Source organism: Panthera onca, chromosome Y (assembly GCF_046562875.1).
Source record: "Panthera onca isolate mPanOnc1 chromosome Y, mPanOnc1 haplotype 2, whole genome shotgun sequence".
In the NCBI taxonomy this organism is placed as follows: Eukaryota; Metazoa; Chordata; class Mammalia; order Carnivora; family Felidae; genus Panthera; species Panthera onca.
In genome coordinates, this window is record NC_138358.1 from 18,058,968 (window position 1) to 18,129,634 (window position 70,667).

At 50.6% G+C, this 70,667-nt stretch overlaps 2 protein-coding genes and 4 long non-coding RNA genes across 6 annotated transcripts in view; all 6 read right to left on the minus strand.

Annotated features, from left to right (window-relative positions):
- Positions 1 to 34,789: 34,789 nt before the first annotated feature.
- LOC145715046 (testis-specific Y-encoded protein 1-like) lies at positions 34,790 to 37,274 on the minus strand. Its single transcript, XM_081794628.1, has 5 exons — positions 36,837 to 37,274; positions 35,539 to 35,616; positions 35,271 to 35,382; positions 34,987 to 35,132; positions 34,790 to 34,881 (listed from the first exon to the last, which is right to left on the minus strand). Exons 1-5 carry the CDS (start codon positions 37,272 to 37,274, stop codon positions 34,810 to 34,812), a joined length of 846 nt encoding a protein of 281 aa, XP_081650754.1. The 3' UTR covers positions 34,790 to 34,809.
- Positions 37,275 to 43,745: 6,471 nt separating this feature from the next.
- Positions 43,746 to 44,674, minus strand: LOC145714886 (uncharacterized). The gene is made up of 3 exons (XR_014137028.1): positions 44,600 to 44,674; positions 44,422 to 44,506; positions 43,746 to 43,898 (listed from the first exon to the last, which is right to left on the minus strand). It is a non-coding gene; the product is annotated as an uncharacterized LOC145714886 (long non-coding RNA).
- On the minus strand, positions 44,675 to 45,957 carry LOC145714887 (uncharacterized). Its single transcript, XR_014137029.1, has 4 exons — positions 45,864 to 45,957; positions 45,094 to 45,171; positions 44,837 to 44,949; positions 44,675 to 44,744 (listed from the first exon to the last, which is right to left on the minus strand). It is a non-coding gene; the product is annotated as an uncharacterized LOC145714887 (long non-coding RNA).
- Positions 45,958 to 59,640: 13,683 nt separating this feature from the next.
- LOC145715047 (testis-specific Y-encoded protein 1-like) lies at positions 59,641 to 62,127 on the minus strand. Its single transcript, XM_081794629.1, has 5 exons — positions 61,690 to 62,127; positions 60,390 to 60,467; positions 60,122 to 60,233; positions 59,838 to 59,983; positions 59,641 to 59,732 (listed from the first exon to the last, which is right to left on the minus strand). The coding sequence occupies exons 1-5, from the start codon at positions 62,125 to 62,127 to the stop codon at positions 59,661 to 59,663; spliced, it is 846 nt and encodes a 281-aa protein (XP_081650755.1). The 3' UTR covers positions 59,641 to 59,660.
- Positions 62,128 to 68,662: 6,535 nt separating this feature from the next.
- On the minus strand, positions 68,663 to 69,591 carry LOC145714877 (uncharacterized). Its single transcript, XR_014137026.1, has 3 exons — positions 69,517 to 69,591; positions 69,339 to 69,423; positions 68,663 to 68,815 (listed from the first exon to the last, which is right to left on the minus strand). It is a non-coding gene; the product is annotated as an uncharacterized LOC145714877 (long non-coding RNA).
- The window catches only part of LOC145714878 (uncharacterized), a 1,283-nt gene continuing 207 nt past the window's right edge, over positions 69,592 to 70,667 (minus strand). The window contains exons 2-4 of the long non-coding RNA XR_014137027.1: positions 70,011 to 70,088; positions 69,754 to 69,866; positions 69,592 to 69,661 (exon numbers count right to left, since the gene is read on the minus strand). This is a non-coding gene — a long non-coding RNA (uncharacterized LOC145714878). The remainder of the gene's footprint in view (positions 69,662 to 69,753; positions 69,867 to 70,010; positions 70,089 to 70,667) is intronic.

The following is a 70,667-nucleotide window of genomic DNA, read 5'->3' on the forward strand; positions in this document are numbered from 1 at the left end:
AAGCCCAGAGGTTTTTCTCTCTCCTGCTCTACTTGCTACCAGTGATTTTATCTCCTCCAAATTCTAGCTTCTTTCCAAGAGCCTCTTCTCCCATGTTCTCAGTTCCTGCTAGGTGTGGTTCTGAGTTTCTCTAGCCCTGGGGGTGGAAACAGCTTTCTGATGATACTAATTCCTGATTGCTTCGCCATCCTTTGTTTGGCTTCTGGGATTTCCCATCACGTGTGTAACTCTTTAAAATACCTATAGTGACTCACTGGTTGGCTGGACCTGACTGAAACAGTATAAAGATAGAAGTTCAGGAATATATGGGAAGGTGAGGAGAGAGAAGACAGGTGGCTTAAGTGACCTATATGTCATCTTCACATAGGAAGTCAGTACACGGTGCTTAAAACTGACAAATCAATAAGCAGCAGTATGCTATATTACTTATATTCATGAAGATACCTAAGAAAAGAATATAAACCTGGAACAGTTAAAAGTGTTGCCTCAAATAATGGAGGCAGTAAAGAGACCTGTGGTTGCCAGGAACTCAGAGAGGAAGGGACAGATGAATAATAGATGAAGCACAGGGAATATTTATGGCAGTGAAACATCTTGTAAGACAGTGAAATGCTTTGAATCATGGCATTGTGCATTTGTCAAAACTCACAGAACTGCACACCACAGTGAATGCTAAGGTAAACTTGGGACTTTCGTTAATAATAGTTTCCATTTTGGCTCATCCGTTGTAACAAATGCACTTCACTGACACAAGAAGTTTACAATAGGGAACACTATGTTTTGGGGGGTAGGGGGGAGAACAGGGGAACTCTGCCCTTTCCAGTCTTCTTCTGTAAACCAAAAGCTGTTTTAAAAAATAAACTCCCTTAATGAAAGGAAGGCAGAGAGACAGAAGAGGAGGGAAGGAAAGAGGGAGAAAGGGAGCTACTTAAAAGTCATGGAGGAAACTTAAATGTGGATTACTAAGTGAAGGGATCCAATCCGAAAAGCCATATGCTTTACGTTTCCAACTATGATAACATTCTGGAAAAACAAAACAAAACAAAACAACAACAACAACAACAACAACAACAACAACAGCAACAAGAAAACACCTTCAGAGACAGTAAAAAGACCAGTGGCTATTAGGGTTTAGGGGGAGAGAGGAAGTGGTAATAGGTGGAGCACAGGGCACTTTAGGGTGGTGTAACTATTCTGTAAGATACTGCAATAGTAGGTACATACCATTTACATTTCTCAAAACTTATGAATCTACACAAAATAAACCCTAACTCTTAATGATAATGTGTCTAATGATAATATGTCAATCAATAATGGCTCATCCACCACTTATAATTAATGTATCCACATTAGTGCAAGGTACTATAGAAACGAGTGGGGGTGAGGAAACTGGATTTTTTGTGTAATTTGTCTCTAAATCTAAAATTGTTCATACAAAATGGTCTGTTTAAAAAAACCTTGATTTAAAAAAAAAGAAAAAAGGAAACAAAAGAAAGTGTTGCCTCTGGGGAAGAGGTGTTCGTGGGGGAAACAAAGCTTTTGTTTTGTTTATTGCAAGTCCTGATCTGCAATTTGGATGTTATGGGTATTTTTTTTAACTATTTGTATACAATACCTGGATTGAAATTTCTCAAATAAAAAAAAAATCTGTACACCTGCCAGCATAGATAACATGAAAAAGACCATATTAGCAAGTGTTGGCAAGGCTATCAAGTATTCAGAGCTCACAGACACTATGCAGGCACTACTATAGAAAGAAGTTCATGTAAATTGGTATAACCATTTTGGAAACAGTTTGGAGGAATCTTACCAAAGCTGATAAGGTGGATGACATGCGACCCAGCAAATTCCCTCCTAGATAAATAAATACTATTCTAAAACATGTTCACCAAACGACATGTCCTATAATGTTCACTGAAGCTTTATGCATAATTACCCTAAGCCAGAACCTACCTAAATGTCCACCAAGCGTTGCAGAAATATTGTAAACTATTCATATAAGGAAATTCTATACACCAATGAGCATAAAGGATCTATACATACAATAACATGGATATCACTAACATAAGTTTGAGTGAAAGAAGCTAGGTGTAGGACACATAATTCCATTTCTATATAGTCCCAAAACAAGCAAAAGTTGTATATTCTGTAAGAAGTCAGAATAATTGCTGTCCCAAAGGAGACATAGACCGTGACTGAAAGAGGCACAGGTGGTCCCTTGGGGTACTGGTACCTTGTTAATGAGTGCAGGTTCCACAAGTATATTGAACTTAACTTCATCAAGCTGTGCTCAGAATACTTTTAATAATATATGTCCTTTTTGGGTGCCTGGGTGGCTCAGTCGTTAAGTGTCCAACTTTGGCTCAGGTCATGATCTCACGGTTTGTGAGTTCGAGCCCCACATCAGGTTATGTGCTGACAGCTCAGAGCCTGGAGCCTGCTTCGATCCTGTGGCTTCCTATCTGGCCCTCCCCTGCTCACACGGTGTCTCTCTCTCAAAAATAAACAAACATGAAAAAAATAATATATGTCCTTTTGAATGTATACTATACTTCCGTAATCTTATTTTAATCTGAGTGCAGATCCCTAAATCACACCCTTTTTTCTCTACTGTCTCTACTAAACATTTAAAGAATATGTACTTTAAACATAAATATATTTAAATTATATAAAAAATAAATCTAAATATAAACATATAAATATAGGTACTTTAACACATTTTACATAACCTATTTCAGTAGTTGGAAGAATCTCAACATTAACATTTCTATGAATACCTTTCAAAGTAAAAGAAGTTCAGTTTTGAGTCCCCTAGAATATTTATTCAAATTTGCTTGGGAGCCATACTGTCCCATCTTGTTCTGAGCACTGCTTTCCTTTTGGGCTCTGGATATGTTCCGCATGTTATAAATTTCTGTGTAAGGTGACATTGCCAAGACAAGGGAGTGCTGACGAGAAGTCATTGCTCTTGCAAAATCCGCAGCCAGGCTCAGTTTTGATCTTCTTACCACCAGATAAATTCCATTTAGGGAAATTCTTTTATTGTTAATTTCAGCTACTGTAACTTTGACTTGCTCCCCAACCTAGAATATGTTGTTATTCCTTCTGCAGGTGGGAGTGGAATGAGAGCTAAGTCACAGGCATTAGACCCAAATCTGAAGATGAGTTTGACCATGCTTCAACTGTGAGGCTATCGTTTCCCTATGGTAACAACGTTCTGCTATTTCACATCTAAATACTGCACTTACTTGTCTCCTTTAACACAGGAAGTACAAAACTCACACATATTGCTTCAAATTTAGTTTTGTACATGTAAACTCACACGGATTTAAAGCAAACATTACCGAGCTTACCCAAAATGAAAATTTCGTGTTGACATTTGGCAAGTCCATGATCGGTAACTCTTATTATTTGTATAAATTCTCAGATAGTTTAATATACATAATAGTATGTTTTAAATATATTTCAGAACAAAGGACAAAAAGACCCCAAATATCTAAGGAAGTCTAGAAAACCTCCAACAGTGAAAATTACCTAATAAATCAACTTAATTAACCTCACCTCCTGCTGTCTCTTTCGTCAACTAAACCCACTCATACATTACCTTCTCATCATTTGCTTTTGTCTCCTTTGTCCTTCTCCTTTCTGCCTGCCAGGTAGAAATTTGGTCATCCTTTATGATTCTTTGTGCTATGCCTCTGAGATGCCATTACTGATCAACTCAGCTCAGTGGACTTCTCCTGATACATGAAACTTGACCTTGAAGTCTTACTGTGCTTTGTATGGTGTTTGGGTTTTTTCTACCCTCAAATATTGTAAGTTTCTTGAAGGCAAAGATGAGGTCTTCCATGCTTCCAGAAACTTTTATAAACACTCAAACATGGTCAAAGTTTAGAAATCTTTCTTGGTGAAGTGGTGCAGTCAACGTCATATCAAGTAGGAGGGGAGTCTGCTGAAGGAATTTTCGGATTCAAGCGCAAACTTGAAACAAACTAAAGGCAATTACCTAACTTCACAAAAATAATAAGTTACTGCACATATCGTCACGTTTCACAAAAGAGTTATATCATGACCTCTGTTTTCTCCTACCTCTCAATGCATATTGGAGACTGAACTTCCAGGTTGTGTGTGCAGTTTGTTGGCATAGAAGATTTTATAGTGTTTCCTGATGATTGCTTGAATTTCTGAGGGATTCGTTGTAATAATTCCATTTTCATTTGTGATTTTTACCTATATGGGTCCCCTCTCTTTTCTTTTTGAGAAGCCAGGCTAGACGTTTATCACTTTTGTGTATATTTTCAAAAACACAACTCTTGGTTTCATTGATGTGCTCTACTGTTTTCCTTTAGAATCCATATTGTTTATTTCTTCTCTGATCTTTATTATTTCTCTTCTTCTGCTCTGTTTGGGGTGCCTTGCTGTTCTGCTTCTGGTTCCTTTAGGTGTGCTGTTAGATTTTGCATTGGGGATGTTTCTTGTTTCTTGAGATAGGCCTGGATAGCAATGTTTCTTGTTGTTGCTGTTGTTGTTTTGTTTTGTTTTGTTTTGTTTTGTTTTGTTTTGTTTTGTTTTGTTTTGTTTTGTTGTTCCCTGTCAGGAGTGCCCTTGCTGCATCCCGAGGGGTTTGCATTGTTGTATTTCGTTTCCATTTGTTTCCTTATATATTTTAATTTCTTCTCAAATTGCCTGGTTGATCCATTTATTCGTTAGTGGGATATTTTTTAACCTCCATGCTTTTGGAGATTTTCCATCTTTTTTTCTGTGGTTAATTTAATGTCCCTGCAAGGAAGAGGAGGAGGAGGAAAGTGATGTCATTATGGCCACAAAATAATTTTTACATTGCATTTTATTGTCCAGAAGGAGGAACCCATTGAGAATTCCTTAAACTGGATTCATCTCCTCCTTTTGTCTGGGATTTCAACATCTACCCTAGTGGTTCTTAACCCAAGCTCAAATTAGAATGATCTGTGGAACTGACATCCAGACATCAGGGTGATTCTGATGTACAGCCAGGGTTTAAGGCTAAGACAGCTAACTAAACATTAACGCGCTGTAGTAGATACGCTTCATGCTGAGCACAGTAAAAGGGAAATGTTCATAGCAGCCTTCCGTATAATAAGTACAGTATGGAAACATACATTCCAAACGTGAATCAAGAGTGGAATGGATAAGCAAATTGTCAAATAATCATGTAAGGGAATACAATGTGGAAATACCAATCCCTGAGTTACACCTATGCAAAACAACATCGCTGAGCCTTATAATGTTGAACGGAAAAAGCCAGATCTAAAGAAATGCATATTATTCCATTATATTTTTATAAAATTCAAACATGGACTAATTTCATCTCTGTTGCTCAAAGTCAGGATATTGAGTACGTGGGGGAAGGGAGATGGAGCAGGAATGGGGAGTGATCACAGGGAGAGAATTCATGGTGCTGGTAATGTTCTCCTTTTGGAGTTTCATGGAAGTTAGAGGCCTAAGGTCATACAATATAAAATTATGTATTTCCTTTACATTTTCAGTATGTCCTCAAACCTATATGCTGAACTATTTGCAGAAGTTCATCTGTATTAAAAGCAATAGAATCCTTTGAAATAAGCTCTTTGGCCAAAAAAATAGTAACAAAAGTTGACAGTGGGATGGATCACTATGGGTCATGATTTGCTACTAGTTCTTGTTTTGTTTGTTTCTTTGTCTGTCTGTTTGTTTGCTTGCTTGCTTGTTTGTTCATGTTTAATATGATGTGGTCCTGGAGCAGACACACTGAAGGTGATATTTTGGAAGTTAATATATTAATTAGAGTAAGTGGGTTGATGAATCTGTTCACTAAAGTCTTTCGTAAAGCCAATAGCATATGGTGTAAAGCCAATTATATGATTTTCAAACAAATGTAATTTCTTATAAACTCACAGTTTTTATGGACTCCTGTGTGGCTCAATTGGTCAAGCATCTGACTTCAGGTCAGGTCATGATCTCACAGTCTGTCAGTTTGAGCCCGGAATCGGATTTGGATTTTGGATTTTCTCTCTCTCTCTCTCTCTCTCTCTCTCTCTCTCTCTCTGGCCCGGCTTTTACTCTTTCTCTCTCTCTTAAATATAGATCAACATTAAAAAAATTAAAACAATAAAAAATAAAAAAATAATGTTGATTTTGAGACAGAGAGAGCACAAACAGAGAAGGGGCAAACAGAGGGGATAGATGATCCAAAGTGAGTTTTATGCTGATAGCAATGAGTCTGGTGTGGTGCTTGTATTCACAAATTGTGAGATCATGACCTGAGCAGAGGTTGGACACTCAGCTGACTCAGCTACCCAGGTATCCCTTGACTCCCATTGTAATCTAGACCTTAGCAACGTTAACACTGGACTATTTGAAACTATCCTTGATATGTTGAATGTACCTAATAAATTTCTGAAATTGAAACACTTTATTTATTTAAATGATACTAGACTGAATCATTTATTTGAAATGTTATTTTATGATTATGGTAGTCTTAAAGTGTATTGCAGAAAAGTTAGAAAATTAAAAATAAAAAAGAAAGAAAAATGGTCATAAGTCAAACACCTGGAGATAAGCATATCTAAACACCTTTTTTATGTTTATGTATTTTTGGCAGAGAGAGATGAGCAAGAGTGAGCGATGGGAAGAGAGAAAGAGATAGAATCATAAGCAGGCTCCACGCTGTCAGTGCAGAGCCTAATATGCAGCTTGGTCCCACAGACTGTGGAATCATAACTGAGCTGGAATCTAGAGCCAGATGCTTAACCGACTGAGCCATTCAGGTGCCCCTGGGTGTAAGCACCTCTAACACTGTGGTATAATCGCCACGGAAGAGGTATATGTACATGCATTAACCAAAATTAGCTATGTAGCTGTGAATCCCATTTCTGGTCATCTAGTGATACGAGCATTTCGCTAGGTCATAAATGTTCTGCAGGGCTATGAATTTTAAAGGCCACATAGCATGCCATAACCTATTTAAACACTGCTATTGATCATTTAGGGTGTTCCATTTTCTTGCTTCAATTAGTTGCTACAAGTAGAATTAGCTTCTCATGGTCTAGACACAGTTTAGTAAATGTCAATTAAAAAATAAAAAGATCTGCAGCCGGTAATGTGAGGCGGAGGAACAGGTATGACCAGATTTGGCTTCACCTTGTCTATTGCTGGCAGTCTTTACATCCTTCTCTCCCTCATCCTCTTTTTCTCCTCCTTGACCCACAACCTCCACCTCTTTATTGCTCCTTCTTCTCATCCTCGTTTCTCTGTCTATACCGGCCTCCTTGCTTCCCATCAGTACACACGTTCACACTCCTGCCTTGGGGAATTCATGGGTCCTTCTGCCTAGATCACCTTCCTGTCAGCAGGTAGTTCTCTCATTTCCTTGAGGTATTTATTCAACTGACACCTTTTTCAGCAGGACCCTCTGTGTCTGGTATTTCACCCTGTCTAGTATTTCACACCCCCTCCCCCAGTTCTTATATCCTCTCCAAGATGTATTTCCTTTTTTTCCCCATTCATTATTCTCTACCATAGTTTCTATTTCCATTATCTTTGTCAGTCTCACCCACTGGACTCTTAAGGACCAAGATCACAGTGATCCTTGCTCCTTTTGTTCACTAGTGGATCCTCAGGGTGTAGACTGTGTTGTCTCACTCTAAATGCTCCAAAAGTATTTATTGAATGATTCAATGAACCAACAGCACTCCTTTCTTATGAAAGTTTTATAATTTTGTACTTTACACTTACATCTATGATCCATTTGAGTGAAGTTTTGTATAAGTTATGAATTTAGGTCAAGGCTTCTTTTAATTAATTAATCAATGAACCGATTGATTAAACAATTAATTACTTAGTTCATTGATTACTATTGCATACGAACACTTAATTGTTCCAGTAACACTTGATGAAAGACTATATCCCTTTTTCTGTTAGGTTGGCTATATGTCATTATCAGAAGTTGGGTGAGGATGCTTGTGTATGGGGTCAGTTTCTGGATTCTCTGTTCTATCTCTTGACCTGTGTCTCCATCTTTCTTCAATATCACACTGCCTTGATTATGGAAGGTTTATATTGAGTCTTAAAATTGTGCAACATGAGTTCTCCAACTTGGTTATTTTTCAGAGCTGTTTGGCTGTTCTAGTTCCTTTGTCTTTTCACACACATTTTAGAATCTGCTTGCTGATATCCACAAAACAATCCTGGGATTTCGACTGGGATTATGTTGAATCTCTAGATCAAGTTGATAATTGACATCTTACTAGCGAGGCTTCCATGGATAGATATGGCATATGTCTCCATTTATTTATATCTTCCCTGATTGATCCAATCAGCCTTCTGTGGCTTTTAGCATACAGATCCTGTGCATGGCTGTTAGATTTAAATGTAAGTATTTCAATGTTTGGTGTGATATTAAATGGTTCTTTAAAAGCATTTCATATTCTAATTGTTCATTGCTTATGTATAAAAATAAAACTGAGTTGTATATATTGACCATGTATTCTGGGGCTTATTTAATTATGGTTGAGTTCTAGAAACCTGATGTATACCCCTTAGAATTTGTTTCATGTTGATAATCACATGATTTAAGAGTTGCGGCAGTTTTCAGGGCACCTTGATGGCTCCATCAGTTGACTACCAGACTGCTGGGTTCAGCAGCTCAGGTCATGGTCCCATGGTCAGGGGATTGAGCCCCGTGTGGGGCTCTGTGCTAAGCATGGAGCCTGCTTAAGCTTCTCTCTCTGTCTTTCTGTCTCTTTCTCTCCCCGTATCTGCTCATTCTCTCTTTCCAAAATACAAATTGAAAAATAAATAAATAAAAGAATCGAGATAGTTTTTATTTTTACTTTTTCCAATCTGAAGGCCTTTTCTATGCCTTTTTGTGAACATGCCACGCTTGTAATCAGGGGAGGTACTGATGTTTATGTCGATTTGTACACAGAACTGGCAGATTCCTTGCTTGTATTGTCTCCTTCCTTGGATTTCTCCCAAACTTTCCCCAATCAAAATAGGATTCAGAGGGACCCTATTCTAGTTTCGGTTCAAGATGGCTGTGTAGGAAGGCCTTGAACTCAACTCCTCCAAGGTGAAAGAAGATTTCAAGTACCTCCATATTGACCTTAAACTTTCCAAATGATTAACTTTTTCTTTCCAGCTTCTCTCCTTCTTTATGATTCTTTATTTTTGAGACAGAGGGAGACAGAGCGTAAGTGGGGGATGGGCAGGGATAGCAGGGGACATAGAATCTGAAACAGGCTCCAGGCTCTGAGCTGTCAGCACAGAGCCCAATGCGGGGCATGAACCCATGAACCATGAGATCATGACCTGAACTGAAGTAGGATGCTTAATCAGCCGAGCCACCCAGGCGCCCCCTCCCCACACTCAGCTTATCTCTTAATTCAGGATCCTGAAAGCAAACTATCACCTGATGGGAACTGAATCTACCCCTCTAGCATTAAGGACTGCCTGAGCCAATAAGACTCCACCCTCAAGCCCACGACAATGACCAACCTGACCTTAGTGACCACCTGTGTATACCTACCTCTTTTTGTCCCACATTTTCCTTACATAAACCTGGAAGTATTTTCAGCACGTTAGAGGGAGTCTTTGATGTGAGTCTGCTGCATTTCTGGTGTCGGCCTCTGAATAAATTTCCCATTTGTTTCACCTCCACTAGTTCCTTTGAATTGCGATCTTGTCAGTAATGGGTAGCCAAACCTCACCTTTTTTGGGTCCCCTGGAGCTAGGGGCTCTTGTGCCTGAACTCCCTGACTACATTTCTGGTGAACCAGCCAGAAGGTATACTTCCAAATTGTCCAGCTCCCTGGGGATTGCACCCATTGATATAACAATTCCTCCTGAGGAGCTGAGGACTGACTGCACAGATTGTGCCTAACAAAACATAGAAAATCAAAAGACAGGAAAGAAAGAAAACAGCAAGACAGAGAGACAGTAACAAAGGAAACACTCACCCCTAACGTTGCCAAGGGCAGTTGGGGAAGGACCAGGAACAGACTCCTCTGTCTTTGGGCAGAAAAAAGAAAGAAAGAAAAAAACAAAACACAACCCTGCAGTTTGAAAAGAGCAACTGTCATGTAAAAGAGAGCATTAGAACTCTGTCAATGACAGAGGAGCCACAGGAGTTCTCTCTGGGTCATAGAGACGGGAGAATGGCAGGGTTACATTTTACATCCACAATTTTTAATGTTTACTTATTTTTGAGAAGCAGAGAATACAAGCAGAGCAGGGGCAGAAAAAGGGGGACAGAAGATTCGGGAAAGGCTCTACACTGACAGCATCAAGCCCAGTGTGGTTATCAAATTCATGAACTGTGAAATCATGACCTGAGCTGAAATCAGATACTCCATCCACTGAGCCACCCAGCTGCCCCACATTCTCCATCCACCTTAAAAGCATAGACCAGAGCAGGGTCCAGTTGCTGTAGCTGGCCTGCTGCCTCAGTAAGTTCCAGGCACACAATACACACCAGCCCCAATTGCACTGGACACACCCACACCCATGACATGCTTTCCCCCCTTAAACAATGCACTTTAAAGAGGAACTAGCATATAAAAAGAGCCATTCCTGGACTGTAACCCACCTCAGCTCCCACGGCCCCTTCAGGGCACCCTCTCAGTGAAAAGTCCTGGTACACCCTAGTTTATATCCACTTCAGCTTCAACTATATTGGCAAAGTATCCTCTGCATGTACAGCCCCAGGTGCCTTCAGCTTTTACCCACTTTAGCTTCACCTATCTTGCCCAGGAGCCATCTGCATAGAGAGATCAAGGACAACCTGACCCCCAGACTGCTTATGTTCTAGCCACCCTGTACAGGGCACCTATACACAGCACCCCAGCATGCCTCAATGTGCAATCATTTCAGCTTCAGCTGTCCTGCCAGGGTACCCTCAACACACAGAATCCTGGGACACCCCAGTCTGCGTTCACTTCAACTTTAACTATCCTGACAGGGCGCCTGCTATGTAGAAAGCCCCAGGATCCCCAGTCCATGCAAGCCACGGCTTCCGCCAGCCAGCCAATGTCACCAACTAGCACACAGAGTCTACCCAGGGGGACAATCATATATAAGACAATTCCTTCAAGTGTAGGAGAAGTAGCTGCTCTGCCTCATCTATAGAAACAAATGCAAAAAGGTAAGCAAAATGGAGAGATAGGGAAATATGCTCCAAAAGAAAGAACAATAAAAAACCCAGAAAAGAGCTGAAACAGAGGGAAGCATTGTGCCTCAAGTAAATAAAGAATATAAATTAATGATGGTCAAGATGCTCGCCGGGCTGCAGAGAAAAGGCAAGAACTAAGTGAGACCCTTAATTAAGAGATAGCAAACACACACAAAATCAGAGTTCAAGAATATAATAGCTGGAAAAAAAAAAACACTAGAGGGAATCAAGAGTAGAAGATGGCATGCGGAAGGACATATCAGTGATATGGAAAACAGATTAAGGGAAAGCACCCAAAACAAACAGCAGAAAGATTTTTTTTTTTAATGAGGATAGGTTAAGGGATACTTTGGAAATATTAAGTGAGCAAAAATCCACATAACAGGGATTCCACAAGAAGGAAAAGGGGTACCAAAATTATTTGAAGAAAAGATAACTGAAGACTTTCCAAAACTGGAGAAGAAAACAGACATCTAGGACAAGAAGCACCGAGTTCCAAACATGATGAAACCAAGGAGCCCCACACTATGACACATCAGAATTAAAACGTCAAAGTTTAAAGATTAATAAAGAATTTCAAAAGTTGTAAGAGAGAAGCAAAAGTTACCTAAGATTTGAAAAACAAATCACAACAAACAAACACCTAAAGGTGTCAGCTGATATTTCAGCAGAAATTTGGAATGCTGGGAAAGAGTGACATGATATCTTCAAAGGCCTGAAAGGATAATCCCACGACCAAGAAAACTTTACCTGGAAAGATTATCATTAAGATTAGAAAAAAAAAGAGATAAAGAGTTTCTCAGACAGAAGATAAAGAAGTTTATCACCACTAATCAGCAATGCAAGAAATGTTAACGGGGGGAAATCATAATTAGATATTACAGAATTACGAATAAAAAGATGTAAAATATGACAACATACACATAAAATTTGGAGGAGGGACTTAAAAAAGTTACTCTTTGTATTTTATTTTACTAAAATAATATGTTTTATTTCATGTTTGAGAGAGAGAGACAGAGTGTTAACAGGGAGGGACAGAGAGAGGGGGAGGCACAGAATCTGAAGCAGGCTCCCGGCTCTGAGCTGTCAGCACAGAGTCCAACGTGCAGTTCAAACTCACATATTGTGAGACCATGACCTGAGCTCGAAATCGCACACTTAACTCACTGAGCCACCCACTTGCCCCAAAGGTTAGTCTTTTTAAATTTCTCGAATGTGTTTATATTTAAGTGACCACCAAATTAACATAGACTGCTGTTTCCTTGGGATGTTATATGTAAGCCTTGTGATAACAAACTCAAATCACAAAATACATGAAAAATAAAGAAAAAGAAGGCCAAGTAAAGCACAACACAAATCCATGTATGAGAAAGAAAGAGAGTACGGAAAAAAAGAAACAGAGACCTACAAAAGCAACCGGAAAACAAAGAACAAAATTACAATTAGTACATAACGGTCAACAATTACTTTAAATATAAATGGCTGAAGTGCTCCAGTCCAAATACGTAGGGTAACAGCATGGACAAAAAACAACACTCATCCATATGCTGCCTAGCATGGACTCACTTCAGACCTAGACACATACAGACTGAAAGTGAAGGGATGGAGATACATTTCCCGTGCAAATGAAAGCAAACAACAACAAGGACAACAAAAACAACATCAAACAACAACAATACCTCAGAACCAGGTAGCAACACCTATATCAAACCAAATAGACTTTAAAACCCTCAATAAAATATTAGCAAACACCTCTCAACAACACACTAAAATGATTAAGTGGCTTTTATTCCAGGGAAACAAAGATGGCTCATCCAATCCATCAACATAATATCCCTCCTCAACAAAACGAAGGGTAAAAATCATATGATTATACCAATAAATGCAGAAAAAGCATATGACAAAATTTAACATGTATTCACGGTAAAAGTTCTCAACAAAGTCAGAGGGGCAGACATGCCTCAACACATAAAAATATTATTTTATATATTGTTTATATTAAGTTCACACCTAACATCTCAATGGTGAAAAACTGAGAGCTTTCCCTCTAAGATCAAGAACAAGATAAATATGTCTACTTTTGCCACTCTTGTTTAATATAACACTAGAAGTCCTAGCCACAGGAATCAGATAAGAAAAAAGAAATTAAAGTCATCTACCTTTGTAAAGAAGCTGAACTGTCACTATCTACAGATGACATGAGAATATGCATAGAAAAGCTAACACTTTCCCCCAAAAACTACTAGAAGTAATAAACGAATTCAGTAAAGTTGCAGATACGGAGTTGATACACAGAAATTGGTAGGGTTTCTATATAATAATAATGAAGTCACAGAAAGAGAAATTAAGAAAACAACACCGTTCCTAATTGCACCAAAAAAAAGAGAGAGTAAAATAGCTAGGACTAAACTTATCCAAAGAAGTGAAAGACCTGTAGTGTGAAAACCATGTCAATGATGAAATTGAAGATGACACAAACAAATGGAAAGCTATCCCATGATCATGGATTGGAAGAATCAATATCATTAAAATGTCCATATTACTCATAATTATCTACAGTTTCAATGCAATCCCTATCCAGATACCAAAGGCACTTTTCACAGAACTGAAACAACTAATAGTAAAATATGTATGGGACTGCAAAAGACCCTGAAGAGTGAAAACAATCTTGAAAGACAAAACCATACCTGGAGGTATCAAAATCCCAGATTTCAAGATGTAGTACAAAGCTTCAAGTAAAGCAATTAGTACGGGTAGTGGCCCAAACACAGACACATAGATCGATGGGACAGAATAGAAAGTCAGGAAATAAACCCATGCTTATGTGGTAAATTAACCTGTAACAGAGGAGGCAAGAATAAACAATGGGGGAAAGACAGTCTCTTCAACAAATGGTATTGGGAAACCTGGAGATCTACATGCAGGTAGCTAGGACCTAACCCTAACGCTGGCCTGGGCTCTGGCCCTAAAGGAACCTAGCACAGATGTCTGAAAGAAATAACGGATTGGGGCCAATTACCATTGGGGAAAATCCTGTGTGGAAGTCACACTCTCTCCATGACATTTCCATGGCCGTGATGGAGATGGAGGAGGAGATCCTGAGACAGTTTCGGTCTGGCCCACCCATATGTTTGGCTCCGCTCTTCCAACGCTACCCCGACCCATAACCACACATGGGCCCTCATTTCAGTCCTGCAGGGAAATCACATCACTGTGGGTTGTTGGAGCAAAGGCACTTCTGGAGAACCAACCCTAACCCTACCCACTGCTCTGCCTCTAAGCGGGATCACCTTCTAAGGCTGAGAAAAGAAGCGGTGGGGCATGGATTCCTCCTTTTTCTACCCTGTGTTCTCTTCAGGACCTCAGGACATTGAATGCTGCCCACACTCACTGGCGACGATAGTCGGCTTTACTGACTCCACCAAATCAAACGCTAATCTCACCCAGAAACACTCTACAAATATCCCGAGAAAAAATGTTTAGTCTGGGGCACCCCATGGTCAACTCAAGTAGACACGTAATAATAACCATCACAGGGTCATTCTCGTTTTGCTTCCCTTCCCTCATTCACCTCCTATTGCTAACTTTCAAGTTCTGAAGTCGTTGCTTTTTATATTCTGACCAGTGTATAGCGTTAAGAGAAATTTGAGGAAAGTTGTCTTGTGCAGGGACTGGTGTTTCAGTTAATATGAAAATGTTTCCGGTCAGGTAAGGGAAAAAGATCTTAGCTAGGGCACCAACATACTCCATGGTACTTTATCAGGGTTGGCCCTCAGCTTTCCAAACCCTTAACATGCTAATGGGAAGGCAGTGTAACATGGGTGAGAGCATGCATGTTGGCATAGGAGCAGAGCTGGTGCCCATCCCAGCCACACCACTTGTGTTTGTGTTATCTTGGACCAATTACTTAACATATCTGAAAGTCAGCTGCCTAATTTATAAAATGGAAATAATAACAAAGCGTCAAAAAGTTTAAATGACAGTATTGGCAAGGTGCTTAATCCAACACCTGACAACACCGAACAAGTGCTCCACCGATGATAGCCATCATTATCCTCATTTGAACAGCTAAGACAGGCTAATATTCTGTGTGGGGTCAGATACCTACGGGTGGATCTCAGGTCTTCTGACACTGATTCTTTAATTTGGAGGGAGCCCAGGGACAGGATGGCTGAATGAGTACAAGGAGGTACACCAGTAAGCCATTCCTCTATCCACCCTTATTTGATAGTCCAGTTGTATATTCATCTCTTTCCTTCCACTGAAAGAAATGCAAATCCCTCCCTCTAGAAGAAATAATACACAGACGCTTGCATGTAATATTAAGTGTTAGGCTCTGTAAAACTGGCACATGCATCATCTCATTTAATCTCACAATGGCCCTTCATATGGGAGTCCTTATTCCATTTTCCAGGTGAGGAAATTAAGACCTAGGAAAATCAAGTGCCTTCCCCATAACTTGTTTATGACTGTGTTAGACAACAACCCTAGACTCCTACTCCATGTCCAGTGTGTTTTCTTCTGTGCCACAGTTTGTTCTCTTCCAAGGCGAACACTGCTAAAGAATCATTTGAGCAAAGCAGTAAAAAAAAAATCATTTAAGACGTCTAGTTTTCACCCAAGCACTGCTTTCTGGGTGACTTTGGTGTGTTTTCTCTCTGAGAAACAAAGGTGAGAAATTCCAAACCTCGGCCTTTGTTACGGAGTTATGAAGACCAGTAGAAATTAGTAAAGCTCACTGGCAGATTAAGGTTTCCAAGTTGAAGACATTACTTTGAATTCTCATATTATGGGTGTTAAAGTGGAAGCTGGGATTTCACATGGCTTTGACAATCGCCATCAATTCCTTTCTTCAAAAATTGACTGCATATTCTCACTCTTTCCTTTTTTTTCTTTTTTAACTATACTTCCAATCTGCCAGCTCGTCCCTAGTTTCTCCCTATGTCTAGCAATGGCCATTCTCCATATATCCACATTAAGTCTATCATCAAAGAAGAATAAAAAGATAAAAGAACAAAGCCAGAGAAGTAAGACTCAATACTAAAATGTAAATTGGTTTTACCACTTCTACTTCCAGCCAAATGTAATAACAAAAACTAGATTTATACTCCTTATGGAAGCAGCTAAAAGCGTAGACAAAATATATAAGAAGCTGTTCTCAAAACATCAGACATCAGGTAGTGAAGGGCAGTGATCCCTGATATTGGGAGATAAATGAAATGGTTCCTATAGTGCCCTAGCTTATTGACTAGGCGGGAATTTGAGTCTGTGGTTTAGAGAGGAGGAAACTGGCATAGCCCAACAGTTTCCCTGAATTGTAGAGGGGTTAGTCACTGATTCAGGAAGACTGCTATATTTCACAGAGCAGAGTACCAAAGAAGAGAAAGTTGTTCACAGAGAGAACTCCAGAGATTAACAGATTTCCTGCCTTGAGTATTCAACTGAATATGGATAAACTCTTGTGTATGAGGAAACTGAGACCAGGGGAAGGAACAATACCCACTGCCATACAGGGTCAGGAATATTGCCTGACAGCCAGTGTGGAAGACCTCACAATTTACATGCCATTTGGAAAATACTTGATTTTTGTGTCAGTACTGGACAAAATTATCCCTAAACTAAGTGCTGCCTGTGCCTTGCCCAAAGTATATTTAAAGAAAGACCTGAAAGGATCAAGCTATTTGTAAGTAACTAAACTATGTCCCAAAACAAAAACCAAGAATATTTTTAGGAATCTAGAAGTATCCAGCCTCTGACAGGCTAAAACTGACCATGTTTGGCAACCCATAAAAAATTATCAGGCATGCAAAGAAGCAGGAAACTAAGACACGTAAGGAAGGGGAACTCAACTGACACTGACCCAGAAATTACACAAATGATATAATTTATACATAAGAACATTCAAATAGTTATTATAACTATTATCAGTATATCCAAGAAATTATAGGGCAGAATGAGCATGTTAGAGACATGCAAGCAATATGGAAGACCTAAACCAAACTTCTCATGACAAAATCAATGACTAAAATAAGAAATCTGGTCTATGATTACTGAATGGAATTAAAGGCATATAGACAGTGCGGGAAAAAAAAAGTTTGATGAACCTAAAGACATAGCAATGGAAATCATTTGAAATGAAACACACGGAGAAAATGTGACTGCAAATCATCCAATATACATGTAATTGTATCTCCAAGGAACACAGACAAGAAAACTAATTTCAGTAAATAATGAAACTAATTTGAATTTATAGTTGTTAAGGTTGATGCAAACTAAAAATATATAGTTCCAATAAATTCAATGAACCTCAAGGACAGGAAATAGGAGGAAAACTACACCAAGGCACCCCACAATCAAATTGCTTTAATCCAGAGAAAGGGAGGAAAAGATTTCTCATCAGAACCAAAGCAATCTAGAATACAGTACGATAACTTTTTTAAAGTACCTAAAGTAGGAGACCATTATGATCTTGGATTAGGCAAACATTTCTTAGCTACACCACCAACAATATGATTCATTACAAGAAAAAAATATGATTGTTTGGATTTTATCAAACTAAAACTTTTGCTTTTCAAAGAACAAAGAGTTTGAAATAGAAGATTGAGGCTGGGAGAATATATTTACAAATCACCTATGTGAAATGGGACTTACATCTAGAACATATGGGCAATCCTCAAGATTCAATATTCTGAAGCGAAATAATCCAAAAAAAGGCAAAAGATTTGAAAAGACACATTACCAAAAAAGACATATGTACAGCAGATACACACATGAAAATGTGTTGAGCATCATGAGGGGAAATGCAAATATAAACTACAATGAGATAAATGAGATACAATGGGATCAACTACTACTTCATACCTACGAGATGTCTAAAATCAAAAGACAGGGCTCCGAAGTGTTAGCTAGGATATGAAAGAACTGGAATTCTCACATACTGCTGATGAGAATGTAAAAGTGATAAAACTACCCTGGCAAACAGTTTGACAGTATCCTAAAAAGCTGAACATGCAACCTATTCTATGATTCAGCCAAGTCTACTCTCAAATATTTTCCCTAGAGGGAATAAAGTTTATGATCATACAAAACAAAACAAAGCAAAACAAAACAAAACAAAACAAAACAAAACAAAACAAAACAAGAGAGAGAGAGAAAAGAAAAGAAAAAAAAATGAATGTTTATAGAAGCTTTGTTTTTAATAGGCTAAGGAGCAGCTGGTGCTTCAGTTGGTAGATTTCTTGATTTCTTGATTTCTGCTTGGGTCATCATCCCAGGGTCGTGTTATTGAGACTCACATTGAGCTCCAGACTAAGCATGGAGGCTGCTTAAGATTCTTTTTCTCTTTCCCTCTGCTCTTTCTCTTTCTCTCTCCCTCCCCCTCTCCCTCTCCCTCTCCATCTCCCTTTCCCTATCTCTCCCCTACCTCTCCTTCCACCCTCCCCTCTCCTTCTCCCCCCTCTCTCTCTAATAAAAAGAAATAAATACGCCAAATGTGGAAATAATACAAATGTCCACTGAAATGTGGACGGATAAACAAGTAGTAACAGACTATTGGAACACACAACACTATGGACAATATTCAAAATATCACGTGAAAGAAGTCAACTCCCCACCCCTAAAAAATAAGGAGTATGTCTTATATAATTTTATTTGTATACTATTCTAGAAAATGTAAGATAATATGTAGGGACAGAAAACAGACCAGAGATTGCCTAGGAATGGGAATCGGGAAGACGTGGGGGACGGAGGGATATCTAAAGGATACAAGGACATTTTTAGTGGGGACAGACATATTCTTTTCCTTGTTGTTATGTATACATTGGTGTATATGTAAACAAAATTTACCAAATTATGTAATTGTATTTATTAGTATTAATTATTAATTATTAATTAAGTAATTTATTTATTAGGGCTTTAAAAAAATTTTTTTAACGTTTATTTATTTTTGAGACAGAGAGACAGAGCATGGACAGGTGAGGAGCAGAGAGAGAGGGAGACACAGAATCTGAAACAGGCTCCAGGCTCTGAGCTGTCAGCACAGAGCCCGACGCGGGGCTCGAACCCACGGACCGTGAGATCATGACCTGAGCCGAAGTCGGACGCTTAATCGACTAAGCCACCCAGGCGCCCCATAGGGTTTTTTTTTTCAGAGAGAGAGCTGAAGCATTCATAACTGGGGGAGAGAGGCAAGGGAGAAAGAGAGAATCTTAAGCAGACTCCATGCTTAGCATGGAGCCCAATTAAGGGCTTGATCGAACCTGGGATCATGACCTGAGCCAAAATCAAGAGTCTGATGCTCAAGTGAGTGAGCCACCCAGGTGCTCCACCAGTTACGTACTTTAAATATGTACAGTTTGTGTATATCAGTTAAACATTAATGAAGTTGTTAAAAAAAAAAACATGATTAGATATTGTGACTTTTGACCTCTGGGGCTGCTATTTCAAACCTGGTCCACCAGCATCTACTGATTCTCGGAATCCCCAGTATCTCTCATTAACTCACATAAGTTCTTCAAAAAAAAATGTAACTTGGGAAAAGGGGAAATACCCTGGCAGTTATCACGTGTATCAATTATAAACATCACAACACTTAGAACTATGATCCATATATGAGATGGGTGATATAGCATATGTTTCCTTTAGACAACTTGGAGCTGGTTGAGTCCCAGCACCCCATTACCCTTGTACACTTGTTAATTACTTGTTTACCAGTTAATGGTGCTCTGCCTCCTTATACTGTATAAGAAGGGACTTGGTCTGTCTTGGTCACTTCTGTGTTTATAATGTTACAAAACCAGGCTGGAACGCTGGCAGAAAAACCAAGCGGCACTCGGAGATCTTCTTTGGGTTGCAGATCTTGGTGGAACGGCGGGCTCAGAGGACCCTGTTTCTCCAAACTTCTGAGCGCTGAATGCAAGTGGAGCAGGAAATTTACAATCATCAGCTGCCATATCTGTGGGGGTTTTCCTGCACACAGAAAACAAAGGAAGAAGAACCAGGAGGAGGGGTCTCTAAGATAGAGACCAGAGTTGTTTTAGTCCCACCGGCCATCTTTGGTGCAGTATTTTATTCACTTCGCCAACATTATCCCATTTTATGCCTTTTAAAACACCTTTTTAGTAGGTATCACCTTTCAGTTTTTTAGGTTGGTACCCTCAGAAGGCTAAGATGCCTGCAGTAGTTTGGCGAGCAACAGTGTTTTCAATAAAATGTACCATGGTATTCAGTATACAGGGCACAATGGATACAAGTAAAATTGGGGAGAAGGGGGGGCTCTGACAGGGCAGGAAGCCAGGATCCCAATCCGTGAGATCTCATTTGTTCCGTTGATTGGTACTTTACTGTTGTCAAAGTTGAATAATAATAATAATAATAATAATTATTATTATTATTATTATTATCATTATCATTATTATTATCATTTTTTTAGTTCCTTAATCTTAGTTGTAAGTATTTCTGACTGGTTTAAAAAATAGCAACATTCCTCCCCCGAAAAGATGCAAGTCCCTCCATTTTCTGAAGTGAGGAGGTCGGGAGCTTGTCTATTTTGGGGGGTTACTGCCACCAGAGAGTTTATTTGGTTTTCTAAGGTTACCAGAGAATCGACCACCCATTCCATGTCTTCATTTAGCTCTTGAGATAGTCTCATTGCAGAGCCAGGACCACCGGATGGGATCACGTTTGCACGTTCCCGGCCACTGGAGCGTGGCTTAGCTCCAGTCCCTGTCCTGGGTTCCTCTAAATGTCACCTCCCTTTCCTTCCTCTTGCGCAAGCCCAGCCCCCTCTGGACCCTCCACCAGCAGCAGGAAGGATACAGCCTTGGCCCAGAAACCACGGATGCCCTGGATAAGGGCACCTCTCTGCTGCAGATGTCGCTGCCGCCTCTGCCACATCCTGAGTTTGAGTCGAGCGTGCTCCTGGCTGGCTTGTTTATTCACCGGCTCTAGCTCTATCTGAAGGGCCTCCAGAGCCTCCAGAGCCTCCAGTGGGGAAGGGCAAGGACGGAGGCCTGACTCTACCTGCTCCTTCTTATCCTGCTTCACCTGCAGCTCCTGGGCTTCTTCCACCCATCGGCCTTCCTGCTCACTCGGCTTCTGTTCCTCCTCCTCCCGCTCCTCCTTGTCCTCCTTGCCCTCCACCTCCTCCTCGCCCTGCTGCTGCTCCTCCAGCGCTTCCTTCTCCTGCTCCTCTACCTCCTCGGTTTGCAATTCTGCTCTCCCTTTAATGGCTCGCACGCCTTCCCTTCCTCCTCCTGCTCCTCCTCCTGGTCCCCTTCCCCTGCCACTGCCGCCGCCAATGCCTCCACCGCCACCGCCGCGGCCGGCGCCGTGGCCGCCGCCGCGCCCGCTTGTATACCCTGCTGCTCCTGCTCCTCCCCTTTCATTTCCGCCAACTCCTCCTCCTTCCGCTCTTCCTCCTTCTGCTTGGGCTTCTGCTGCTCCTCCTCCTTCTAATCTTTTACTCCTGCTGCCTCTCCCCCTCTTCCTCCTCCTCCTCCTCCTCCTTCTGCTCTTCTGGTCCTGCTGCTCCCCCTCGCCCTTCAGGTCCTCCTCCTCGTGAACTTGGACCTTCTCCTTCCCCGGCTCCTGCTCCTCGTCCTCCTCCCCCTTCTTCCTCTGCTCATGCCCCTCTTCCCCAGGCGCGTCCTCTTCCGCGGCCGCCACCTCAACCTCCTCCTCCGCCAGGCCCCACAGCGCCTCCACCGCCACTATGTCATGCACCAGCGGCACCGATATCTCGCTGGGGCCGCCCACCTGCCTCTCGGGTCGGGCCTGGCCTTCCTGCACAGGCTGTTCGCTTGTGGCCTGCAAGCCTTCGGCCTGCGGCACCTCCGGCCCTGCCGGAGACCCAGTGTCCCCACGGGCCCTCGTCTCTCGACCGCCCCGTTCCCGGTCGAAGGCGGCATGGGGCCTCCGGGCATCCCCAGTGTTTCGGAAACACGAGTCGCGCAACATGCGGCCCCGGCCCGAGACACCAACTGTGGCTCCTACCGACGACGAAGCGGGAGGTGAAAGCACGGCCCCCCTCCCCAGACCCAGTGAGTGGCGCCCTGAGGGCAATGGCTGGCAACTCGCTCCCCCTTCCTCCCAGAGCCCAAAGGTCGAGGGGGCGCATGCGCATGCGCATGCGCATGGTGCTGTACCCAGGATGCCTCGGCGGTGGCTATCGCTGTGCCGATGCTGCCTCGGAGGCCTTTGTGGTGAGAGGTGTGCGCCTGCGGCTTTGAGGCTGAGGGAGCTCCAAGCCACGCCCAGGCCGCTTCACTGCCTTCAGGACCAATCATAGGGACGGTGGCGTGCGTGGCTTCGGCGGTCCCGCCCCTAGGCCACCCGGAAACTGGGGCGCGTCTGTTGCATAGGCAGGAAGGCTCTGGGCCCCGTGCAGTGCAACTCCTCCGGGGGGCTTGCAGCCGGCCCTCTGTGCGCTCTGGGTGCCCTGTTTGGCTTCTGGCCATGCGAAAGCTACCTTTGCATTCCACGCTGCGCTGGGCACGCGGCTATCTACACACACGGGTAAAGGGGGACCTCCCCGCTTTGCCCATTTACACCGCCACCTTTGTTCATTGTGCCCCTAGTCCGACAACTCCACTCAGCGGATCACCTTGGCTGTCCGGGAGACGCATGTCAGCTGTGCGCCTGCTGTCTGTGCACCCCGGTTTTCCATCTGCTCAGCCTCCTTTGCATACTCTCTACGTCCATCCTTGCTCCCAGAAGACATGTATGTCATGACAGCAGTCTAGCAGTGCACCGGCTAGGGAAGGTCGGTGACCAGAGGTGTGTGACGTGGAGAGGACGCCACACTAGGGGAGGCTGCGTATCATGCGCGCTGCTCTTGCCGTTTGTCCCCGTTGCCTGGAAAGTGACACACTGGCAAGCACACACCCCCCCTCTCATGATGGGCTGCCCATTGCTCCCGTGTGTGGCAGTGCACAGGAAAGACCCGTGACCGTGGGCCCTGGGATTCCTGGAGCTTGTGTCTGTCCCACAGACAGCGGTCCCCTTCCTCCCACAATGCTTGGCCATCTTCTCACAGGGACCCTCCCCAGGCCTTCGTTGGCCGTATGTCTGTTCATCCTGGTCCCATTTCCTTTACCACTCACTTAGGCGGCAGGCTGCCATGAGCGTGGGCGCTGGCTCAAAACACTGTCCCCCTGTGCCACAGGCAGCATGATTTCAAGGGTCTCCGAGAGGTACCGGGGGGTTGGGGGATGCAGTGTTGGGACCCAAGTGAGGGACACGCCCCAGGGTCTACATGAAGCCACATGACCACTTTGGGAAAGCAATAAGCTGCAGACGGTGTGCAGTGAGGGCGATGATGTGGTCTCCCTCCCTGTCAGGGCAGTGGTGATGTGGACTCCCTGCCGGTCTATGTCAGACAGCATAAGCTACACACACACACACCACACAGAGCCACTGCAGGATTGGAGGCTCGAGATGCATTGCCTGGCCAGGCACCACACTCATGCATTGCCTTTTCCCTTTGGTGGAATGCAGTGTTCCCCTACCTCTTTATGGGACCAGGAGGCTGCCAGGCAGGCGGGGGATTCTAGGATTTCCAAATTCGTGTGCCGGGCCCTCTGGCCAACATGTTGCTTCCGTGACACAGAAGAGGTTCCTCCAGACTCGCTGGGCTATGTCAGGATACGAACGGGGTACAGAAATGCTCCAGGGTGGCTGTGATATATGAGGCAGCACACCACCGCTTCAGGTGACAGCAATGCATAGAAACGCAGGTGGATGGGGGGGAGGCTGAACAGGTGGTAGGGGGCTGAGAGGGGGTGGCCAGTGTGACCGACAGAGAGGCAAACTCTTACCCAGAAAGGGAGAGGAACAGGTCCAGTGGTGAGCCCTCAAGCTGCCCTCAGCAGAGGACGTAGCGGGTGGGCAAGACAGGAAAGCAGGCCCAGACCCTGGTGCACCTGCCCTATGCAACTCACTCCCTCCAGAGAAATGGGGCCTGTCAAACTCCCACGCATCGCCGGGAGACCCCGTGGCAGGAACGTGGGAACAAATCTGGGTCCCAGGTGCAGGGACTGTCTGGGACAAGCAGGCAATGCCTTTCAGTTTGAACAACACCTACCACGGTATTGGGGTCCAGGGGCCGGGCCCCAACTTCGCAAGGGACTCTAGACCAGCCAGGCCTGTCTCTGCAGGGTCATCCAGGAGGATGTTCACCGAGACACATACGCTGGCTGGGACCACAAGGCCTTGCGATGATCTCCTAGGCCGCTCCAGGAGCAGGGCCAGACTTACTCATGCTCTCTGCTGCCTCCCTCCACTAACGCCCACTTCCTTGCAGGGAACTTTGGTCCTCCTCCACTGCGCCATGGGTGGCCCAACCCCAACTTGCCCCTGGCCAAGGCAACACAGGACGAGCGGACCCAGGCAAAGTCCGGGCTTTCCTCCTGTCATGAAAGGTGATCAGCTAGCTCCGTGTCGATCCCAGGCGCGAAGGGATTGCACTCGCTGCACTTTGGCACTGGAGCCCCCCCTTACTCACCAAGTCAGGAAAGCCCCCAGTCTCTTTCCTTCGCTTGCCAACGGCCTACACACACTCACTCGGGCACAAAGATGCACGGCCACGCGGCACGTGGACACAGACACGTGCACGCTGCCAGCACAAACGCTAGGTCTCAGGCAAAAGTACTCACAGGCGCCAGCCACAATACATTCACAGACACACTCTAGTGGACCTGTGCACTCACTCATGCCCTCTGCCACATCCCACTCACGAGGCTAGCTCCTCCTCACGACTCACACTTGCTTTCCCCCCTCACACAGCACGTGCATGTGTCCTGGGGCCCAACCTGGCTGAAAACTAGTTGCAGATTCAGGACCTCCATTGGGTCACGGAAGCTTGCATTGAGATGCCAAGGAAAGAGAGCCACAACTGATACCAACCTTCCAGTACCAATGGCACCAGAACATGGCATGTGGAGAAACACCAGCTACGACTAGGTTCCCTGCCTCCTCGGCTCCTGCCCTTTCTTCAGACCCTCTCAACACTGGGCAGTCCCTTGGGTTTCAGTACCTCCCAGCTGGCTGCAACCTACAGGGCAAGGGCCAAGGGACTGACCTTTCTCAGTTCACATGTATACCCAGCTTGTGTGGGCTGCCTGGAGGCAGTCACGGCTTAGGAGGTCTGGATGTGCTCTGACCCCTGGTACTTGTGCGTTCCTTTGTGTGTTCCCCTGCAGCCCTGTGCCATCAGCAGCCTACTACGTCCCTATGGACACGCACAGCTCACGGAAACCCAGATGCACTGATACTGTGCAAGGACAGCACAGAGACAGAGAAAGAGAGATGGAGGTGCGGGAGGGAGGAAGCGTTCCCTCAAGAAAATGATCACAGGGACTCAGAGACAGACAGAGGCCAGAGGGACATGGAAGGAGGCCGAAGAAGGAGAGTAAGTCACCACTAGAGACAGCCACAGAGGGGGAGTGTGTGTGTGTGCCCGTGCCCGTGCGTGTGCGTGTGAGTGCGTATGAATGAGTGAAATTGTCTGGGACTGAGACAGGGGTGTTGCCACGATTCCTGGACTCTCGAACGCCCTCTTCCAGCAGAATGGAGGCCCGGTATTGTCAGGAATCTCAGCGTTTTCCGGAACAGGACTCCCTTGCTTTGGGGCCCTAGCCCATCCTCAGGCTAGGGCCATAGAGCAGAAGGAGTGGGAACTTGAGGCATGAGGCTCCAGACTAGGCCCAGCAGGTGGAGTGTCAAGGCCCAAGGTTTTTAAATGCCTGCCGCCTCCTTCTGGAGCCCACCAGCATTTGGGAAGCACGCCCACGGCCCCGTGGCCCTTCGGACACTGAAGTGGCTGTGGCTGTGGCTGTGGCTGTGGCTGCGGGGGAGGTGGGGGAGAGGCAGAGGCAGAGGCAGTGAACTTTTTGACCATGGGTCCTTGGGGTGAAGGCGCTCCAGGCCAGACCCAGACAGTTGGCTGCTGTTCAGGAACAATCAGCTGGAGGGCAGTGGGCGTGGCTCCAGCATTTGAGCCCCTGCCTCCCCTCCCAGGTCTGGAGCAGGTTCTCTGCCTCCCCCTCCAGGGTGACCTCCCTGTTTGGTACATGCCCTTTTCCGCTTTGTCACCGACCGCAACTTTCCTGTGGGATGTCTCATATCGGAGAACTGGTGCTACAGATCTCACCTCTTTGGGGAGGAGCCCGGATGGCAGACAGCATGGAAGCTTCTTAAGTGTCTCGCGTGCATGAGATACAGCCAGACCAACACTAAACCATCCTACCCACCCAGGAAACTGACTGGAGGATTAGCACAGCAATCTGCATATCCTGAACCACCGAATTCAGCAGGTACGTGGCATGCAGAAGTGAACTTGGAGAGCGAGGAGGCATGGGAAGGGAGGTGCTTTTGTGCGCGGAGAGGCGAAGGAGACTGGGCAGGTGGAAATTTTACTAACTTTCTTTAATACTCTTCTACATTATTCTTTCCTTTTGTGTCTATATTCACAGATTCTATTTTACTCCCATCTTCTCCTTTTAGTCTACTTCAGTGTATTGATTTTTCAAATTCTCACAACATTTCCCTTTTTAATATTTTTTATTAGTATTTTCTAAATTTTTCTCCACTCCCACGTTTTTTTCTCTCCTGTGTCAAAACCACTTTCAACACCCACGTGAAACATGCCTAGAATCTAGCATCATTCATTCCATTATTCACATGTGTGTTTTTAAGTTTTTACTTTTAACATTTTATAATTTGAATATTTCATTGAATTTTCTACCTCATGAGTTCCTTTTCTCCATTCAAAATGACAAAGGGAAGGAATTCACCCAGAAAGAAAGAGCCTGAAGAAACGAGAGCCAGGGATTCAACCAACACAGACACAAGCAAGATGTCTGAAGCAGCATTTAGAAGCACGATTATGAGAATACTAGCTGCAGTCCAATGTAGATTAGAGTCCCTTTGTGCAGAGACAAAATGCAGTAAAAACTGGCCAGAATGAAATTAAAAATGATATAACTGAGCTGCAATGACGGATGGATGCAGCGGTGTCAAGGATGGATGAGACAGAACAGAGAATCAGCGATTCAGAGGACCAACTTATGGAGACTATGGAAGCAGCAAAATCGAGGGAGATTAAGGAAAAGAGCACGATTGAAGAATTGGAGAAATCAGTGACTCATGCAGAACGAAAAACAACATCAGAATCATGGGGGTCCCGAAGAGGAAGAGAGAGAAAAAGGGGTAGAAAGGTTATGTGAGCAAATCATAGTGGGAAATTTTGCTAACCTGGGGAAAGACACACCATCAAAATCCGGGAAGCACCGAGGACCCCATCAGATTCAACAAAAACTGACCCTCAGCAAGGCATATCATATTCAAACTCACAAAGTACTCAGGCAAAGAGAATCATGAAGGCAGCAAGGGAAACAAGTCCCTAAACTACAAGAGAAGACAGATCAGGTTTGCAGCAGACCTATCCAGAGAAACTTGGCAGGCCTGAAAGGAGTGGTAGGATACGTTCAAAGTGCTGAATTAGAAACATCCACAGTGAAGAATTCTTTATCCAGCAAGGCTGTCATTCAAAATAGAAACAGAGGAAAAAGGTTCCCAGATACACAAAATTTAAAGGAGTTTGTGACCGCTAAATCACACCTGCACGCAATTTTAAGGGGGGACACTCAGAGGGAAATTGATATCTATCTATCTATCTATCTATCTATCTATCTATCTTTATAATTATATTTATATATACAAATAGATATAGAATTATATATATAGATGTATATAGACATATACATATCGATATAGATATAGATATATAGATACAGTTAATACAATACATATACATATACATATACATATACATATACATATACATATACATATACATATACATACACATACACATACACATACAGATGGAGATGGAGACGTAGATATAGATATAAAGATATATAGATATGTTTTCCTCCAACTCTTCAAACAAGATAATGGCCATAAAATCGTGTCTTTCAGTACTACTTTAAACGTCAGTGGACTGAATGCTCCAATCAAAAAACATAGGGGAACAGAATGGATGAGAAAACAAGTTCCATCGATATGCTGTTTACCAGAGACCCACTTTAGATGTGAAAACAACTTCAGAGTGAAAAGAAGGGGATGGAGAATCATCTGTCATGCTACCCGTCAACAAAACAAAGCCAAAGTAGCCATACTTCTATCAGACAATCTAGACTTTAATTTAAGACTGTGTCAAGTGATACACAAGGGCATGATGTCATAATTCAGGGGTCTATCCACCAAGAAGACCTAGCAAATGGATACATTTATGTGGCGTATTTGAGAGCAACCAAATATACAAACCAATTAAACGCAAACATAAGGAACCTCATTCTTAGTAATGCCATCATAGGAGGAGACTTCTATGCACTCACTCACTGCAATAGACAGATCATGTAAACGAAAAATCAACAAGCAAACGGGGGCTTTGAATGACACACTGGACAAGATGGGCTTCACAGATATGTTCAGAACATTTCATAATAAAGCAGCAGAATATACATTCTTCTCCGGTGCTCATGGAATATTCTCCTCTATAGATCATATGCTGGGGAAAACAGTCATCCCTAAGGAAGTTCAAAGAGATCGAGGTCACACCGTGCATATTTTCAGACCACAACACTAAGAGACTCGAAATCAACTACAAGAAACAATTTGGAAAGGTAACAAATACTGGGAGACTGAAGAACATCCTACTAAAGATTGAATGGGCTAAGCAAGGGTTGAAAGAGAATATAAAAAGTATACGGAAGTCAATGAAAATGTATATGGAAGTCAGTGATAACACCACAACCCAAAACCTCTGGGACGCACCAGGGTCGGTTATAAGAGGACCTATCTAGCAAGTCAGGTCTTCCTAAAGAAGAAAGAAAGATCTCAGAGACACAACCTCACCTTACGCCTTAAGAGGCTGTAAAAAGAACACCATACGAAACCCAAAACATTCAGGAGACAGAAAATAACAATGATTAACGGAAATTAATGCTATTGAAACCAAAAACCAAACAAAACAAAAACAAAAACAACCTCAAACAAACAAACAAACAAAGAAACAAACCAAAATAGGAGAACAGATCAATGAGCCCAGAAGCTGCTTCTTTGAAGGAATTAACAAAATTGATAAGCCAGTCATCAGTTTGATGAAAAAGAAAAAGGAAAGGGCCCAAATAAAGAAACGCAAGAATGAAAGAGGAGACATCACAACCAACACAGCAGAAAGGCAAACAATAAGAAGAGAATATTAGGAGCAATTATTTGCCAATACAATGGGCAATCTGGAAGAAATGGACAAATTCCTAGAAATATATACACTACCAAAGCTGAAAGAGGAAGAAAAGGAAAATTTGAACAGACCCATCACCAGTAAAGAAATCAAATTAGTAATCCAAAACCTGCCGAAGGAAGAAGACTGCAGGGCCAGATGGCTTTCCAGGGGAGTGCCAGCAAACATTTAAGGAAGAGTTAACACTTATTCTCTTGAAGCTGTTCTCACAATAGAAATGGAAGGAAAACTTCCAAGCTCTTTCTATGAAGCCAGCGTTACCTTGATTCCAAAACCGGAAAGAGACCCCACTGAAAAGGAGAACTATAGGCCAATTTCCCTGATGCACATGGATCACATGGATGCAAAACTCCTCAACAAGATATTAGACACTCGGATCCAACAATACATGAAAATGTTATTCACCACGACCCAGTGGGATTTGTACCTGGGACGCAGGGCTGGTTCAACATCTGCAAAACAATTAACGGGATTCCTCACATCAATAAAAGAAAGGACGAGAACCACAGGATCCTCTCAATCGATGCAGACAGAGTGATGGACAAAATACAGCATCCTTTCCTGGTAAAACCCCTCAAGAAAGTAGGGATAGAAGGAGCACACATCGAGATCATAAAGCCATGTATGAACGACCCAACGTGAATATCATCTCAAGGAGCAAAAGCTCTCAGCTCAAGTCACGAACGAGACAGGAATGTCCACCGCCTCCACTGTTATTCAACACAGTATTGGAAGTCTTAGCCTCGGGCCTCTTCATCCTTCTGCTCCCCCTCTGCAGCTACTGCTCTTCCAGCCCTGGCTCTACCTTTCCTCCTCCTCCTCTTCTTCCCTCTGCTCACGTCCTCCTCAATTTCCTCCCCAGCTACTACTGCTCTTCGACTCGTGCTCCTCCTCTTGCTCGTCCTGGACTTCCTCCTCCTCCACTTCTTCCCTCGCCTGCACCCGATCATTCACTCGTCTTCCTCCTCCTGTAACTCCTCCCAGTCCTCTTCCTCCATCTGATCCTCCTCGTCCTTCACCTCTTCCTCCTCCTCCAACTCTTCCTCCTAGGACTCTTCCTCCTTCTCCAGGTCCTCTCCTGCTACCGCCCTTCCTGCCCTACCTCTGACCTTTCACCTCTTCTTCCCTCTGCTCTCGTCCTAGTCGACTCCGTCCTCCAGCTGCTCCTGCTCCTCTGGCCCGTAATCCTCCTCTTCCTGGTGCTGGACATCATCCTCTTCCATTTGTCCTTCTCCTGCACCCAGTCATTCACTGCTCCTTCTCCTCCTCCTCTTCTTCTAACCCCACCCAATCCTCTTCCTCCAACTCCTCCTGCTCCTCCTCTCCCTCCACCTCTTCCTCCTCGGGCTCTTCCTCCTTCTGCTCCTACACTTCTACTCATGCTCTGGAACCCTGGCTCTATCTTTTCTCCCCACCCTCTTCCCTCTGCTCTCGTCCTCCTCAACATCCTCCCCCAGCTGCTCCTGCTCCTTTGGCTCGTGCTCCTCCTCATCCTGGACATCCTCCTCCTCCACTTGTTCCCTCTCCTGCACCCAATCATTCACCCTTCTCTTCCAGCTCTAACTCCTCCCAATCCTCTTCCTCCAACTCCTCCTCATCCTCCTACTCCTCCTCGTCCTCTTCCTCCTCCAATGCTTCCTCTGGACATCCTTCTATTCTCCAGGCACATCTTTGTCCCTTAAGACTACCACAATCTCCTCTAAGGACGGGAGCAATAGATCTCGCACTGCCCCCAAGTCATCCGCAATGAGCACCGGACCCTGCGGATGGGCTCTCACAAGCCTTTGTGTCCCTGCAAAAGGAGCCTGGCAACCTCCCAGGCCTCCCGGGGAGACTCGGTAGTGGGACCCTGGGAGCAGCGACGGGATCCCCGGTGCAGCGACACCCAAGGGATGGTCATATCGTGCTCTGTCTTTTCAACAACACCTACAGCAGTATCGGACCTAGAGGCCGGGACCCAACGGGCCTCACACGCGACCCCTGACCAGCCAGCCTTGTGTCGGCAGCGCCATCCAGGAGGAAGCTCACCGACACATATGCCAGGCCTGGGACCCCAAGGCTCTTCGATCACCCCCTAGGCGGATAAGGTCAGGCCTAGGTTACTGCATGGGACCTGATGCATCCGTACAGTCGTCCCCAGTTCCTTGTAGGACAGGTCGGACATCCTCCACTGGGCCATGGGGTCTCCATGCTGTCAGCTGGCAGCAGCCAACACATGACCAGCGGTACTGCGACACCGTCAAGCCTTTCCTCTCATGCTGGACAGTGGCCGCGTGTTTACCGAAAGCCCTGTATGGGGGCAACGGGCTGCGGGGAAGGCAGGTAGGTGGGTGGCCAGGCACAGACGAGACCACCCGCTGCGATCCCGCAGGGTCACTGGGACTTCACTTCCATCTGGCCCACAGGCAAATTCTAGGGATGGGGCTTTGGGGGCGGTGCGGAAGCCTTGCAGCTTCAGCGTCAAGGAGCTCGGCACACACACCTGTGGGCACAGCCGGCAGCAGACTGGGACCAGTGTTCCTCCCTAGGCCCCTTTGACCCTCCACCACCTGAGAAGAATACTGGAGGGGCTGTACGGCTTTAGACTCCCCAAAGCGCACACACAGTGGGCCATGTGCTGCCCACTGTGGTTTGGGGCAGGGCGGGGGGAGCCCGGTCAGAATCCTGACCACAATGTCCACAGCATCCTCTGTCGACATGCAACCGCTGAGATACTGAGAAAGGAACCCAGTTCCCCATTTACATGAGGCCAGGAGTCGACAAAGCCTGAGGCTAATCAGGGTCACCCGCACAGGGACTGAGAGGCGCATTCTGGCACCACTTACATGCAAGGGGAACACAGTTCTGGGACACACCTTGACATGTCCCCAGCCCAACTGCAGCGACAGTGGTGATCTTGTGCTGCGGGGAGAGGTGTTGCTGGCAAGGAACTGTCCCCTCAGAGAGCAGCTGGTAGGCTGCTCACCTGCCCGTCCACACATGAATCACGCACACCACCCTGCTATGGCACCCCTGGGGGACTCAAGTCACCTGAGGTCTAGGGTCCCAGCTCCTCCCTTTCCCTGGGCCTGGTGCACAGGAAGCAGAGAGGAGAGCCCCAAGGAAGAGCTGACTGGTGACAAAACATGGCTCGTCTGCCAAGAGCAGAGATTTTTGCTAGACGGCTCCCTCCAGGGAAAGACCTACGCCCTCTGCACACCACGTAGCCTGACAGGTTGGGTTCCCTAGCTACCCTGTGCACAAAGCCTGGGCACACCATGTAGCCCCTACGTATTTGCTACTGTCGGCCCACCAGAGCCACTCAACACACACACACACACACACACACACACACACACACTCACTCCCACATAGACACACACTAACACACACACAAGCACACTTACTCACAAGTGGTCCACTGGCCACTGGACACAGGCTTTCCTCCCCTCGGCCCCCCTCTTGACCTTGCACCAATCTCCCTTTTGCATCCTGACTTGAGCCCCCTGGCACAGCAACGATTGCACCCATCCCAGCGATTACCATCAGGACTCAGGAGGGAAGGGACTGCACTCTTGTATTCTGGCACCTGACCGTCCCACATAAGCACCTCATTCACACAGACCGCTGTGTCTCTCCTTGTCTCTCCAGTGGCCTAACCACCCACTCCTGCACAGACAGAGACACACCGCTACGCAATCGCACAAACATATGCACGCTCACACTGCCGGCACCACCACGGATCTCAGGCCCAGTTTGCCACAGACGCCCACACACACTCGCACGAACTCACGCTGGATCTCTGCCCTCGTGCGTACTCTCTCCATGAATTCCCACTCATAAGCCTCGCTGCTGCCCACAACCCACACCTGCCCCTCCCCCTCACACATCTCCCATCCTGAGCCACTGTCTGAGGACAGGGCTCGGGGTCAAAGGAGCCCCGGGTGTGGGAGGCAGCAGCAAGGTATACTGGCATCGACTATGAGAAGCCTGCCTGCTCCTGAGTTGTCCGGGGACATGTGGTCTTCGCTCTGATCCTGAATGGAGGCTTTGCTGACTGGATTCTATCTCACCAAGGACACAGCACCCCTCTGGGATCAAGGGTCCTGGCTGAAACCCCCCGAGTCCTGGCCACACTGTACCAGGACCCAATGGACCAATTTGGTCCCACTGTGCAATCCCCTTCCCTGCCTTTCGGCTCTGGCCTATACAATAAATCTCCAAATAACAGGTCTGTCTCTTCCTCCTCCTCCTTCCAGGCTCTTCCTGCCCAAGAAGGCAGGCCTCTGTGCACATGGCAACACCGGCCCCACGCCAGTACTGCACCTCTCCTGCACACACAGAATCACCCGGGCAGCGGCTAGGACAGTCACACTCAGGTCCCGTTCTCGTCGAGCCTCCTTGCGTCCCCCATAAACACACACAAACACATACACACACACACACACACACACACACACCAAAAACAGAAGGGTTTTTAGCTTCCTGTATGTGTCAACATAAACATCGTGGAAACTCTTCAAGGCTGCCACACGTTATCTCTTCCTCAATTCTCTCCGGGGCACGTAGAAGACAGGAGACTCATCCACCCATCTCTTCCAGCACTGGTGGCGTCCTCCATTGTTTCTGCATGGGCAAAGATAGAAGCTCTGCACCATTCACGCCCACAAAGATGCAGAGCCCCTGACGCATGTGGGCACACACAGACACATTTGCGTACACGCACACACACGCACCCCCACGCACCAGACACCAAGAATGATACGGGATATTTGCAAATACATCCCAGATGGTGTCACTCTTGTGCCTCTCCCTTTTGCGATCCCCCTTGCTTTCTCACCCAGGGATTCATTTCCAGCCCCCAATGGCCTTGGACCAGTTCTAAGAATGGCTGTCGGGTTGCGGGAGGACATGGCGTGGTGGGGCACATGGAAGGAAGTGAGAGATTCTCACCACAGTGGCGCCTGGGGACACGGCAGCTCCTGACCCAAAGACTGGCAGGCAAATCCAGACTGAAGGAGCAGGGGGAAGCCCGGGACAGGGCGGACATCCACGGGGAGCATTGTGGTGAAGCACTGCTCCTCCCGAGTTGCTCTCCAAAGCCCCAGCCCACAGCACAACTGCATTTGGGTTGCAGGCTTCGACCCTCTGTGTGTTTGCAGCTGAGTCTCTGCAGGTCCCCTGTCATCCTCCCACCCTCTCCCCATGCTACCTGTGTCCCTGTGTCGGCGGACCTTCCATTTGCAAGCCAATGCGTGGCCCACGTTCCCTTGCCCATACAACACGCAGGTCAACACACCGCATACTGGGGTTCTCACCGACACGTGAGCACGTCAGATCACTGTCTTCTGGTCCCTTCCTCCCTCAGGTAGTACTGCAGGGGATTGGGCCACAGGTCCTCGATGATGATCTGGAAGAGGACACAGGCCGGCGCCACAGTGGGCATAGCCCACTCTCCTCTCTGGCCGGGGGCCACCCACATCCCCACTGCTGACGAAGGCCTCAGGGGCCCCACCTCGGCAATCCTGTTCGCCCCTGGGCAGCTGTGCTCACACAGCCAGTTGAACAAGTTAAGGCTGGTGGGGTCATGCCTGTGACTGGGAGCTCCACGTTCATAATCCCAGAACCACTGGACTGGAGTGGAACGCGATGTCCTGTAGCCTGCAGGAAGAGAGGATTTGAGGAGCAAGCTGATGGCCTCCTCCGCACCCACCTGCCCCTCCCCCTCCCCCTCCCTCCTGCCCCTGATTCATGCTCCTCATCCCCCTGCCCCGCACCATCATGGGACCCACACCCTACCAGCAAAGCTCAGCTGATACTCCTTAATGATCACTGGGTTCCGGAAGTACGGGTTGGCCCCAAAGAAAAACATCACTCTGCAGCGGTACTTGGGATGGCCCACTTCTTCCACCTGCCGTGAGCAATGGGACAGGAGGGGGCAAGTGTCCTCCCTCGGGGTCCTGAGCTACTTGCCTGGCTGTGAGGGTGAGCACCTTTGCCTCACCCTCTCCTGCCCAAATCCCACCCCCGACGGGACGGCCCCCAGCCACAGCCTCCCCGGTCTCACCTCCAAGTCGACCACGTAGCTGAGCACGTCTTTGTCCTGGGCACCGATCATGGCCGACAACTGGGGGTGATTCAGAATCTGTGCTGTGTCAAGGAGCTGTGCCTTCAGATGCTGTGGAAACAGACACAGCCCCCCTCCAACCCTCCCAGGCTAAGAGCAAGGGACTAGATCACGGCATGTGCAGAAAGACCAGGAAACACTAGTCCCCACACTCCTCAGCCTCTGCAGATGCATCAGACCCCATCGACACTGGGCAGTCCGTTGGCTTCCTGTACCTCCCACGCTGTCTGCACACAGCAGGGAGAGACTCCACTGCCTGCACGCCTCACAGTTCCTTCCTATATCTGACCTGTGTGGGCTGCCAGCAGCCCATCATAGCTTGTGATGTCGGCATGTGCTCTGACCCCTCCTCACGGCTGGGTTTCTTGGCATATTCCCGTGAAGACCTATGTTGTCACCAGCCTCCTGAGTCCAGATGGAATAACATGGCTTACAGGAACCCGACTGCACACTTACGCTGCAAGCAGAGGGTGTGGGAGGGAGAAAGAGATCGAGAAGCACGGACGAGGAGGGCCGAGGAGGGAAAAGGATTAGACACAGTGACACAGCCAGTCCGGAGAGAAAGACATGGGTGGGACCGAGCCGGAGCCTGAGGACAGAGAGGGAAGCAGGGGTGGAGATACCAGGAGAGAATCCTCTCTGTGTGTGTGTGTGTGTGTGTGTGTGTGTGTGTGTGTGTGTGTGTCAGGGTCTGAGGAGGCAGCTTGTACCCCATTCGGAGTGGGTCTCAGTCGTCCTACTGTCTGGCAAAGGGGCGTGGCGTGGTTCCACTAAAGGTCACGAGTGTGTGTCTGAAATGCTCTCTTTTGAAGGAACTGCTAGGAAACGTGCACAGCCTGTGAATGTGAAGGTGGGTGTGCGGCCTGCGTAACTCTCCCATTTTGCAGCGAAATATTTCCTTGCCTTATCTGCTCTGAGTGAAGGCTGCTTTGTGCTACCCTAGCTCTGGTAGCATGGGGACACATGGCTCGTGTCTGCAAGTAATATTTGAGACCAGCCTGCAGGCCAACGTTGGCGGAGACCTAGAGGAAACAGACCCAGTCACCAAGTCCCCCCATCCCCAACAACCGCCCCTGTCCAAGGCCTTACACTGGATCCCAGACCACACCAACCCAGGGCCAGGGACCATTCCCCAGCTCTCCTCTCTGGGGGCCATCGCCCTGAGGCACCCTGCTCTCAGTGCCCAGCCCTCCTGCACAACAGCCCCCGCCATCACCCACCAGCACAAGGAAGGATACCGCCTGGGCCCAGAAGCCAGGGATGTGCTTGATGATGGCCCTTCTGTGATCCAGGTAAGAAATCTGCCTCCGAAGAATCCTGCGCTTCAGCCGCCATAAGGCCCTGGAATCCTGGGCATTCCCAGCGCTGATCTCCAGCTGAAGACGCTCCAGTGCTGCCAGCGGGTCCTGGGCTGAGGCAGGACGCAGCGCTGGCTCTTGCTGCTGCAGCGGCTGGGAGAGCTGGGGCCCCTCCTCCGCCTCTGCATCTGCCTCGCGCTTCTCCTCTTGCTCCTGAAACTCCTCCTGCTGCTGTCTCTCAACTTCCACCTCCTCCTCCTCGTGCATGTCCTCTGCTTCTGGCTTGGCTTCCTCAGAATTCTCCTCTCCAGCCACCTCATCCTTGGTCGCCTCACCGTCCTCTTCCTCCTCCCCGATCACCACCTCAGCCGCCACCATTCCGTCATCCAATATCAGCACCAATTCCTCCGCTGGGCTTGCCACCTGTATCTCACACCCGGCCTGGGTTTCCTGCACAGGATGGGCGCTTGCCGCCCCTGAACCTGGGGACTGCGGCCAGCCCACGCCCTCCAGCGCCCCTGCATTCCCGCGGGGCCGGGACTCTCCACCTTTCGCATCCGGGACGATCAGGGCCCAGGGTCGGCGGGAATCTCCGCTTTGTCCGGACCGCGACACGCTGGCCATGACGCTCGGCCCCGGCCCCAGTGTAGCTAGGGCAGCCTCAGGACAAGGACAGGAAACGGCAGCAGGTGGGGGGAGCCTTGGCCGCAAGACCATGAGCTCCCTGAAGCCTCCCGCCGCAGCCCGCCAAAGTTGAGCGCAGGCGCACAGGCTCTGGGATTTGAGGACTCCGCATTGGCTGTGGCTGCTGTGGAGGAGGGGCCGAGACAGAGGCAGTGAAGAGTGTGCGCATGCGGCCTGGGGGCGAAGTGGTTCCAGGGCAGGTCAGGCCAGCTGGCCAGGTTCGGGGAGCAATCAGTTGCAAGACAGCAAGACAGGGTGCTGGCCGCCAGCAAGCGCGCGCCAATGGCCGGTCCAGGCTCTGGAGCGAGTGCCAAGGTGCCAGCGTGGCCCCCGTTTGCCGCATGTCCTCTTCAGCGCTGTCACCTTCCAGGCTTCACTTGCGAGGTCCCCGGTATCGCGCAGTCTGTGGTCGCTTGTACACCCTTTCCCCAGAGGCCTCACTACGGGCACCAGAGCATTCAGCACAGGATCGTCCACGCCGTGAGCCACTCCCTGCTCCGTCCCTTGCCCCTTCTTCATGAAGCTGGGGCAAAGCCTGGAGAAGTCCTTAGTGTCACGCCTACCGGGGCCACATGGCCGTCCGCACGGTATCTCCTCCTTGGCCGTCAGGCTGAGGGCGGCGGTAAGATGGGTGCCCACCCAGAACCAGTGACACCCACCCTAGACCCACCCCACCGCCATGTCCTTGCAAGAAAACAGCTCAGTAGACCTCACTGCACTGCAATTCAGAGCAAAGAACAACCCCCAGAGCACCATCTGCCACTGGTGCCCTACTGATCTCCGTACAGAGCGCCAGGGAGATGGGGTAGTAGGATTTAGCAGCTTGCTCCGGTCCTGAAATCTAACCTTCCACTAAAAGGAGGACGACTCCAACCACGCAGGGCACGTAGGGGCCCTTCACCGAGAATTGCAGACTTGTCTGTGTCTGTCTCTGAGAAAGCCCTGTGCCTGCTTTCACTAGTACAGGCGAAAGCAGACGAGTTCCCTTCCCATTTCCCAGGCACCAACAAGAATTCTGAAGAAGCATGCACCCAGACACAGAAGGTCCACTGAGAGAGACAGCGAAAAAGAGACACACAGAGAGACAGAGCTATAGAGGGAGAGAGAGAGACACGTGCTAGCAGAGCAGATGAAGGAAGGACGAGTGGAGGGGAAGACCGGCCTGGAGAGGGAGAGTCCGGGGAGATTGGCGGGAGAGACAGGGAGGAGGAGCAAGACAAGAAGAGACAGAGGGTCACCTATTACAAGGAAGACAGGCGGAGACAGGGGGAGGCATTAGTGATGGAGAGGAGGGAGACGAAGACAAAGAGAGCTGGAAGGAAAGTGGGAGGGAGGGACAGGAAGAAGACAAGGGAGGGGGAGGTAAGGAGAGGGTAGGAGGAAGGAGAGCAGGGGCAGCCGAGGCGGAGACAGGTGGGCTGACTCTGAAGACAGGGCAACTGCAGTGTGCACTTTCACCTGGTGAAATTCACCTGTGCAATTTGCACAGAGACGAATGCTGTACAGTGGTCAGCCCTCAGCACAAAAGGCACCGCTCCCACCTGGACCTTAAGGGCAGTCTGAAACGATCGCTGAACTAGAAGGAAGCTGCAATGAGGTCATTTGGGGTGAGGAAGAGGGCACCGCAGGGAAGAAAACAAGGACCCGTTCCCCACAGGGCTGCTGGAAGCCCTGCACTTACCAGCAGGAGACAGGAAACGGGACTGCCGGAAAGACACAGCAGAGATTTAGGCACAGCACGTGCGGGAAGAAATCACGTCCCAAAGCTCGGCAAATTCAAGCAAAAGCAGAGGCTGCACATCCATGAATGTCAATGCTTTCCGAGTGGAACCAACGAAGTTCTCACAGATGCCCAGGAAATGTGCTCAACTCTGAGGCCCCCTCGCCTCTGGCAAGCTTCTCATCCAAAGCGACTCATCACAGAGAAAGGGTGGACCGTGAGCAAAAGAGCCAAGGTCTCCTTCGGATCCCCGGACGCAGACAGGTGATCCGCCCAGTAATTTCAAGCCAACGTATGGTGATAAAGGTTACCTTCCACCACAGTGATGGAGGAAACTCGCACCCGAGGGGAGGACAATGAGTGAGAACCGCATCCCAGGCTGTAAGCTAAGGACAGACCATCAAGCTGTATTGGAAGGTCACGAGACCGTGACTCAAATGTCTGTACAGACACAGAGCGTCTGCAGAAGCACGAGGGCTGGATAGTTGTAAGCAGGTAGCAGGATTTCTAAGTCTGGGCTGCCTGTATGATACGAAAGGCTAACACGTGCAAGCAGAGCTATGCCCATGTGATGCGGATCAGCCTCCTGAGGCGGTACTTTGTACCCTGTGGAGGACCTGGGAGACGCATGCAGGCGGGCTCCTTGTGCACCTCTGCCACCAGGCACACATGTGGGAAATGTAGGGCCAAAGGGTTTGCCGCCGGGCTTAGTGTGGCTCACCCTTCTGCGGGTGCATTGAGCATCAGTGCAGAAAGCACTGGGCTCACTGAAAGAAGCCAGCCCCTGACAGAAGCACAGTGGTGGTGAGCCCTGCCTGATGGATTCCTGAGGAGACTAAAGGAGTTAAAGGCATGCAGTCCACCAGAGAGTAGAGTGGTGCTAATCAGGGGAGGGTGCGATGAGGAGGTGTCGGGGCTCGGGTGTGAAGATGCAGTCATGCCATGTGCATGAGTTCTGGAGATCTAACTTGCACAGGGCAGCCGTAAGCAATGCTTCGCCGCCTCGTCAGAATTCTCAGAGGCAAGTGCTCTCACCACAAACAAAGAGGGGTCGCTGAGAAATGTCCCGGTGAAGGTGGCTGGACGGAGCGCTTGCACGTGAAGGATACGGGCACATCCGTCACTGCCCGTTGTGTCCCTCAGGCACGCACTAGTCCTGGTGGACTAAGCTGAGCTCAGAACCCAGCAGTCAAAGGTGTCAGCCTCGTTCCTGCAGACATGAATCAGACTCCCAGGTAGGACGTAATGGACAAATTAGGGACCAGAACACACAGGAGGCACACGGAAACGAGACACACACTGGCAGGGGGAAGTCTCTCCCAGCCAGGAACATGCCACGTGGCAAAAGAGTAAGTGGGAAAACGTTGCCGGTCCGCTTTTCACAATTTACGCCTGCATCTGCAACGTGCAGGCCAGTGACGTTTGAGCCCCTCGGGCGCAAAGGGTTTGAAAACAGAAGGACAGAAAATAGAGGTGTGACGGAATGCTCACAGCAAGCCAGCTGCATTTGGGGACATTCACTGGCTGGCAGTGAGTGCATGGCCAATCCTCTGACGAAGGTCCTACAGGCACGGAAGGATTTCTGGCTCCTGGAACATAGAACAGAACACGCAGAAGCCCATCCACCTGACAGCAGGACAGCAATTGGATCTGTCAGTGGAAGAAAGGGTTTGAATGCAGAGGGAAGCACACTCAAGCGCAGAAGCATACACCAAAGACAAGACAGGCCACCAGAGCCACAGCTGACCCAACACACAGGTGTGCAGAGACGAAGGCGGTTACACGGGTACAGCTGTGCCCACTTAGGCCAGGCAAGGAGGCATCACCAGAGATGAGTCGGCACAGGCAAAGCCAGGAAAAGACACAAACACGCCAGGGCTCACTCAGGGAGACAGAGGAGCACAGGCAATGCGAGACATTTCCTGTGAACAGAGAACAACGGGACGATCCCGACAGGCCAATGAGACACGTGTGGTTCAGAGACATGGAAGTCAGAAGGCTCCTGAATTGCTGAGGGTGTCCTCTCTCGAGGGACAGCACTCTGGAGCCCACACACGCTGATGTTGGGGTGGAAGAGGCCGCTGGGCAGCAGATACAGTTGTGCAGGGGGTTTAGCAGCTCCTGGACCCTAGGGCTCCCCGGGGAGAGCTGCGGATACGGGAGGACACCCGGGGATGCCGGGTGTGCAGCATGAGGGCTGTAATCCCTCGGACACAGAGCACCGAGGCCTCTGCCCACGGACCTCAAGTGTCCACACTTGAGGGTTTGGCTCTGGGTGCCGTGAGTGTATTCCACACCCACACTTTGTCCGTACCTTGTCTTTGGGACAGGCCGGGCGGAAACGTCACCCTGGCCCCTAAGGAGGTATTGGCTGGAGATATTAACATGTGGGGGACCCTGTGTTCACCTGTCCCGTAAAGTGTTCCTGCTCGGCAAGACCTATCAAGTAACGGCCTGCTTGTGCAGAAAGATGCCCCAAAGGGCCCAGCCTCATGACCACTGAGGCCGTATTCCCACTGCACAATCACTGGCCATACTTTCTTTGGATGTTCACACCCAAAGACTCGGGTCAGCACTGGGAGCTTTTCCAGGGTACCCTGACATTTACCCATCAAGCAGCTGAGAAGACGTGCCTCTCCAGCCAGTGTGCAGACAGCAGCGAGAGAAAGGCCTGCCTTCCCTTCTAGAGAGTGCGACAGCCTCTGCCCTGGAAGAGGTAAGGCTTGGTCGCACAGATCCTCAACTCCACAGCGTGCTGACACCCCGCTGACCATGTTGTCTGCATATGATAGGGGCAAGAGGCCTCCATGCACTGGGACTGCCCACGCCTTCTCTGGAATAGACCCACTGCAGAGAAGGCTCTTGTACTGCAGAGCTGTGCAGTGGGGATCCTGGGGAGCTTGGGCAGCTTGGGAGACAGGAATATTAGTGTCGGGAGGTCAGTGTCAGGCACGCTGTGCTGGGGGCCGTGTTACATGGGGATACAGAAGAGCCTGCGATGGACAAGGCTGAACTCTGTCTACTGCACTGCTCGCACGGTGGAGCTTTTGCCCCATCCCTAGCACAGACATCTCTGGCAAGCAGCCATCTGCTGTGTAAGGAGTATCCCAGCACTCACGTCTTCGCAGGTGAGGCTCGTCCCAGTCCTTTCTAAGCCCCAGGCCTGCCGGGGACCTCTGCACAGAATGCTAAGGCCTCACAAGTCCATCGTTCCCTATGTGGCTGAGGCAGCCTTTGTCCTGGCACTCAGGCAAAGGAACACAGGCTGCCTGGGACGAGGCGACCTCCCTGAGCGCCTGCTGGTGTTTGCACTTGGGAGTCTTCTCACAAGTCTCACATGGCGTGTTGGACACACGGCTTAAGCCTGTGGACACAGAGGAAGAGCATCACCCGACTCATCACGGCTGATGATGAGAGGGCAGAGGGCACACGGGAGAGGTTGGCGTGTTCGTGCCCTTGAAGAGCCCCACCTCCCCGCGACCCTCCCCTCTGTTGGCTTGCAATCTGGGCCACCCATTCGTAACCAGAGGTCTTTTCAGAAACAGCAAAGTTCACACAAGGGCATCAGCACTAGGACTCCTTCAGGAGTCTTGTGTGTGTGTGTGTGTGTGTGTGTGTGTGTGTGTGAGAGAGAGAGAGAGAGAGAGAGAGAGAGAGAGAGAGAGAATAAGTGAAGCGGTGTTTGGGAGGCTCAGCTTCAGGAAGTGGAACCAGAAAAGTTGGCTGTGATTTTGGAGTTGAGTGAGACTGTAGTGGGCTGTTTTCTCTGCAGTGTGTATGTTGTCCCTGTCAACTCTGCCTGAAGCAGAACTTCATCGGTCTTACCCACCCACTCTGCCTCTGGTCCCTCGGTTCCTTCCCCTGGACACCAATCTTACAACCTGCTCACAATCCCTCAAATATGTGTGGCTGGTCCTGAGATCCCGACCTTGTCCACAAGACAGTCTGCATTGGTAGACGTCTGAAAACCAGAGGGTAATCAACCCTGGGAATTCCTCCCTGTGTGGCGGTTCAGTCAACATGACTGAGGGTGTCCCCATGCGGGATTCTGGGGGCACCATCATGGACATGCCCAAACCCTGAATATTGGACATCCCTGGCCTGTGCTGGCCTCTCCGTTTCCTTGAATTTCCTCATTTTCACAGGAAAGCTATGAACCTGGGCACTGGCCTTTCTCTCAGGTTTGTGCCCTGGCCTCCCTCACCCAAGTCCCCATTGCTTCAATCTTACTGACCTCACATGCAATCCCAATGTGTGACCCATCCCTACGGACAATGTCCTACGTCCCGCCCTTCCTTGGAACTCCAATGTGCAGGCACAGAACACTTACACCTCTGGACAGCCGCATGTATACATGGACACGCCCCAGAGCGAACCTGAGAGGAAGACACACACAAACACTTCATGCTGTTTATCTCCCATTCTATATTTCTTCCAATGTATTGGACCCCCGCCCTGCGCCACGTGTCACCACCACCCTTGTCCTTATTTCATGGCCAGGAGAATCTTGTGGACCATCGGTGAGCATCGGAAGGGTTTCCACTGGGGTCGATGAAGTGCGACGCTCCTTCATACTCTTCTCAAGATCGTGCATATCCCTGGGATATATGGGTACACACAGACAGACAGACAGACAGACAGACAGACACACACACACACACACACACACACAAACAGGACAGGTGAGAGTCTTTTCTTGGCCCTGAGTAAGGTTGCTTGAATGTTTCCAATCGGAAAGTAGGATGGGAGGGTGTGATAAGCTGTGCCAAAGCTGACAAGGGGATGCAGAGGCCAGACAACATGTGGGATGGTGGTAGGAGGCCTGAGGGTGGGGTTCATGGTCCGGGAATGACAGTTGTCACCGTGCTATGTGATGAGCCAGCTTTGGTTGTCCCGCTTTGCTCATTCTTTTTGTCTAGCCCCCTTCCCACCTTCAGGCTCCCCAAAGGGGCAAAGCCTCTTGGACACGTTACTTCTTAAGACTCCCTGTCTCAGGCTGATGCCCTTTTGACTTGGGGTCACCTCCTGGGCCGCTGTCATTCTCGGTGCCTCCATGCAGAAGAGAATTGTGCCCTGGACCCCACGGCACACATTTCCGTGCCCACACCCTTGGCTGCTCACCTCTTTCCCTCTCAGTTCTCTCTCCTGGGGCCTCCTTCATCTTGAAATACGGCAGGGGGTTGGGCCAAAGATCCTCTATGATTATCTGGTAGGGGAGACAGGCCAGGCCTCAGGTAGCTATCCCACGCAGTGGGGGAACCCATGAAAATCACCTCCCTTCCTTGTTACAGGGCCCCACCTCAGCAATCCTGCTAGAGCCGGCAAAGCTGTGGTCAGAGAACCAGTTGAAGAAGTTGAGGCTGCTGTTGTCATGCTGCGTCTGTAGGCCTCCTGTCTGTACCTTGGGTACCACTGGATGGGACTGGAATGAGACGCCCTATACCCTGCAGGAAGACGCGTATGTGAGAAGGCGCCAGAGAACTTATCACATTCAACCCTCCACCCACGGCCGCCCATGCAGTCAGTGGACACTTACCATCAAGGCCTAGGACATACTCCTTCGTAACGACTTCATTCTGGAAGTAGGAGTTCTTGCCAAAAAAACAGCAGGATCTTCCGGCATTCCCTGGGAAACTTGTGTTCCTCCACCTGCCGTGGTACAGTGGGGCAGAAATGTGAAATCTTGTTCCAGGAGACCCGCCCTCCCCTGAGGAAGGAACACATCACTTCTCCCCACCACCTCCCCTCCCCACACAGCCAGCCACCCACACCACCTCCCACTCCCAGGCCGACCTTCAAATTGGTCATGTGGCGAAGCATGCTTTCATCGGGCTTACTACTCAGGGCTGACATCTGAGGGTGGTTCACAAACTGCCGCAGGTCAAAGAGCCTTCAGGTGCTGGGCGTGAGAGAGCTCGAACCAGAGAACCAGTGTGGACAGCATCCAGGCGTCCTCCCCCCGGGACTGGCGTCCTCCCCCAGGGTCTCAAGCCCTCCCCACAGGCTGCGTCCAGGCCCACGGGGTCTCAGGATCGCGCAGGGCTCTGCTAGACACGCACAGGAGGCTGTGCATGCCCAGACGCCCGCAACCACGCCTAGCTTTGTGTGCTCGTGAGGACACTGAGGACGCTTACTTCCACACAGCCAGACAGCACACATCCGGTCTCGCGCCGACCAGTGGGCATTCACATCGCCTTCCCCGCAGCAAGATGCTTAGCGGGACCCAGAAACGTGCCCCCACGCGGCTTTGTGTGGGAAGAAGCCCTCGGTCATTTCCCCGACCTGGCCTGGACCTCCACCGCCACTCCCCACTCTCCCAGCGCTGTTTCCGTGCCAGGTGCGACGTAAAGCACACATGCCTCCCCCACCCCGGCACTGCCATCCTCCCACACTCATTGCAGAGCCAGGACCACCGGATGGGATCACGTTTGCACGTTCCCGGCCACTGGAGCGTGGCGTAGCTCCAGTCCCTGTCCTGGGTTCCTCTAAATGTCACCTCCCTTTCCTTCCTCTTGCGCAAGCCCAGCCCCCTCTGGACCCTCCACCAGCAGCAGGAAGGATACAGCCTTGGCCCAGAAACCACGGATGCCCTGGATAAGGGCACCTCTCTGCTGCAGATGTCGCTGCCGCCTCTGCCACATCCTGAGTTTGAGTCGAGCGTGCTCCTGGCTGGCTTGTTTATTCACCGGCTCTAGCTCTATCTGAAGGGCCTCCAGAGCCTCCAGAGCCTCCAGTGGGGAAGGGCAAGGACGGAGGCCTGACTCTACCTGCTCCTTCTTATCCTGCTTCACCTGCAGCTCCTGGGCTTCTTCCACCCATCGGCCTTCCTGCTCACTCGGCTTCTGTTCCTCCTCCTCCCGCTCCTCCTTGTCCTCCTTGCCCTCCACCTCCTCCTCGCCCTGCTGCTGCTCCTCCAGCGCTTCCTTCTCCTGCTCCTCTACCTCCTCGGTTTGCAATTCTGCTCTCCCTTTAATGGCTCGCACGCCTTCCCTTCCTCCTCCTGCTCCTCCTCCTGGTCCCCTTCCCCTGCCACTGCCGCCGCCAATGCCTCCACCGCCACCGCCGCGGCCGGCGCCGTGGCCGCCGCCGCGCCCGCTTGTATACCCTGCTGCTCCTGCTCCTCCCCTTTCATTTCCGCCAACTCCTCCTCCTTCCGCTCTTCCTCCTTCTGCTTGGGCTTCTGCTGCTCCTCCTCCTTCTAATCTTTTACTCCTGCTGCCTCTCCCCCTCTTCCTCCTCCTCCTCCTCCTCCTTCTGCTCTTCTGGTCCTGCTGCTCCCCCTCGCCCTTCAGGTCCTCCTCCTCGTGAACTTGGACCTTCTCCTTCCCCGGCTCCTGCTCCTCGTCCTCCTCCCCCTTCTTCCTCTGCTCATGCCCCTCTTCCCCAGGCGCGTCCTCTTCCGCGGCCGCCACCTCAACCTCCTCCTCCGCCAGGCCCCACAGCGCCTCCACCGCCACTATGTCATGCACCAGCGGCACCGATATCTCGCTGGGGCCGCCCACCTGCCTCTCGGGTCGGGCCTGGCCTTCCTGCACAGGCTGTTCGCTTGTGGCCTGCAAGCCTTCGGCCTGCGGCACCTCCGGCCCTGCCGGAGACCCAGTGTCCCCACGGGCCCTCGTCTCTCGACCGCCCCGTTCCCGGTCGAAGGCGGCATGGGGCCTCCGGGCATCCCCAGTGTTTCGGAAACACGAGTCGCGCAACATGCGGCCCCGGCCCGAGACACCAACTGTGGCTCCTACCGACGACGAAGCGGGAGGTGAAAGCACGGCCCCCCTCCCCAGACCCAGTGAGTGGCGCCCTGAGGGCAATGGCTGGCAACTCGCTCCCCCTTCCTCCCAGAGCCCAAAGGTCGAGGGGGCGCATGCGCATGCGCATGCGCATGGTGCTGTACCCAGGGTGCCTCGGCGGTGGCTATCGCTATGCCGATGCTGCCTCGGAGGCCTTTGTGGTGAGAGGTGTGCGCCTGCGGCTTTGAGGCTGAGGGAGCTCCAAGCCACGCCCAGGCCGCTTCACTGCCTTCAGGACCAATCATAGGGACGGTGGCGTGCGTGGCTTCGGCGGTCCCGCCCCTAGGCCACCCGGAAACTGGGGCGCGTCTGTTGCATAGGCAGGAAGGCTCTGGGCCCCGTGCAGTGCAACTCCTCCGGGGGGCTTGCAGCCGGCCCTCTGTGCGCTCTGGGTGCCCTGTTTGGCTTCTGGCCATGCGAAAGCGACCTTTGCATTCCACGCTGCGCTGGGCACGCGGCTATCTACACACACGGGTAAAGGGGGACCTCCCCGCTTTGCCCATTTACACCGCCACCTTTGTTCATTGTGCCCCTAGTCCGACAAATCCACTCAGCGGATCACCTTGGCTGTCCGGGAGACGCATGTCAGCTGTGCGCCTGCTGTCTGTGCACCCCGGTTTTCCATCTGCTCAGCCTCCTTTGCATACTCTCTACGTCCATCCTTGCTCCCAGAAGACATGTATGTCATGACAGCAGTCTAGCAGTGCACCGGCTAGGGAAGGTCGGTGACCAGAGGTGTGTGACGTGGAGAGGACGCCACACTAGGGGAGGCTGCGTATCATGCGCGCCGCTCTTGCCGTTTGTCCCCGTTGCCTGGAAAGTGACACACTGGCAAGCACACACCCCCCCTCTCATGATGGGCTGCCCATTGCTCCCGTGTGTGGCAGTGCACAGGAAAGACCCGTGACCGTGGGCCCTGGGATTCCTGGAGCTTGTGTCTGTCCCACAGACAGCGGTCCCCTTCCTCCCACAATGCTTGGCCATCTTCTCACAGGGACCCTCCCCAGGCCTTCGTTGGCCGTATGTCTGTTCATCCTGGTCCCATTTCCTTTACCACTCACTTAGGCGGCAGGCTGCCATGAGCGTGGGCGCTGGCTCAAAACACTGTCCCCCTGTGCCACAGGCAGCATGATTTCAAGGGTCTCCGAGAGGTACCGGGGGGTTGGGGGATGCAGTGTTGGGACCCAAGTGAGGGACACGCCCCAGGGTCTACATGAAGCCACATGACCACTTTGGGAAAGCAATAAGCTGCAGACGGTGTGCAGTGAGGGCGATGATGTGGTCTCCCTCCCTGTCAGGGCAGTGGTGATGTGGACTCCCTGCCGGTCTATGTCAGACAGCATAAGCTACACACACACACACCACACAGAGCCACTGCAGGATTGGAGGCTCGAGATGCATTGCCTGGCCAGGCACCACACTCATGCATTGCCTTTTCCCTTTGGTGGAATGCAGTGTTCCCCTACCTCTTTATGGGACCAGGAGGCTGCCAGGCAGGCGGGGGATTCTAGGATTTCCAAATTCGTGTGCCGGGCCCTCTGGCCAACATGTTGCTTCCGTGACACAGAAGAGGTTCCTCCAGACTCGCTGGGCTATGTCAGGATACGAACGGGGTACAGAAATGCTCCAGGGTGGCTGTGATATATGAGGCAGCACACCACCGCTTCAGGTGACAGCAATGCATAGAAACGCAGGTGGATGGGGGGGAGGCTGAACAGGTGGTAGGGGGCTGAGAGGGGGTGGCCAGTGTGACCGACAGAGAGGCAAACTCTTACCCAGAAAGGGAGAGGAACAGGTCCAGTGGTGAGCCCTCAAGCTGCCCTCAGCAGAGGACGTAGCGGGTGGGCAAGACAGGAAAGCAGGCCCAGACCCTGGTGCACCTGCCCTATGCAACTCACTCCCTCCAGAGAAATGGGGCCTGTCAAACTCCCACGCATCGCCGGGAGACCCCGTGGCAGGAACGTGGGAACAAATCTGGGTCCCAGGTGCAGGGACTGTCTGGGACAAGCAGGCAATGCCTTTCAGTTTGAACAACACCTACCACGGTATTGGGGTCCAGGGGCCGGGCCCCAACTTCGCAAGGGACTCTAGACCAGCCAGGCCTGTCTCTGCAGGGTCATCCAGGAGGATGTTCACCGAGACACATACCCTGGCTGGGACCACAAGGCCTTGCGATGATCTCCTAGGCCGCTCCAGGAGCAGGGCCAGACTTACTCATGCTCTCTGCTGCCTCCCTCCACTAACGCCCACTTCCTTGCAGGGAACTTTGGTCCTCCTCCACTGCGCCATGGGTGGCCCAACCCCAACTTGCCCCTGGCCAAGGCAACACAGGACGAGCGGACCCAGGCAAAGTCCGGGCTTTCCTCCCGTCATGAAAGGTGATCAGCTAGCTCCGTGTCGATCCCAGGCGCGAAGGGATTGCACTCGCTGCACTTTGGCACTGGAGCCCCCCCTTACTCACCAAGTCAGGAAAGCCCCCAGTCTCTTTCCTTCGCTTGCCAACGGCCTACACACACTCACTCGGGCACAAAGATGCACGGCCACGCGGCACGTGGACACAGACACGTACACGCTGCCAGCACAAACGCTAGGTCTCAGGCAAAAGTACTCACAGGCGCCAGCCACAATACATTCACAGACACACTCTAGTGGACCTGTGCACTCACTCATGCCCTCTGCCACATCCCACTCACGAGGCTAGCTCCTCCTCACGACTCACACTTGCTTTCCCCCCTCACACAGCACGTGCATGTGTCCTGGGGCCCAACCTGGCTGAAAACTAGTTGCAGATTCAGGACCTCCATTGGGTCACGGAAGCTTGCATTGAGATGCCAAGGAAAGAGAGCCACAACTGATACCAACCTTCCAGTACCAATGGCACCGGAACATGGCATGTGGAGAAACACCAGCTACGACTAGGTTCCCTGCCTCCTCGGCTCCTGCCCTTTCTTCAGACCCTCTCAACACTGGGCAGTCCCTTGGGTTTCAGTACCTCCCAGCTGGCTGCAACCTACAGGGCAAGGGCCAAGGGACTGACCTTTCTCAGTTCACATGTATACCCAGCTTGTGTGGGCTGCCTGGAGGCAGTCACGGCTTAGGAGGTCTGGATGTGCTCTGACCCCTGGTACTTGTGCGTTCCTTTGTGTGTTCCCCTGCAGCCCTGTGCCATCAGCAGCCTACTACGTCCCTATGGACACGCACAGCTCACGGAAACCCAGATGCACTGATACTGTGCAAGGACAGCACAGAGACAGAGAAAGAGAGATGGAGGTGCGGGAGGGAGGAAGCGTTCCCTCAAGAAAATGATCACAGGGACTCAGAGACAGACAGAGGCCAGAGGGACATGGAAGGAGGCCGAAGAAGGAGAGTAAGTCACCACTAGAGACAGCCACAGAGGGGGAGTGTGTGTGTGTGCCCGTGCCCGTGCGTGTGCGTGTGAGTGCGTATGAATGAGTGAAATTGTCTGGGACTGAGACAGGGGTGTTGCCACGATTCCTGGACTCTCGAACGCCCTCTTCCAGCAGAATGGAGGCCCGGTATTGTCAGGAATCTCAGCGTTTTCCGGAACAGGACTCCCTTGCTTTGGGGCCCTAGCCCATCCTCAGGCTAGGGCCATAGAGCAGAAGGAGTGGGAACTTGAGGCATGAGGCTCCAGACTAGGCCCAGCAGGTGGAGTGTCAAGGCCCAAGGTTTTTAAATGCCTGCCGCCTCCTTCTGGAGCCCACCAGCATTTGGGAAGCACGCCCACGGCCCCGTGGCCCTTCGGACACTGAAGTGGCTGTGGCTGTGGCTGTGGCTGTGGCTGCGGGGGAGGTGGGGGAGAGGCAGAGGCAGAGGCAGTGAACTTTTTGACCATGGGTCCTTGGGGTGAAGGCGCTCCAGGCCAGACCCAGACAGTTGGCTGCTGTTCAGGAACAATCAGCTGGAGGGCAGTGGGCGTGGCTCCAGCATTTGAGCCCCTGCCTCCCCTCCCAGGTCTGGAGCAGGTTCTCTGCCTCCCCCTCCAGGGTGACCTCCCTGTTTGGTACATGCCCTTTTCCGCTTTGTCACCGACCGCAACTTTCCTGTGGGATGTCTCATATCGGAGAACTGGTGCTACAGATCTCACCTCTTTGGGGAGGAGCCCGGATGGCAGACAGCATGGAAGCTTCTTAAGTGTCTCGCGTGCATGAGATACAGCCAGACCAACACTAAACCATCCTACCCACCCAGGAAACTGACTGGAGGATTAGCACAGCAATCTGCATATCCTGAACCACCGAATTCAGCAGGTACGTGGCATGCAGAAGTGAACTTGGAGAGCGAGGAGGCATGGGAAGGGAGGTGCTTTTGTGCGCGGAGAGGCGAAGGAGACTGGGCAGGTGGAAATTTTACTAACTTTCTTTAATACTCTTCTACATTATTCTTTCCTTTTGTGTCTATATTCACAGATTCTATTTTACTCCCATCTTCTCCTTTTAGTCTACTTCTGTGTATTGATTTTTCAAATTCTCACAACATTTCCCTTTTTAATATTTTTTATTAGTATTTTCTAAATTTTTCTCCACTCCCACGTTTTTTTCTCTCCTGTGTCAAAACCACTTTCAACACCCACGTGAAACATGCCTAGAATCTAGCATCATTCATTCCATTATTCACATGTGTGTTTTTAAGTTTTTACTTTTAACATTTTATAATTTGAATATTTCATTGAATTTTCTACCTCATGAGTTCCTTTTCTCCATTCAAAATGACAAAGGGAAGGAATTCACCCAGAAAGAAAGAGCCTGAAGAAACGAGAGCCAGGGATTCAACCAACACAGACACAAGCAAGATGTCTGAAGCAGCATTTAGAAGCACGATTATGAGAATACTAGCTGCAGTCCAATGTAGATTAGAGTCCCTTTGTGCAGAGACAAAATGCAGTAAAAACTGGCCAGAATGAAATTAAAAATGATATAACTGAGCTGCAATGACGGATGGATGCAGCGGTGTCAAGGATGGATGAGACAGAACAGAGAATCAGCGATTCAGAGGACCAACTTATGGAGACTATGGAAGCAGCAAAATCGAGGGAGATTAAGGAAAAGAGCACGATTGAAGAATTGGAGAAATCAGTGACTCATGCAGAACGAAAAACAACATCAGAATCATAGGGGTCCCGAAGAGGAAGAGAGAGAAAAAGGGGTAGAAAGGTTATGTGAGCAAATCATAGTGGGAAATTTTGCTAACCTGGGGAAAGACACACCATCAAAATCCGGGAAGCACCGAGGACCCCATCAGATTCAACAAAAACTGACCCTCAGCAAGGCATATCATATTCAAACTCACAAAGTACTCAGGCAAAGAGAATCATGAAGGCAGCAAGGGAAACAAGTCCCTAAACTACAAGAGAAGACAGATCAGGTTTGCAGCAGACCTATCCAGAGAAACTTGGCAGGCCTGAAAGGAGTGGTAGGATACGTTCAAAGTGCTGAATTAGAAACATCCACAGTGAAGAATTCTTTATCCAGCAAGGCTGTCATTCAAAATAGAAACAGAGGAAAAAGGTTCCCAGATACACAAAATTTAAAGGAGTTTGTGACCGCTAAATCACACCTGCACGCAATTTTAAGGGGGGACACTCAGAGGGAAATTGATATCTATCTATCTATCTATCTATCTATCTATCTATCTATCTTTATAATTATATTTATATATACAAATAGATATAGAATTATATATATAGATGTATATAGACATATACATATCGATATAGATATAGATATATAGATACAGTTAATACAATACATATACATATACATATACATATACATATACATATACATATACATATACATACACATACACATACACATACACATACAGATGGAGATGGAGACGTAGATATAGATATAAAGATATATAGATATGTTTTCCTCCAACTCTTCAAACAAGATAATGGCCATAAAATCGTGTCTTTCAGTACTACTTTAAACGTCAGTGGACTGAATGCTCCAATCAAAAAACATAGGGGAACAGAATGGATGAGAAAACAAGTTCCATCGATATGCTGTTTACCAGAGACCCACTTTAGATGTGAAAACAACTTCAGAGTGAAAAGAAGGGGATGGAGAATCATCTGTCATGCTACCCGTCAACAAAACAAAGCCAAAGTAGCCATACTTCTATCAGACAATCTAGACTTTAATTTAAGACTGTGTCAAGTGATACACAAGGGCATGATGTCATAATTCAGGGGTCTATCCACCAAGAAGACCTAGCAAATGGATACATTTATGTGGCGTATTTGAGAGCAACCAAATATACAAACCAATTAAACGCAAACATAAGGAACCTCATTCTTAGTAATGCCATCATAGGAGGAGACTTCTATGCACTCACTCACTGCAATAGACAGATCATGTAAACGAAAAATCAACAAGCAAACGGGGGCTTTGAATGACACACTGGACAAGATGGGCTTCACAGATATGTTCAGAACATTTCATAATAAAGCAGCAGAATATACATTCTTCTCCGGTGCTCATGGAATATTCTCCTCTATAGATCATATGCTGGGGAAAACAGTCATCCCTAAGGAAGTTCAAAGAGATCGAGGTCACACCGTGCATATTTTCAGACCACAACACTAAGAGACTCGAAATCAACTACAAGAAACAATTTGGAAAGGTAACAAATACTGGGAGACTGAAGAACATCCTACTAAAGATTGAATGGGCTAAGCAAGGGTTGAAAGAGAATATAAAAAGTATACGGAAGTCAATGAAAATGTATATGGAAGTCAGTGATAACACCACAACCCAAAACCTCTGGGACGCACCAGGGTCGGTTATAAGAGGACCTATCTAGCAAGTCAGGTCTTCCTAAAGAAGAAAGAAAGATCTCAGAGACACAACCTCACCTTACGCCTTAAGAGGCTGTAAAAAGAACACCATACGAAACCCAAAACATTCAGGAGACAGAAAATAACAATGATTAACGGAAATTAATGCTATTGAAACCAAAAACCAAACAAAACAAAAACAAAAACAACCTCAAACAAACAAACAAACAAAGAAACAAACCAAAATAGGAGAACAGATCAATGAGCCCAGAAGCTGCTTCTTTGAAGGAATTAACAAAATTGATAAGCCAGTCATCAGTTTGATGAAAAAGAAAAAGGAAAGGGCCCAAATAAAGAAACGCAAGAATGAAAGAGGAGACATCACAACCAACACAGCAGAAAGGCAAACAATAAGAAGAGAATATTAGGAGCAATTATTTGCCAATACAATGGGCAATCTGGAAGAAATGGACAAATTCCTAGAAATATATACACTACCAAAGCTGAAAGAGGAAGAAAAGGAAAATTTGAACAGACCCATCACCAGTAAAGAAATCAAATTAGTAATCCAAAACCTGCCGAAGGAAGAAGACTGCAGGGCCAGATGGCTTTCCAGGGGAGTGCCAGCAAACATTTAAGGAAGAGTTAACACTTATTCTCTTGAAGCTGTTCTCACAATAGAAATGGAAGGAAAACTTCCAAGCTCTTTCTATGAAGCCAGCGTTACCTTGATTCCAAAACCGGAAAGAGACCCCACTGAAAAGGAGAACTATAGGCCAATTTCCCTGATGCACATGGATCACATGGATGCAAAACTCCTCAACAAGATATTAGACACTCGGATCCAACAATACATGAAAATGTTATTCACCACGACCCAGTGGGATTTGTACCTGGGACGCAGGGCTGGTTCAACATCTGCAAAACAATTAACGGGATTCCTCACATCAATAAAAGAAAGGACGAGAACCACAGGATCCTCTCAATCGATGCAGACAGAGTGATGGACAAAATACAGCATCCTTTCCTGGTAAAACCCCTCAAGAAAGTAGGGATAGAAGGAGCACACATCGAGATCATAAAGCCATGTATGAACGACCCAACGTGAATATCATCTCAAGGAGCAAAAGCTCTCAGCTCAAGTCACGAACGAGACAGGAATGTCCACCGCCTCCACTGTTATTCAACACAGTATTGGAAGTCTTAGCCTCGGGCCTCTTCATCCTTCTGCTCCCCCTCTGCAGCTACTGCTCTTCCAGCCCTGGCTCTACCTTTCCTCCTCCTCCTCTTCTTCCCTCTGCTCACGTCCTCCTCAATTTCCTCCCCAGCTACTACTGCTCTTCGACTCGTGCTCCTCCTCTTGCTCGTCCTGGACTTCCTCCTCCTCCACTTCTTCCCTCGCCTGCACCCGATCATTCACTCGTCTTCCTCCTCCTGTAACTCCTCCCAGTCCTCTTCCTCCATCTGATCCTCCTCGTCCTTCACCTCTTCCTCCTCCTCCAACTCTTCCTCCTAGGACTCTTCCTCCTTCTCCAGGTCCTCTCCTGCTACCGCCCTTCCTGCCCTACCTCTGACCTTTCACCTCTTCTTCCCTCTGCTCTCATCCTAGTCGACTCCGTCCTCCAGCTGCTCCTGCTCCTCTGGCCCGTAATCCGCCTCTTCCTGGTGCTGGACATCATCCTCTTCCATTTGTCCTTCTCCTGCACCCAGTCATTCACTGCTCCTTCTCCTCCTCCTCTTCTTCTAACCCCACCCAATCCTCTTCCTCCAACTCCTCCTGCTCCTCCTCTCCCTCCACCTCTTCCTCCTCGGGCTCTTCCTCCTTCTGCTCCTACACTTCTACTCATGCTCTGGAGCCCTGGCTCTATCTTTTCTCCCCACCCTCTTCCCTCTGCTCTCGTCCTCCTCAACATCCTCCCCCAGCTGCTCCTGCTCCTTTGGCTCGTGCTCCTCCTCATCCTGGACATCCTCCTCCTCCACTTGTTCCCTCTCCTGCACCCAATCATTCACCCTTCTCTTCCAGCTCTAACTCCTCCCAATCCTCTTCCTCCAACTCCTCCTCATCCTCCTACTCCTCCTCGTCCTCTTCCTCCTCCAATGCTTCCTCTGGACATCCTTCTATTCTCCAGGCACATCTTTGTCCCTTAAGACTACCACAATCTCCTCTAAGGACGGGAGCAATAGATCTCGCACTGCCCCCAAGTCATCCGCAATGAGCACCGGACCCTGCGGATGGGCTCTCACAAGCCTTTGTGTCCCTGCAAAAGGAGCCTGGCAACCTCCCAGGCCTCCCGGGGAGACTCGGTAGTGGGACCCTGGGAGCAGCGACGGGATCCCCGGTGCAGCGACACCCAAGGGATGGTCATATCGTGCTCTGTCTTTTCAACAACACCTACAGCAGTATCGGACCTAGAGGCCGGGACCCAACGGGCCTCACACGCGACCCCTGACCAGCCAGCCTTGTGTCAGCAGCGCCATCCAGGAGGAAGCTCACCGACACATATGCCAGGCCTGGGACCCCAAGGCTCTTCGATCACCCCCTAGGCGGATAAGGTCAGGCCTAGGTTACTGCATGGGACCTGATGCATCCGTACAGTCGTCCCCAGTTCCTTGTAGAACAGGTCGGACATCCTCCACTGGGCCATGGGGTCTCCATGCTGTCAGCTGGCAGCAGCCAACACATGACCAGCGGTACTGCGACACCGTCAAGCCTTTCCTCTCATGCTGGACGGTGCCCGCGTGTTTACCGAAAGCCCTGTATGGGGGCAACGGGCTGCGGGGAAGGCAGGTAGGTGGGTGGCCAGGCACAGACGAGACCACCCGCTGCGATCCCGCAGGGTCGCTGGGACTTCACTTCCATCTGGCCCACACGCAAATTCTAGGGATGGGGCTTTGGGGGCAGTGCGGAAGCCTTGCAGCTTCAGCGTCAAGGAGCTGGGCACACACACCTGTGGGCACAGCCGGCAGCAGACTGGGACCAGTGTTCCTCCCTAGGCCCCTTTGACCCTCCACCACCTGAGAAGAATACTGGAGGGGCTGTACGGCTTTAGACTCCCCAAAGCGCACACACAGTGGGCCATGTGCTGCCCACTGTGGTTTGGGGCAGGGCGGGGGGAGCCCGGTCAGAATCCTGACCACAATGTCCACAGCATCCTCTGTCGACATGCAACCGCTGAGACACTGAGAAAGGAACCCAGTTCCCCATTTACATGAGGCCAGGAGTCGACAAAGCCTGAGGCTAATCAGGGTCACCCGCACAGGGACTGAGAGGCGCATTCTGGCACCACTTACATGCAAGGGGAACACAGTTCTGGGACACACCTTGACATGTCCCCAGCCCAGCTGCAGCGACAGTGGTGATCTTGTGCTGCGGGGAGAGGTGTTGCTGGCAAGGAACTGTCCCCTCAGAGAGCAGCTGGCAGGCTGCTCACCTGCCCGTCCACACATGGATCACCCACATCACCCTGCTATGGCACCCCTGGGGGACTCAAGTCACCTGAGGTCCAGGGTCCCAGCTCCTCCCTTTCCCTGGGCCTGGTGCACAGGAAGCAGAGAGGAGAGCCCCAAGGAAGAGCTGACTGGTGACAAAACATGGCTCGTCTGCCAAGAGCAGAGATTTTTGCTAGACGGCTCCCTCCAGGGAAAGACCTACGCCCTCTGCACACCACGTAGCCTGACAGGTTGGGTTCCCTAGCTACCCTGTGCACAAAGCCTGGGCACACCATGTAGCCCCTACGTATTTGCTACTGTCGGCCCACCAGGGCCACTCAACACACACACACACACACACACACACACACACACACACACACACACTCACTCCCACATAGACACACACTAACACACACACAAGCACACTTACTCACAAGTGGTCCACTGGCCACTGGACACAGGCTTTCCTCCCCTCGGCCCCCCTCTTGACCTTGCACCAATCTCCCTTTTGCATCCTGACTTGAGCCCCCTGGCACAGCAACGATTGCACCCATCCCAGCGATTACCATCAGGACTCAGGAGGGAAGGGACTGCACTCTTGTATTCTGGCACCTGACCGTCCCACATAAGCACCTCATTCACACAGACCGCTGTGTCTCTCCTTGTCTCTCCAGTGGCCTAACCACCCACTCCTGCACACACAGAGACACACGGCTACGCAATCGCACAAACATATGCACGCTCACACTGCCGGCACCACCACGGATCTCAGGCCCAGTTTGCCACAGACGCCCACACACACTCGCACGAACTCACGCTGGATCTCTGCCCTCGGGCGTACTCTCTCCATGAATTCCCACTCATAAGCCTCGCTGCTGCCCACAACCCACACCTGCCCCTCCCCCTCACACATCTCCCATCCTGAGCCACTGTCTGAGGACAGGGCTCGGGGTCAAAGGAGCCCCGGGTGTGGGAGGCAGCAGCAAGGTATACTGGCATCGACTATGAGAAGCCTGCCTGCTCCTGAGTTGTCCGGGGACATGTGGTCTTCGCTCTGATCCTGACTGGAGGCTTTGCTGACTGGATTCTATCTCACCAAGGACACAGCACCCCTCTGGGATCAAGGGTCCTGGCTGAAACCCCCCGAGTCCTGGCCACACTGTACCAGGACCCAATGGACCAATTTGGTCCCACTGTGCAATCCCCTTCCCTGCCTTTCGGCTCTGGCCTATACAATAAATCTCCAAATAACAGGTCTGTCTCTTCCTCCTCCTCCTTCCAGGCTCTTCCTGCCCAAGAAGGCAGGCCTCTGTGCACATGGCAACACCGGCCCCACGCCAGTACTGCACCTCTCCTGCACACACAGAATCACCCGGGCAGCGGCTAGGACAGTCACACTCAGGTCCCGTTCTCGTCGAGCCTCCTTGCGTCCCCCATAAACACACACAAACACATACACAAAAACAGAAGGGTTTTTAGCTTCCTGTATGTGTCCACATAAACATCGTGGAAACTCTTCAAGACTGCCAAACGTGATTTCTTCCTTAGTTCTCTACCGGGCTCATAGAAGACAGGAGACTCATCCACCCATCTCTTCCAGCACTGGTGGCGTCCTCCATTGTTTCTGCATGGGCAAAGATAGAAGCTCTGCGCCATTCACGCCCACAAAGATGCAGAGCCCCTGACGCATGTGGGCACACGCAGACACATTTGCGTACACGCACACACACGCACCCCCACGCACCAGACACCAAGAATGATACGGGATATTTGCAAATACATCCCAGATGGTGTCACTCTTGTGCCTCTCCCTTTTGCGATCCCCCTTGCTTTCTCACCCAGGGATTCATTTCCAGCCCCCAATGGCCTTGGACCAGTTCTAAGAATGGCTGTCGGGTTGCGGGAGGACATGGCGTGGTGGGGCACATGGAAGGAAGTGCGAGATTCTCACCACAGTGGCGCCTGGGGACACGGCAGCTCCTGACCCAAAGACTGGCAGGCAAATCCAGACTGAAGGAGCAGGGGGAAGCCCGGGACAGGGCGGACATCCACGGGGAGCATTGTGGTGAAGCACTGCTCCTCCCGAGTTGCTCTCCAAAGTCCCAGCCCACAGCACAACTGCATTTGGGTTGCAGGCTTCGACCCTCTGTGTGTTTGCAGCTGAGTCTCTGCAGGTCCCCTGTCATCCTCCCACCCTCTCCCCATGCTACCTGTGTCCCTGTGTCGGCGGACCTTCCATTTGCAAGCCAATGCGTGGCCCACGTTCCCTTGCCCATACAACACGCAGGTCAACACACCGCATACTGGGGTTCTCACCGACACGTGAGCACGTCAGATCACTGTCTTCTGGTCCCTTCCTCCCTCAGGTAGTACTGCAGGGGATTGGGCCACAGGTCCTCGATGATGATCTGGAAGAGGACACAGGCCGGCGCCACAGTGGGCATAGCCCACTCTCCTCTCTGGCCGGGGGCCACCCACATCCCCACTGCTGACGAAGGCCTCAGGGGCCCCACCTCGGCAATCCTGTTCGCCCCTGGGCAGCTGTGCTCACACAGCCAGTTGAACAAGTTAAGGCTGGTGGGGTCATGCCTGTGACTGGGAGCTCCACGTTCATAATCCCAGAACCACTGGACTGGAGTGGAACGCGATGTCCTGTAGCCTGCAGGAAGAGAGGATTTGAGGAGCAAGCTGATGGCCTCCTCCGCACCCACCTGCCCCTCCCCCTCCCCCTCCCTCCTGCCCCTGATTCATGCTCCTCATCCCCCTGCCCCGCACCATCATGGGACCCACACCCTACCAGCAAAGCTCAGCTGATACTCCTTAATGATCACTGGGTTCCGGAAGTACGGGTTGGCCCCAAAGAAAAACATCACTCTGCAGCGGTACTTGGGATGGCCCACTTCTTCCACCTGCCGTGAGCAATGGGACAGGAGGGGGCAAGTGTCCTCCCTCGGGGTCCTGAGCTACTTGCCTGGCTGTGAGGGTGAGCACCTTTGCCTCACCCTCTCCTGCCCAAATCCCACCCCCGACGGGACGGCCCCCAGCCACAGCCTCCCCGGTCTCACCTCCAAGTCGACCACGTAGCTGAGCACGTCTTTGTCCTGGGCACCGATCATGGCCGACAACTGGGGGTGATTCAGAATCTGTGCTGTGTCAAGGAGCTGTGCCTTCAGATGCTGTGGAAACAGACACAGCCCCCCTCCAACCCTCCCAGGCTAAGAGCAAGGGACTAGATCACGGCATGTGCAGAAAGACCAGGAAACACTAGTCCCCACACTCCTCAGCCTCTGCAGATGCATCAGACCCCATCGACACTGGGCAGTCCGTTGGCTTCCTGTACCTCCCACGCTGTCTGCACACAGCAGGGAGAGACTCCACTGCCTGCACGCCTCACAGTTCCTTCCTATATCTGACCTGTGTGGGCTGCCAGCAGCCCATCATAGCTTGTGATGTCGGCATGTGCTCTGACCCCTCCTCACGGCTGGGTTTCTTGGCATATTCCCGTGAAGACCTATGTTGTCACCAGCCTCCTGAGTCCAGATGGAATAACATGGCTTACAGGAACCCGACTGCACACTTACGCTGCAAGCAGAGGGTGTGGGAGGGAGAAAGAGATCGAGAAGCACGGACGAGGAGGGCCGAGGAGGGAAAAGGATTAGACACAGTGACACAGCCAGTCCGGAGAGAAAGACATGGGTGGGACCGAGCCGGAGCCTGAGGACAGAGAGGGAAGCAGGGGTGGAGATACCAGGAGAGAATCCTCTCTGTGTGTGTGTGTGTGTGTGTGTGTGTGTGTGTGTGTGTGTGTGTGTCAGGGTCTGAGGAGGCAGCTTGTACCCCATTCGGAGTGGGTCTCAGTCGTCCTACTGTCTGGCAAAGGGGCGTGGCGTGGTTCCACTAAAGGTCACGAGTGTGTGTCTGAAATGCTCTCTTTTGAAGGAACTGCTAGGAAACGTGCACAGCCTGTGAATGTGAAGGTGGGTGTGCGGCCTGCGTAACTCTCCCATTTTGCAGCGAAATATTTCCTTGCCTTATCTGCTCTGAGTGAAGGCTGCTTTGTGCTACCCTAGCTCTGGTAGCATGGGGACACATGGCTCGTGTCTGCAAGTAATATTTGAGACCAGCCTGCAGGCCAACGTTGGCGGAGACCTAGAGGAAACAGACCCAGTCACCAAGTCCCCCCATCCCCAACAACCGCCCCTGTCCAAGGCCTTACACTGGATCCCAGACCACACCAACCCAGGGCCAGGGACCATTCCCCAGCTCTCCTCTCTGGGGGCCATCGCCCTGAGGCACCCTGCTCTCAGTGCCCAGCCCTCCTGCACAACAGCCCCCGCCATCACCCACCAGCACAAGGAAGGATACCGCCTGGGCCCAGAAGCCAGGGATGTGCTTGATGATGGCCCTTCTGTGATCCAGGTAAGAAATCTGCCTCCGAAGAATCCTGCGCTTCAGCCGCCATAAGGCCCTGGAATCCTGGGCATTCCCAGCGCTGATCTCCAGCTGAAGACGCTCCAGCACTGCCAGCGGGTCCTGGGCTGAGGCAGGACGCAGCGCTGGCTCTTGCTGCTGCAGCGGCTGGGAGAGCTGGGGCCCCTCCTCCGCCTCTGCATCTGCCTCGCGCTTCTCCTCTTGCTCCTGAAACTCCTCCTGCTGCTGTCTCTCAACTTCCACCTCCTCCTCCTCGTGCATGTCCTCTGCTTCTGGCTTGGCTTCCTCAGAATTCTCCTCTCCAGCCACCTCATCCTTGGTCGCCTCACCGTCCTCTTCCTCCTCCCCGATCACCACCTCAGCCGCCACCATTCCGTCATCCAATATCAGCACCAATTCCTCCGCTGGGCTTGCCACCTGTATCTCACACCCGGCCTGGGTTTCCTGCACAGGATGGGCGCTTGCCGCCCCTGAACCTGGGGACTGCGGCCAGCCCACGCCCTCCAGCGCCCCTGCATTCCCGCGGGGCCGGGACTCTCCACCTTTCGCATCCGGGACGATCAGGGCCCAGGGTCGGCGGGAATCTCCGCTTTGTCCGGACCGCGACACGCTGGCCATGACGCTCGGCCCCGGCCCCAGTGTAGCTAGGGCAGCCTCAGGACAAGGACAGGAAACGGCAGCAGGTGGGGGGAGCCTTGGCCGCAAGACCATGAGCTCCCTGAAGCCTCCCGCCGCAGCCCGCCAAAGTTGAGCGCAGGCGCACAGGCTCTGGGATTTGAGGACTCCGCATTGGCTGTGGCTGCTGTGGAGGAGGGGCCGAGACAGAGGCAGTGAAGAGTGTGCGCATGCGGCCTGGGGGCGAAGTGGTTCCAGGGCAGGTCAGGCCAGCTGGCCAGGTTCGGGGAGCAATCAGTTGCAAGACAGCAAGACAGGGTGCTGGCCGCCAGCAAGCGCGCGCCAATGGCCGGTCCAGGCTCTGGAGCGAGTGCCAAGGTGCCAGCGTGGCCCCCGTTTGCCGCATGTCCTCTTCAGCGCTGTCACCTTCCAGGCTTCACTTGCGAGGTCCCCGGTATCGCGCAGTCTGTGGTCGCTTGTACACCCTTTCCCCAGAGGCCTCACTACGGGCACCAGAGCATTCAGCACAGGATCGTCCACGCCGTGAGCCACTCCCTGCTCCGTCCCTTGCCCCTTCTTCATGAAGCTGGGGCAAAGCCTGGAGAAGTCCTTAGTGTCACGCCTACCGGGGCCACATGGCCGTCCGCACGGTATCTCCTCCTTGGCCGTCAGGCTGAGGGCGGCGGTAAGATGGGTGCCCACCCAGAACCAGTGACACCCACCCTAGACCCACCCCACCGCCATGTCCTTGCAAGAAAACAGCTCAGTAGACCTCACTGCACTGCAATTCAGAGCAAAGAACAACCCCCAGAGCACCATCTGCCACTGGTGCCCTACTGATCTCCGTACAGAGCGCCAGGGAGATGGGGTAGTAGGATTTAGCAGCTTGCTCCGGTCCTGAAATCTAACCTTCCACTAAAAGGAGGACGACTCCAACCACGCAGGGCACGTAGGGGCCCTTCACCGAGAATTGCAGACTTGTCTGTGTCTGTCTCTGAGAAAGCCCTGTGCCTGCTTTCACTAGTACAGGCGAAAGCAGACGAGTTCCCTTCCCATTTCCCAGGCACCAACAAGAATTCTGAAGAAGCATGCACCCAGACACAGAAGGTCCACTGAGAGAGACAGCGAAAAAGAGACACACAGAGAGACAGAGCTATAGAGGGAGAGAGAGAGACACGTGCTAGCAGAGCAGATGAAGGAAGGACGAATGGAGGGGAAGACCGGTCTGGAGATTGGGGGGAGAGACAGGGAGGAGGAGCAAGACAAGAAGAGACAGAGGGGCACCTATTACAAGGAGGGGAAGACCGGGGAGATTGGCGGGAGAGACAGGGAGGAGGAGCAAGACAAGAAGAGACAGAGGGGCACCTATTACAAGGAAGACAGGCGGAGACAGGGGGAGGCATTAGTGATGGAGAGGAGGGAGACGAAGACAAAGAGAGCTGGAAGGAAAGTGGGAGGGAGGGACAGGAAGAAGACAAGGGAGGGGGAGGTAAGGAGAGGGTAGGAGGAAGGAGAGCAGGGGCAGCCGAGGCGGAGACAGGTGGGCTGACTCTGAAGACAGGGCAACTGCAGTGTGCACTTTCACCTGGTGAAATTCACCTGTGCAATTTGCACAGAGACGAATGCTGTACAGTGGTCAGCCCTCAGCACAAAAGGCACCGCTCCCACCTGGACCTTAAGGGCAGTCTGAAACGATCGCTGAACTAGAAGGAAGCTGCAATGAGGTCATTCGGGGTGAGGAAGAGGGCACCGCAGGGAAGAAAACAAGGACCCGTTCCCCACAGGGCTGCTGGAAGCCCTGCACTTACCAGCAGGAGACAGGAAACGGGACTGCCGGAAAGACACAGCAGAGATTTAGGCACAGCACGTGCGGGAAGAAATCACGTCCCAAAGCTCGGCAAATTCAAGCAAAAGCAGAGGCTGCACATCCATGAATGTCAATGCTTTCCGAGTGGAACCAACGAAGTTCTCACAGATGCCCAGGAAATGTGCTCAACTCTGAGGCCCCCTCGCCTCTGGCAAGCTTCTCATCCAAAGCGACTCATCACAGAGAAAGGGTGGACCGTGAGCAAAAGAGCCAAGGTCTCCTTCGGATCCCCGGACGCAGACAGGTGATCCGCCCAGTAATTTCAAGCCAACGTATGGTGATAAAGGTTACCTTCCACCACAGTGATGGAGGAAACTCGCACCCGAGGGGAGGACAATGAGTGAGAACCGCATCCCAGGCTGTAAGCTAAGGACAGACCATCAAGCTGTATTGGAAGGTCACGAGACCGTGACTCAAATGTCTGTACAGACACAGAGCGTCTGCAGAAGCACGAGGGCTGGATAGTTGTAAGCAGGTAGCAGGATTTCTAAGTCTGGGCTGCCTGTATGATACGAAAGGCTAACACGTGCAAGCAGAGCTATGCCCATGTGATGCGGATCAGCCTCCTGAGGCGGTACTTTGTACCCTGTGGAGGACCTGGGAGACGCATGCAGGCGGGCTCCTTGTGCACCTCTGCCACCAGGCACACATGTGGGAAATGTAGGGCCAAAGGGTTTGCCGCCGGGCTTAGTGTGGCTCACCCTTCTGCGGGTGCACTGAGCATCAGTGCAGAAAGCACTGGGCTCACTGAAAGAAGCCAGCCCCTGACAGAAGCACAGTGGTGGTGAGCCCTGCCTGATGGATTCCTGAGGAGACTAAAGGAGTTAAAGGCATGCAGTCCACCAGAGAGTAGAGTGGTGCTAATCAGGGGAGGGTGCGATGAGGAGGTGTCGGGGCTCGGGTGTGAAGATGCAGTCATGCCATGTGCATGAGTTCTGGAGATCTAACTTGCACAGGGCAGCCGTAAGCAATGCTTCGCCGCCTCGTCAGAATTCTCAGAGGCAAGTGCTCTCACCACAAACAAAGAGGGGTCGCTGAGAAATGTCCCGGTGAAGGTGGCTGGACGGAGCGCTTGCACGTGAAGGATACGGGCACATCCGTCACTGCCCGTTGTGTCCCTCAGGCACGCACTAGTCCTGGTGGACTAAGCTGAGCTCAGAACCCAGCAGTCAAAGGTGTCAGCCTCGTTCCTGCAAACATGAATCAGACTCCCAGGTAGGACGTAATGGACAAATTAGGGACCAGAACACACAGGAGGCACACGGAAACGAGACACACACTGGCAGGGGGAAGTCTCTCCCAGCCAGGAACATGCCACGTGGCAAAAGAGTAAGTGGGAAAACGTTGCCGGTCCGCTTTTCACAATTTACGCCTGCATCTGCAACGTGCAGGCCAGTGACGTTTGAGCCCCTCGGGGGCAAAGGGTTTGAAAACAGAAGGACAGAAAATAGAGGTGTGACGGAATGCTCACAGCAAGCCAGCTGCATTTGGGGACATTAACTGGCTGGCAGTGAGTGCATGGCCAATCCTCTGACGAAGGTCCTACAGGCACGGAAGGATTTCTGGCTCCTGGAACATAGAACAGAACACGCAGAAGCCCCTCCACCTGACAGCAGGACAGCAATTGGATCTGTCAGTGGAAGAAAGGGTTTGAATGCAGAGGGAAGCACACTCAAGCGCAGAAGCATACACCAAAGACAAGACAGGCCACCAGAGCCACAGCTGACCCAACACACAGGTGTGCAGAGACGAAGGCGGTTACACGGGTACAGCTGTGCCCACTTAGGCCAGGCAAGGAGGCATCACCAGAGATGAGTCGGCACAGGCAAAGCCAGGAAAAGACACAAACACGCCAGGGCTCACTCAGGGAGACAGAGGAGCACAGGCAATGCGAGACATTTCCTGTGAACAGAGAACAACGGGACGATCCCGACAGGCCAATGAGACACGTGTGGTTCAGAGACATGGAAGTCAGAAGGCTCCTGAATTGCTGAGGGTGTCCTCTCTCGAGGGACAGCACTCTGGAGCCCACACACGCTGATGTTGGGGTGGAAGAGGCCGCTGGGCAGCAGATACAGTTGTGCAGGGGGTTTAGCAGCTCCTGGACCCTAGGGCTCCCCGGGGAGAGCTGCGGATACGGGAGGACACCCGGGGATGCCGGGTGTGCAGCATGAGGGCTGTAATCCCTCGGACACAGAGCACCGAGGCCTCTGCCCACGGACCTCAAGTGTCCACACTTGAGGGTTTGGCTCTGGGTGCCGTGAGTGTATTCCACACCCACACTTTGTCCGTACCTTGTCTTTGGGACAGGCCGGGCGGAAACGTCACCCTGGCCCCTAAGGAGGTATTGGCTGGAGATATTAACATGTGGGGGACCCTGTGTTCACCTGTCCCGTAAAGTGTTCCTGCTCGGCAAGACCTATCAAGTAACGGCCTGCTTGTGCAGAAAGATGCCCCAAAGGGCCCAGCCTCATGACCACTGAGGCCGTATTCCCACTGCACAATCACTGGCCATACTTTCTTTGGATGTTCACACCCAAAGACTCGGGTCAGCACTGGGAGCTTTTCCAGGGTACCCTGACATTTACCCATCAAGCAGCTGAGAAGACGTGCCTCTCCAGCCAGTGTGCAGACAGCAGCGAGAGAAAGGCCTGCCTTCCCTTCTAGAGAGTGCGACAGCCTCTGCCCTGGAAGAGGTAAGGCTTGGTCGCACAGATCCTCAACTCCACAGCGTGCTGACACCCCGCTGACCATGTTGTCTGCATATGATAGGGGCAAGAGGCCTCCATGCACTGGGACTGCCCACGCCTTCTCTGGAATAGACCCACTGCAGAGAAGGCTCTTGTACTGCAGAGCTGTGCAGTGGGGATCCTGGGGAGCTTGGGCAGCTTGGGAGACAGGAATATTAGTGTCGGGAGGTCAGTGTCAGGCACGCTGTGCTGGGGGCCGTGTTACATGGGGATACAGAAGAGCCTGCGATGGACAAGGCTGAACTCTGTCTACTGCACTGCTCGCACGGTGGAGCTTTTGCCCCATCCCTAGCACAGACATCTCTGGCAAGCAGCCATCTGCTGTGTAAGGAGTATCCCAGCACTCACGTCTTCGCAGGTGAGGCTCGTCCCAGTCCTTTCTAAGCCCCAGGCCTGCCGGGGACCTCTGCACAGAATGCTAAGGCCTCACAAGTCCATCGTTCCCTATGTGGCTGAGGCAGCCTTTGTCCTGGCACTCAGGCAAAGGAACACAGGCTGCCTGGGACGAGGCGACCTCCCTGAGCGCCTGCTGGTGTTTGCACTTGGGAGTCTTCTCACAAGTCTCACATGGCGTGTTGGACACACGGCTTAAGCCTGTGGACACAGAGGAAGAGCATCACCCGACTCATCACGGCTGATGATGAGAGGGCAGAGGGCACACGGGAGAGGTTGGCGTGTTCGTGCCCTTGAAGAGCCCCACCTCCCCGCGACCCTCCCCTCTGTTGGCTTGCAATCTGGGCCACCCATTCGTAACCAGAGGTCTTTTCAGAAACAGCAAAGTTCACACAAGGGCATCAGCACTAGGACTCCTTCAGGAGTCTTGTGTGTGTGTGTGTGTGTGTGTGTGTGTGTGTGTGAGAGAGAGAGAGAGAGAGAGAGAGAGAGAGAGAGAGAGAATAAGTGAAGCGGTGTTTGGGAGGCTCAGCTTCAGGAAGTGGAACCAGAAAAGTTGGCTGTGATTTTGGAGTTGAGTGAGACTGTAGTGGGCTGTTTTCTCTGCAGTGTGTATGTTGTCCCTGTCAACTCTGCCTGAAGCAGAACTTCATCGGTCTTACCCACCCACTCTGCCTCTGGTCCCTCGGTTCCTTCCCCTGGACACCAATCTTACAACCTGCTCACAATCCCTCAAATATGTGTGGCTGGTCCTGAGATCCCGACCTTGTCCACAAGACAGTCTGCATTGGTAGACGTCTGAAAACCAGAGGGTAATCAACCCTGGGAATTCCTCCCTGTGTGGCGGTTCAGTCAACATGACTGAGGGTGTCCCCATGCGGGATTCTGGGGGCACCATCATGGACATGCCCAAACCCTGAATATTGGACATCCCTGGCCTGTGCTGGCCTCTCCGTTTCCTTGAATTTCCTCATTTTCACAGGAAAGCTATGAACCTGGGCACTGGCCTTTCTCTCAGGTTTGTGCCCTGGCCTCCCTCACCCAAGTCCCCATTGCTTCAATCTTACTGACCTCACATGCAATCCCAATGTGTGACCCATCCCTACGGACAATGTCCTACGTCCCGCCCTTCCTTGGAACTCCAATGTGCAGGCACAGAACACTTACACCTCTGGACAGCCGCATGTATACATGGACACGCCCCAGAGCGAACCTGAGAGGAAGACACACACAAACACTTCATGCTGTTTATCTCCCATTCTATATTTCTTCCAATGTATTGGACCCCCGCCCTGCGCCACGTGTCACCACCACCCTTGTCCTTATTTCATGGCCAGGAGAATCTTGTGGACCATCGGTGAGCATCGGAAGGGTTTCCACTGGGGTCGATGAAGTGCGACGCTCCTTCATACTCTTCTCAAGATCGTGCATATCCCTGGGATATATGGGTACACACAGACAGACAGACAGACAGACAGACAGACACACACACACACACACACACACACAAACAGGACAGGTGAGAGTCTTTTCTTGGCCCTGAGTAAGGTTGCTTGAATGTTTCCAATCGGAAAGTAGGATGGGAGGGTGTGATAAGCTGTGCCAAAGCTGACAAGGGGATGCAGAGGCCAGACAACATGTGGGATGGTGGTAGGAGGCCTGAGGGTGGGGTTCATGGTCCGGGAATGACAGTTGTCACCGTGCTATGTGATGAGCCAGCTTTGGTTGTCCCGCTTTGCTCATTCTTTTTGTCTAGCCCCCTTCCCACCTTCAGGCTCCCCAAAGGGGCAAAGCCTCTTGGACACGTTACTTCTTAAGACTCCCTGTCTCAGGCTGATGCCCTTTTGACTTGGGGTCACCTCCTGGGCCGCTGTCATTCTCGGTGCCTCCATGCAGAAGAGAATTGTGCCCTGGACCCCACGGCACACATTTCCGTGCCCACACCCTTGGCTGCTCACCTCTTTCCCTCTCAGTTCTCTCTCCTGGGGCCTCCTTCATCTTGAAATACGGCAGGGGGTTGGGCCAAAGATCCTCTATGATTATCTGGTAGGGGAGACAGGCCAGGCCTCAGGTAGCTATCCCACGCAGTGGGGGAACCCATGAAAATCACCTCCCTTCCTTGTTACAGGGCCCCACCTCAGCAATCCTGCTAGAGCCGGCAAAGCTGTGGTCAGAGAACCAGTTGAAGAAGTTGAGGCTGCTGTTGTCATGCTGCGTCTGTAGGCCTCCTGTCTGTACCTTGGGTACCACTGGATGGGACTGGAATGAGACGCCCTATACCCTGCAGGAAGACGCGTATGTGAGAAGGCGCCAGAGAACTTATCACATTCAACCCTCCACCCACGGCCGCCCATGCAGTCAGTGGACACTTACCATCAAGGCCTAGGACATACTCCTTCGTAACGACTTCATTCTGGAAGTAGGAGTTCTTGCCAAAAAAACAGCAGGATCTTCCGGCATTCCCTGGGAAACTTGTGTTCCTCCACCTGCCGTGGTACAGTGGGGCAGAAATGTGAAATCTTGTTCCAGGAGACCCGCCCTCCCCTGAGGAAGGAACACATCACTTCTCCCCACCACCTCCCCTCCCCACACAGCCAGCCACCCACACCACCTCCCACTCCCAGGCCGACCTTCAAATTGGTCATGTGGCGAAGCATGCTTTCATCGGGCTTACTACTCAGGGCTGACATCTGAGGGTGGTTCACAAACTGCCGCAGGTCAAAGAGCCTTCAGGTGCTGGGCGTGAGAGAGCTCGAACCAGAGAACCAGTGTGGACAGCATCCAGGCGTCCTCCCCCCGGGACTGGCGTCCTCCCCCAGGGTCTCAAGCCCTCCCCACAGGCTGCGTCCAGGCCCACGGGGTCTCAGGATCGCGCAGGGCTCTGCTAGACACGCACAGGAGGCTGTGCATGCCCAGACGCCCGCAACCACGCCTAGCTTTGTGTGCTCGTGAGGACACTGAGGACGCTTACTTCCACACAGCCAGACAGCACACATCCGGTCTCGCGCCGACCAGTGGGCATTCACATCGCCTTCCCCGCAGCAAGATGCTTAGCGGGACCCAGAAACGTGCCCCCACGCGGCTTTGTGTGGGAAGAAGCCCTCGGTCATTTCCCCGACCTGGCCTGGACCTCCACCGCCACTCCCCACTCTCCCAGCGCTGTTTCCGTGCCAGGTGCGACGTAAAGCACACATGCCTCCCCCACCCCGGCACTGCCCTCCTCCCACACTCATTGCAGAGCCAGGACCACCGGATGGGATCACGTTTGCACGTTCCCGGCCACTGGA

Coding starts and splice junctions, on each gene's coding strand:
- LOC145715047 (XM_081794629.1), bottom strand. CDS start 62,127: ATGGTGGCGGCTGAGGTGGTGATCGGGGAGGAGGAAGAGGACGGTGAG. Junction 59,984..60,121: donor GTATCAGCTGAGCTTTGCTG/GTAGGGTGTGGG, acceptor CTCTTCCTGCAG/GCTACAGGACATCGCGTTCC. Junction 59,733..59,837: donor GGGCGAACAGGATTGCCGAG/GTGGGGCCCCTG, acceptor GTCCTCTTCCAG/ATCATCATCGAGGACCTGTG.
- LOC145715046 (XM_081794628.1), bottom strand. CDS start 37,274: ATGGTGGCGGCTGAGGTGGTGATCGGGGAGGAGGAAGAGGACGGTGAG. Junction 35,617..36,836: donor CTGGCTTCTGGGCCCAGGCG/GTATCCTTCCTT, acceptor GACACAGCACAG/ATTCTGAATCACCCCCAGTT. Junction 34,882..34,986: donor GGGCGAACAGGATTGCCGAG/GTGGGGCCCCTG, acceptor GTCCTCTTCCAG/ATCATCATCGAGGACCTGTG.